Source organism: Callionymus lyra, chromosome 9 (genome assembly GCF_982586985.1).
Source record: "Callionymus lyra chromosome 9, fCalLyr1.hap1.1, whole genome shotgun sequence".
Lineage (NCBI taxonomy): Eukaryota > Metazoa > Chordata > Actinopteri > Syngnathiformes > Callionymidae > Callionymus > Callionymus lyra.
Genome location: NC_141826.1, coordinates 17,101,761 through 17,173,849, shown reverse-complemented (window position 1 = coordinate 17,173,849; position 72,089 = coordinate 17,101,761). Strand labels below are relative to the sequence as shown.

The 72,089-nt window shown below is 36.7% G+C and overlaps 2 protein-coding genes across 5 annotated transcripts; both read left to right on the top strand.

Moving 5' to 3' along the window:
- The first annotated feature begins 32,509 nt into the window (after window positions 1-32,509).
- On the top strand, window positions 32,510-35,966 carry LOC148072059 (T-cell immunoglobulin and mucin domain-containing protein 4-like). Its single transcript, XM_087799653.1, has 6 exons — window positions 32,510-32,552; window positions 32,616-32,948; window positions 33,007-33,048; window positions 33,108-33,169; window positions 34,268-34,361; window positions 34,427-35,966. Exons 1-6 carry the CDS (start codon window positions 32,510-32,512, stop codon window positions 34,534-34,536), a joined length of 684 nt encoding a protein of 227 aa, XP_087655779.1. The 3' UTR covers window positions 34,537-35,966.
- Window positions 35,967-36,621: 655 nt separating this feature from the next.
- On the top strand, window positions 36,622-49,630 carry LOC148072058 (cell adhesion molecule DSCAM-like). 4 transcript variants are annotated; one of them, XM_087798797.1, is made up of 14 exons: window positions 40,271-40,532; window positions 40,594-40,917; window positions 43,210-43,338; window positions 43,406-43,573; window positions 43,664-43,734; window positions 45,122-45,365; window positions 45,430-45,468; window positions 45,529-45,600; window positions 46,873-47,001; window positions 47,082-47,237; window positions 47,306-47,361; window positions 47,423-47,525; window positions 47,582-47,612; window positions 49,313-49,630. In XM_087798797.1, the coding sequence occupies exons 1-14, from the start codon at window positions 40,325-40,327 to the stop codon at window positions 49,371-49,373; spliced, it is 1,791 nt and encodes a 596-aa protein (XP_087654923.1). In that variant the 5' UTR covers window positions 40,271-40,324; the 3' UTR covers window positions 49,374-49,630. The 4 variants fall into 4 exon arrangements, with proteins under 4 accessions (XP_087654920.1, XP_087654921.1, XP_087654922.1 ...); XM_087798794.1 differs by lacking the exons at window positions 47,306-47,361; window positions 47,423-47,525; window positions 47,582-47,612; window positions 49,313-49,630 and adding an exon at window positions 36,622-36,707 and having other exon boundaries at window positions 46,873-47,231; XM_087798795.1 differs by lacking the exons at window positions 47,306-47,361; window positions 47,423-47,525; window positions 47,582-47,612; window positions 49,313-49,630 and adding an exon at window positions 38,331-38,420 and having other exon boundaries at window positions 46,873-47,231.
- Window positions 49,631-72,089: the final 22,459 nt, after the last annotated feature.

Here is a 72,089-nt window from a genome sequence, read left to right as displayed (position 1 = left end):
AACCTTCAATAAAAATAAATGCTTACAATAAAATGTTTATTGTTTAATTAAAAAACAACATAAGGGTTTGAATGCAAAAAATATATTTGATACTTTAAAAAAAATGCATTTGAACTATAAAAACTATGTTGTCTTAGATTAAAGTTAACTTTTTTTGTTTTGACCATTGAATCTTAATTGTGCATATTAATAAATAATAATGGGAAAAACATTTCAAACAAAGAAAAAAACGATTTGACTGCAAAAAAACCCCAATCAATACTAAAGAAATATGAAATGCTTTTCATCATAATTAATCAAAAATGGAAACCGTCGTCCTTAATTCAAGTTATCTTTTTTTGTGCCAATAAAGAAAAAAACGGTTTCAATAGAAAAGGTTTCAATGTATTTTTTAAATCTGGATTATTTTTGGCATTAATACACATTTTCCTATGATTTTAAGTGCTTTTTCTTAATTAAAGTGAATATGAATCAAGTCCACCTTCATACAATATCTAAATTAACTCTTATGTTCGTACGGCTTTGTTTTAAGACACCAGGTAAAGAAACAGGAATAAGAGTTAACTGGTGGCACAGTTGCTGACTCACTTGCTCTTTTAGAGCTCAGGACATCAAAATTTAATATTTTTCGCCGCAAGCCATTCTTTTCTTCCATGAAATATCCATTCTGAGCTCAAGGCACTTTTTGACAACACCAACAAGCATCAGATTTCTATTTACACATATAAGTACTCTCTAAATAAACAAGCACAAAATGCCAAAATAGTTACAAAAACAAGTATTTCAATGATAAATCTCTGTTGTCTGAATCTAACACGGTGTGATAAACTTATATCGGGTTTCTTGGGAAACATGAACTATGTTCTTGTTGTTATAAAATTCTCATTATTCAACATTATTTTTGAAAATAATGAACATTCCTAATGCGGAAACTCTGCGGAGCTGCGCTGGCATTTATTAAAACTACACCTACGATCCCATTAATGTCTTGTTGTAGCGTAAACAAAAGGTCACTATTTTATTGCTGCCTCGGCAACAACAGCATTTTTCTTTCTCCAGTGGTTGAGCAGAAAAAGTTGTTTTCATGCCACATAACAAGCTGCTTTTGTGAGACTGTACGAGGTCATCTGGACATTCTTGGACGTCCTTCGTTTTTTTTTCTCCATCATATTCCTTGAATTGTCAATGTTCGTCATCTCTTGTGCTGCTTAGCGTCGGTCATCATTCGCTCTTCAACGGTTTAACACGAGCGTACGTCGGTATTTAAGCCCACTTATGGCACATGAGATCGCCCGACAAGCACCTCGGATGTAACCGCCGTCGGCCTCTGCTGCCGCCCTGGTTCTCTAAAGTGTCAGGTGAGTGTAGCGTGGGCGCTTCAGGAAGAGGGGTGAGTCATCCATTAATCACAAGCTGGAGGGTCTTGGGCTCCTCATCCTCGCATCAAATTGTCCTTGAGTGCAGGGACACCAAAAACCTGAGAGTGGTTCTGATGGATCAGCGTGTGTGTGTGTGGGTGTGTGCGGGTGTGTGCGGGTGTGTGTGAGGAGCCCTTTGAAAGGCATGATAATGAACATGTTTCCAAATGTCGAGCTGAAGGAGAAAATTTGAGCTTTCAAAAAAACATGGCCGCCAGTTGGGCAGTTGGAAAATATCGATATGGCGATATTTTATTTATTTTTTTGGCGTAGAACCTTATGGTTTAATTAATGAGAGTTTAGAATATTTTTTTTTATTTTTTTTACAGTTAACATGCAAATACTTTACTTTTACTTTACGTCCTCTGCAGCTAAATGATCATTGCAATCCCACAAGATCCCAGCGATGCCTTAGGACGAGAGGATACAGTTGATTCCAGCAGCTCTTAAAGCTGATGTTTGGACATATTTTGGTTTGAAAACAAATGTAAGCAGTTACGCCTTCGTCAAGAGTCATGTGGTCTGTAAATTCTGCAAAACCAGTATCTGTAAATCTGTATCGCGATACGTATCCATCACTAGATTCTAGCCAATACACACTCCTCGCTGCCATGATGTGATGCAGGCAGACCCGTGATTGATCTCACATCGAGGTCACGCTTTTTTTTTTTGCTCCTTTTTGCGTTAATCTAGCAAATCACAGAAGAAACTACGTAATATTGACCAATCAGATGCAACAAAAGGCAGGTCTATCCTTCATTACAGCAGCGCTACTAACACGGGTAGAGACAATAAATCGAGTCATGATAAATTAACCACAACAATATACTGCTGAAAAGCTATTCAAGGTCATTAACATTTAATTCTGGATAGTTGTCACTGGACTTTATCCCAAGTTACGATAAATGACTGCCATGGATCTCTTCTAGAGCGTGTAGACTATTATCACACAAAATATCGCAATAGTTCAATATAGACTTTTAGAGAAATAATTCATTAAATAATCGTATTATAATCATCTTAGTCATAGGACATTGTAAAAGATGACAGGTTTTTGCTATAGGAGATGAGCACGTATGCCTTATAAAATGGTCTTACTCCCAAGCCCCATCTTGACACTATTTCTGTCTTGTCATTTTCAGAAACTTGGCAGCCCCCGTATATGAGACGAACAAATGTAAGATTGCGTGTTTACCCTGCTCTGTGAAAGCGAACTTGGATCAGACTCCAGCTCAAATATGGAAGCTGCCAGACACATTGATGTGAGACGTTAAAACCTGCAACATTAAGAGTTGCTAATGAACGTAGATTTATGTGCTAAAGCTGTAAAACTGCTAAATGCCCAGAAACGGATGTAAAGATGAGGTTGTTCCGTCTTTGAAGCCGTTTATGAGGACGATGTGAGGCCCTGTTAAAGTGCTTACATCAGCCTAATTTTGGTTAAATGTTCCATTTGTAGGTCAACTTGGATGAAAGGCGTGCTAATGCTAATGCTAAAAATAGATAGATAACATCAGTGTTATTACTAGATTCAAGGTAGGATGGTTTCATGTTTTAATATGTTCCAACTAATTAATTAAAAAAAAAAATTGAAACATTTTAGTACCTGTACTTGATTAAAACGCTGTCCATAATTTTAAACAACCCATGGGAATGTTCTTTACGGCGATATGTCAATCAAACTCGACTGCCTTTGTCCCGCCCTCTCCCCCTCGACTGTCACCGCTGATTGAAACACAAATCAAAATGATCTTTACATGTAAAATACCAGGTGTGTCTGAGAACATGTGTGTGTGTGTCAACCATCCCACGAATTAGCATGTAGACTACTGGCCTCTCAGTGAATGTTTTCATGGGGCGGGGGGCAACTAGATCAGGTCGAGGGAGAGGGCACAGACCACCACCATGAAAATTCCAATCCGGCCAATTTTGATGAAATTCAAACCATATGTATTACATACCAAGTTAAGGAGATTTCCAGAGTTTAAGCTCTGTTTTCTTAATATACGCGGACACATCCAGAAGACCCTCTTGAAAGTCAAATTTTAGTTCATCATATTTAATGCTAATCTATTAAATATCTAATGAAGATAATGTAAACAAATATTTTCCGAGCCAACGCAGGTACTAGCCAACTTAAAATGAACCTTTTAATATGACTTCAAACATTCACAATTAAAGTGATAGTTCACCCAAAATGTACTGGTTTCCTCTCACGCTCATGTCGTTTAAGGGTTGGGATTATTTTCAGAGTGATCTCTTCCTTTACAGAGAGTTACAGGCAGAAATGTATGTTCAAGCTTATGTAGCGACTCAGTTTTAATCATCGCCATCTTCGTCCAAAAAGACAAACTTAAAAACATCAAAATAACTCCATACTGCTCGTCTGTAACGTCCGCCTTCTATTGAAGCCTCGATATGAAAAGCTGTGCCGGAAAACTTAAGTCTATATTTTAAGATAATATGTAGTAGAAGCCTAAGGGCTAACATGCTACACAGACAGGAAGTATTCCAGGAATGAAGACAAAGACAACTGAGCTCCAGACGCTACATTAAAATGAATACATTTTTGCCTATAACTCCAAAAAGAAACAGATTACTCTGAAAAAAATCCCAATTCTTAGTAGACATGATGGTGAGTAGAAGATGAGAGAAATTTGGGTAAACTATCACTGGGAACTAGTTAACACATCCATACTGTTAAGCAATATAAGTTATAGCTTTTTAAAATAGACCCAAGAAGAGGAAGTTTCTAAAAAATGTTATAGTTCTTTTTCCTCTTCAAATAGAAAGTCTAGAAACTGATATAATGATAGACATATGTCAGTTCTAAACATATATCAGTATCACTGAATTACTGTGTACATTTGAGGGGGAAAAAAAGTTCTATAAATTCCCACATAACATAGCGGCGTAAAATAAGATATTTTCATAATGACAGACAGTACAATTCAGTGAAGGTGCAATAAAAAGTTTTATATATAGACAATGTAAAATATGGATGATCTTAGAATCTGACATCGGCTTCAGCATTTCTCGGTCTCATAGCTGTCAGTCTTGTACTGAATCTGGTCACTGAATGTTCTCACTTTTTGAATTAGTTTGTTTGAATCTGTTGGCATTACTGTGTTTACAACCTCATCATCATTAAGATTATTTTCTTTTACTCAACATGAAGCTGTTGCATTTACATAATTGCTTCCATTCTTCCACGTCCTGGTTTAAAAAGCCATCATAAATAATCCAGAATTATCTTTTCATATCCATAAATGTCAACAAAATGATGAGGAATAAATCATTTATTGGTTTATTTCTGGCCACAGAATATGGATACCGTGAGTCAAAAAACGGGATGTTTGTACGTCCGTGTGTCGGTTTCCAAGAGTTTATATTTAGAGGTTGTTTCCTAAATATAGTCCCCATGAGTGTGTCTTTGATTTTTGGCATTCTGGGGGGATTATTTTTTCCACATCAGTCACAATCAATTAATTCATCCAGTTTCTCTCTACGAGCTAATGAAAAACCAAGTGTTGGCTCTTCTGGTTTTCCACAGTAATGTATACAACGTTCTATCTTTGATTCAACATTTCAAAGCCTCAGAACTGGAGTTTAATCTTTTATACAATCCTGCAGTTGTGGAGTGTAGTAACACTAATCGTGTTTGTACACAAAAGCTGCGGTACCTTTTAAAACCTGAAAAATAAATCTGGAAAAACATTTTAAGAATCCTTAACTGATCTAATACGAGTATATTCCTTAATTCTGCATGAACAACTCAGAGTATTCAAAATTATCAAAGGCAGATTTACAAAGTTAAAATAAGCTGTTCTAGAGTGTCCATTATTTGAGTCTGGTCGAAATAATCAAGACAAATTATAATCATTAATAATAACCTAAAGCTGTAAACAAACGCAAGGTTATGTGTAAACAAATCACTGTGCTAATCGCTATGCTAATGTTAGCATCACGGGTTAGCATGCAAACGTCATTAGCGCCGCGATATATAACTTAACTCTCAAACAGTTAATGATGTTTAGAATCTAATACGTGTGTGAATCTAATACTATTTAGCTCACCTATTTTGCATTCAGACACTGCAATACATCAATAATGTATCAGAGGATGGGCACTGAGAGGAAACGCACTTACGGGTTTTTAAATTAAAGAACCATTCAAAACATATGGGCTTTCTAACAGGTCGAAAAGCAGTAGACCACGTGTCAAACTCAAGGCATGGCTTCAATAACTATAAATTAAGTTAAATTTAAATAATCAATAATATAAAATGCACCAAAAATTACTTGTACTGCAAATAGTTCTGATATTGTGACCAAAAACGACAAGCTACTTTCTTAAAGTTCAACTAATGTGTTGATTTAAGTGTGTGTTAAATATGACTCTATTCTATCATCAGTATGTGTCTGTTTGTACAAAACTCTCTTTTTATTGTAGTATTTACATTATAAGATTATCTTAAGCCCCACCCACTGAAAACACTTTGTTTTTCTGGATGAAATCTTGTTTACAATAACCTGTCACCGCACATCATTAATCCCAGAAGTCTCCACCTCCAAGGGGCTTGGTGTATAAACATAGTGGGCGGGGTTACAGCTGGCTGGAGGAGGAGTGAAGCCATTATTACTTCATAATAGACTCCACTCTCGTAACCTCTCATTCGCCAAGATCTCAGACGGGGGAGAACTTTATAAAGTATCAACTTCAAAACATGGTCATGATGAGAGGAAGACTTCAACATTTGAAACATGTACGTGAGTAAGGAGAGTTGGGTTTATATTATATCTTTAATTCCTTGGTTTTAAGTTTCCTTTGGGGAATAAGATCAGATAGAATTTTTAAGTATCTCTTCATTTTTGTGATAGTTTTCATCATCGTATCATCCTCTAAATATAGATTTCTCCAAGTATGTTTCCAACTGGACCAGATAAGCATTTATTCACCCGCAACCCAAACACATGTCCGACAGTGTATTTAGGAAAAATTCCTCTCCTTCTTCTTCTTTGGCCACAATTCGATGGAAGATCACATTTTTTGTCTACATTCATGATTTATCATGAGAGTTTGAGAGTCTTTATATGTTTATCCGAGCACACATGATCTTTGACCTGCCCACAGAACGGCTCCACGCCAAAATATGTTCACATGATTGTTTTCTCTTTAGCTTCATTTGTCCTTACATCGCTACGATCAAATATTTGACGTATTCCAAACTTAATTATAGATACGTTTAGATAGACTATCCTTAAGGAAATTAGGTTCCCAGTGCACAGCAGACGATAGAAGGTACAGTAGGTTTGATGAAAGCGAGAACAAAGTGCAAATAAAAAGAACAAGTGCAAAGAAATAAGACACTTGACTTCATCCTTGGTGAATCTACCAGAGTGACCTCCTTGAGTTCATACTTTGTTTCGTTAAAAACACTTGTTTGTGACAGTTTGTGCCACAACAGTGTCAATAAAAAGGTTTTCTCACCTGTCACTGGAATCTACTTCTTCCTCTTACTTGTAGCTCCTCATCTTCCATCTTGAGTTCAATTGTTTCCTGATCATGTTGAATCCAAATCTGCACACATAACGTTATGGTAAGAGCAAAAAAAAACAATAGTTCACGACTGAAACATGTGACGTGATCATCTTATTGCCTCTTTAACCTTCAACACAAGCTTTAAATCTCAATCGTCTGTTGTTCTACAACAATTGCTTCCTCAACTTTTCCTGCTAAGAGACACACAAACCTGTTGACCTTTTCCGACCACAAACACACAAAGAAACATATTTTTAATTAACTGCTGCCCTTTGAGGCAAATTCCAAATACAGTATAAATTGAGATTTTGACGGATTTGTTATCGCGCGTTCCCTCGGAGGACACGTTTAATTAAATTGACAAAGCAGCTGTACCTGGAGTTAGATATATTTGTTCATTTTTACAACAAAAAGTCAATTCTCATCAGAGAACAGAGAGATTTAATTTTCAATTCAAAGCGTTTGCAGGTCTTTATGAAAAAGTCTTCTATCGTTAAATGTTTTTTTCAGCTTAATCAAGTAAAGAACATTTTAAAAACCACGTTAGTTGAGGTACAATGAAGAGTGGAGAAGTGAATCCTGAAATAATTTTTCTATATAAGACGATTCTTTTTTTTTTTTACATGCTGGTGAGCTTTTATCTTCTTGTTTTTGGAGTTGAGAATGAGAAACATATTAAGCTTAATTTTCTTACTTTACTTTTTAGATTTTAGATTTCCTTTAATAGTCCCACAAGGGGAAGTTTACCTTAACAATAGAAGAAGAAACATATAGTCAAAACATATTTGTTCGTTTTATTTGCAGATACAAAAAAGTGCAAAAGTAAAATTTCTTGTTGAAATAGGCTTCGACTACTTGTTTATACAAGCTATGGATCTGGAGTTTTTTTTAACTCTTGAAAAAAGTTTTTTCTTTGATTCTGAAGACAGAGCTTCGCACCTTTTCTTGAAAGAGTCGAGATACCAAGTTGAGAAAAGTCATTTTAGACCTTAACATTAGAAGAAATATTTTGTTAAATAATATATACAGGTCGTTTTTTTTTAATCTTGAGATATGGAGACACAAAAAAATTGCAAAAAAAACATCTCAAACTGATTTTAGATTAGCTCATTTTAGATCTTAACAATAGAACAAGAAATATTTTAAAACAAGTTTTTATTTATTTATTTGGAAATACATTTATTAGCAAATATAAAAAATGTACATTTTTATGGCCCCGTACATATTTTTACTGTTAATACTAATTGGTTTACACAAGCTATGGATCTGAACTTTGTTTTTGTGAATCTTGAAACATGTATTAGCCCTGATCCTGAAGCCTGAGCTGAGCTGAAGCGTCCCCGTTGAGTAATGTATTTAGGCGTGAAAAGCATGAGATGGTTTCCAGTCTGGGTCGCAAATGTTAAAGGTTTACAATTAGACGTGAACAAATTGTCCTTGTATTAAAAAAAATGTATTATTAACAAGCAGTAATGAAGCTGATCAAAGTGAGAATAGAAGGGAAAAGTGATGGGGTTTGTTCAATTTCACTTTGAACCTCAAGATAAATTAGAAACGGCTTCAGTCTTGTTTTTTTTTCTCTCATTAGATAAGAATTTAATTGGGTTTACTGACTCGCAGAAACGTATTGAACACATTTAAATGACCTTCGTGATGTTCAATCTCTTTAACATATAAACAGAAGTACACACTTGAGTTCACTAAAACAAACAATCCGGGCAAACGGGAAAGTTTAATAAAGACTAAATATTTTTGACTTTTTTAAATTGCCATGTATCTGACGGTCGTTTCTCGCGGTGCATCACAAGTTGTGGAAATTTGTCGTCCACGAGCAGAGCCGTTATCTTCTCTCTGTTTTAATTACTCTCATTACAGTGTGGAGGAGCGTTTGTGTTCCAGACACACGGTGCTGAGAGTCGTTTCCAGGCCTGGACTCGTCACGCCACCATCAGTCATGCTCCCAACAGAAAGTAGGCACCAGATGCACAACATCGCTTTATCTCCGTCTGCTAAAAATGATGAAGGGAGAAGTTGAGGATGTTCTCGCAATTTTTCAGCCGCAAAAGTTTTTCACCCAAATGAGCCGAAGAAAGAAAAAAAGTCGAGACATTTTATTGGTGAGACGACGCCAACCTTGTGAATATCGATATATGGCTATATGTCGTATTTTTCAGGATATTATATCGATTTCTTTTTTCCTTTTTTTCCTATGCTTGACAATCATAAGGGATGAGTTACAACTGCTTTTTAAAAAAAAAATGGTTTATAGTTTGATAAAGAGTAAATCAAATAATAATATCTTTACAATATATATTTTACAATCAAAATAAAGTATTCGCGCCGTGTTTATTTTTTGGTTTCAATAAAACTTCTGGCCGCAACATGGCAGCAGTCGTTACAACTTCCGCAGTTAAAGTAACAATGAAATCCCGCGAGCGACGACTGAGGACAAGAGGATACCGTTGACTCCAGCAGCTTTTAAAGATGATATTTGGACATATTTTGGTTACAAAAAAAAAAAGAAGCAGTTACAACTTCGTCAAGAGTCATGTGGTCTGTAAATTCTGCAAAACCAGAGTCGAGTACTCGACAATACTACAAATATATCCTTGTTACTACAGTATCACAATATAACATTTTTATCGTTGCTGCTGTCGTCATACCTATTGTAATGGCAGATTATTACCAATAATCACCCCTACTTAGTGCGATGATGGATTTTGGTTAAGTTTTTATTTTCCAGAAAAAAACTTTATCCTAAACATGGATGTTATTTAGAAAAGATCACTGTGAAGGAGTGTAAAACAAAGGTTCTTATGTCTGAGTTCAGCCCTGAAAAACAAACAAGTGGTTCTAAATAAAAAGTCATATACTTATAATTAAAGCTTTGAAATACTTTGTAAACAAGTGGAGTCGATGTAGCTCAACTCATGTAAACACACATGTGACCCAAAGTGGCTTACTGCACAGAAATAGATGATAAAATCAGTTCCCAAAATAAAAAAACATTGTAGGAGTCGACAATACTCCCAGATATTCTGCAATTTCCTCTGGAGGAAACGTCTATTCCACTATCTATCTATATCTATCAATATACAGTCTGGGGAAGGGGACAACGAAAGATGTAATAAAAAACATGTTTCTATTCATTTAATAAGATCGAGGCTGTGCGTAGACAAAGATCTAATAACAGAATTTCATTAGCCTTTCCTTCTTTTCCATGTTTGAATGAGAAATAAAATGACTTATCTCAAATTGACATGCCCACCATGAGACACAACACATATGGAAAGGGAGAAAAGAACCTCCATGAAGCCCTAACAATAATTTAAATAAAATGCGACAAAGCTCAAAAGTTAACCTCATTAATGGAGGGATTCAACTGACAACCTTTACTCTTATCTCTGTGTCTTTCTTCTACTCTTTGCTCCCTTCTCTTAACTGTTTTTTTAATTTAGTAAATGTACAACAGTTTACATTTTTCTGACTAGTTACTGACAAACTAAGCTCAGCATGTGACAACAAACTAGTTTAAGCTTTTTAATAAACAATAATTCATAAACACATTTGATCAAAAACAGTGACCAAAAAATTGGTGCAAATGACAAGACAGGATTAGTGAAAAATAGATTAAAAGATCGTTAGATTTCCTTCTATAATTATCTTGAATTAAAGATTTGGAATTTAGAGAAAATCCTAATCTTGTAATTTACGCATTATTAAATGTTGTGAACTAAAAGCTGTACAGGAAAAGCAATTGGGGTTTGTACGAGCAACAATATGTTACATTACTATATGTTGCGATACTGTAGTAACAATGATACATTTGTAGTATTCTCGAGTACTTGACTCTGGTGTCGCGGAATTCAAAGACCACATGACTCTAGACGAAGTCGTAACTACTTTAATTTGTTTTGAAACCAAAAAGCTGCTGGAGTAGACTGTATCCTCTCGTCCTCAGTCATTAGAGGAATACCGCAGTGTTTCTTTGTTCCACAGCTGTTTCAAAAGAAGGAACCTATGATTATCCTTTTAAAGTAAAGTTAACTAAAATAAAACATGATCTCACTGAACCCTGTATATTCTTTTTTAATTTTAAGAATAATTATCTGCCATCTTATCTTATCTTATGAACCCATATTTCATTACCAACACCACATGTTAAATCTGTCTGAAACTTTTACCTTTCAAAGTATTGACTCATTTTGAATTGCACGGCAGCAACACGACCTGAAAAAATAGATCTACTATTGTTTACCTTTTCATCTGCTTTCAACAACTGTCGGCGGACACCAGTGGAGACTTTCTTTTTCAGATGTTGCCGGAGGGAGGAGGATCAAAAGCATCACGTCTGAACCTTCAACCTCTTCCCCTCGTGCACACAAGTCTTCCTGTTTTTCTATGATTCTTTTGATGCCGACAACACCGAGCCATGGAAATGTATATTTTCTCTCTTTGAAAAGTCAGATTTCTTTCCTTCAAATGTTGAACAAACTAAACTCTGACTTAGAATAATCAATAAGTCCATCTCTGCCCTCCACAAACCCCAAAGATGGACCATAATTAAGAAAGAAAGCTCAGTAGCAGGTGTTATGGATCGCAGTAAACATCAGTCCAGAAGTTGGATGAATGTTTTCTCATCAGATGTGTTTACAAATCGCTTTTGAGTCCCTGCCAGCTGTTTTGGAAAGTTATGAGCCCGAGTTCCCCCTCAGCAATTTCACTGCAGCTGAAGATGAATTAAAGCGACTCTCACTGCCCTCACGTACCAGCAACATTTCAGCACTTTCTCATGTCTGTTCTCTTGTTACGGATTCTATTTACAATTCAAGCTCAATCTTAAGTAAAGTTTTCTCTGCAAAAAAATAAAAATAAACCCTTTTTAAATACAAATAAAAAGGCACCTAGAGATAAAATGTGAAAACAGGCTTTTAATTATTAATATCGTTTCGCTTCTTGAGTCTTATTTTGTTTTACTGTTGGTATTTTTTTTGCCTTACTTATTAAAAACACTATTCTCTTGCTGTTTGTGCACTGCAGTGGAAACACTTAAGTTTTTTCTTGAGATTAAGTAACATAAAACTTGAAGTTCTAAATGGAAAAAGAAACTCTGGACCAGGAGTGTTTGAAAATATGTATATGCCGATATATCGCAATATTTTTCTCTGCAATTCTGTATTGACAGCTCTGAATTCATTATTACAGAACAATTATTTTTTATTTGGCCTTTCAAATCAGATTTGCTTTTCTTTTATGATTTTCAGTGTAATTAAGTGTGTTTAAAATAAAATAAAAAGATGTTCTTCTTTTTACAATTAACACAAATATTCATAGTGTTTGTTCGCTTTTGTGTTGCAACTTAACCTCCGGTCGCTAGATGGCAGCAGTCATTATATCCTCCGCAGCTAAATAAACAATAAAATTCCGGCAATGACTGAGGACGAGAGGATATAGCCGACTCCAGCAGCTTTTTAATGCTGATGTTTGAACATATTTTGGTTTCAAAAACAAGTAGTTACATCCATGTCAAGAGTCATGTGGTCTGTAAATTCACCAGAGTCAAGTACTTGACAATACTACAAATATGTTCTTCTTCCTACAGTATTGAAACATGTATTATGTATTGTGATGAGTATTTTATCGCCAGATTCTTGCCAATACACACCCCTTCTCTGGACAGGTTGCCAGACTAATGCAGGGTACTATTATTAAAATACAATTATCATGATTAGAAAACAAATAAAAAAACATATTCTATTTAATAATGCCCGATTAAGTTTGTCCAGACACTATTCTTCACTCATTATTGTTGACCATTTCGTGACACATCCTCATAGCTGAGCAACACTGACGTGCTGTCGCGGGTCCACTCTTGTACACAGACTAGCGCTTTACTTCAAACACCCAAGTGTCTTCAAGGGCGAATTGAAGTGATGTTGAGCGTAGACGGCGTTTTGTCTGAGGCACTTAGCGACTGTTCTGACAATCCTTTGAGCATTGTTGAACTAAAATGCAGTCGAGTCATGGTTTCACTATGTCTCAAAGAACACGGTGATTTCTGTTTAGAATTTCCTGCGACAACTCATTACAGAGATCGTTTTCAAAGTTGGAGTTGAATGGAATTTTCCAATGATGTGGCTTCTTTTTTTTCTCTCCCCCTCCTGTTCATCGACGTGTGAATGCTAAAAGTTTCCACCTCAAATTTCTCACACAAATCACTGTGAGATCTGAAGATTAACCTACATCTGTGAAAAGATCACGTCAGCACGTCGGAGACTTTTTTAGGTGGCAAAAGAAAAAAGAAACATTATACCATGAATCACACTTACAGGCACAAGAACTTGAACACAGCTCCAGATGTGTGTATTCAAAGAGTCACTGGTGTAAATTGAAGAACACAAAAAAAAGCCCCTCTCGCCCCCTTTACAGAATAGTTGTACGAAATTGTTCCTCTGAATCATGTGGGGGACAATTCGTTTCCCACATTATTTAGTTTTGACTGAACTCGGCTAAGAGAAAATAACACTGAGATATGTTTAGTAAGAAAACATGATTCTTGTGAGAAAAATATGTTTAATTAAGATAAATATATGTTGTTAAAGATTGAGATTTAAAGCCTCTGCACTAAGAGTGAACTGGTCGTGACTAGGGTTAGGTATCATTTGAATATGAACGATTCGGATTTCAGTTCCATTCCTATCGACTCTATTGATTCTGTTAAGAGGCAGAGTCAGTTATGTTTTATGTTACAGATTTAGTTTTGCTTCATAAACTGGGAGAATGTGGTTTTTCATATTCGTCATGCGCCCTCCTTTAGACTAAATAATCTTGTTGCCAGACTTTGGACCACCGACCCACGCTATCCATGCCCAACTTGCTCATTTATGAACACACTTCATGTGGACGCTTCTTTGTTGGTGTTCAGCAGGTTTATACTCCAATTCGAATTAAAAATTTCCAACAATTCCGAGAGATTCGGAAAGGTATTCCTGATTCCAAGTCATACTCGATTCTTGATATCCAAGCGTATTTGTGATGGTAGCATGAACCAATGGTCACAGCAGCTATCCACTGAAGAAAATAGTTGTGAGCTCCAAAAACAGATTAAAGTGATAGATTACCTATCGGGACTCTTGGGACCTGTATCTGTACCATGACCTGAGCTTTTCATGCATATCTAATCCATGTAAAAACTATAGATTTTCATTCGAGCTTGACATTGTGTTGCGGGTGTGCAAGGGTAAGTGGCCTCATGTGACCTCCACCCCACGCATTCCCAGGGTCTGCTCTAGAATCAATGGTTACTTAGTCGCACTCGCTGGTGTCTCTGAGGTGAACGTTTGGCTCAACCTAAACCAGATGCCAGCTGCTGTTTCAAGCCCCTAAATCAATCTAAAGACCTATTCGCACGGGGTAAGTATTACCTGGGGACCTCCGTGGGTTTTTTTTTAATCACCCCCCCCTGCTCCGCGTTACTTTAAGTACCTTCACACACGATAAGTGATGTCTGTCATTTTTACTGACATTACCTAGACATACAGATTTAAAAACGAGCGAAATTACTGAAAGAGAAAGTTAATGTAACCAAGCGTTCTCCGTTTAGAGAAGATAAGTGGACAACCGTTTTTTTTTTTCGTTTCTCAACTTGTGCACACAATCAACAGGGAGAGCGCTGCCCTGCATATAAATGTGCCCCAAAATTATTCTTACAGAGGAGACACAGTCTGTAGTCTGCAGTAGTTTAACCGAGTGTATTCATGTGGGAAACAACGAGGCGGGAACTTAGTTTGTATCTGTGCAGCGTGCATGTCTTCTTCACTTTTGTCATGTGGAACACCTCCCCCACAACAACAACTAACTCGATCTACTTCATTTTCAACCTGTTCAAAATAAAACAGCAGAAGTAAATATTAACACAACAGTGTTATATAGTGGCATATATGCGGCATTCAGAATTACAAACACAGACATGCGGATTCGCACGGGACTAGTATTATCACCCGACATCTGTGTTTGGCGAATTACAGTCGGTAATTTTTTGGTGGAATTATTACATTACAAATCACAGACATGGCGCAGTCGCACGGGATTAAAACTCAGACATTCTCCATATTTATTACAAATTACCAGAGGTCCCCAGGTAATACTTGTCTCGTGTGAATAGGGCTTTACAACGCATTCCTGATGCAATTTCCATCAAAACTCCCTGAGACTTGCTTTTATCTGCGTTGAGACTCAAAACTGTTTTGGAAGATACAAATACAACTCAAATGTATATTTATTGGTTGTGGTTCCTCAGATTTCTTGGTATAATGGAGTGTTTTATCCTGCTGTGCTTCATTGCAACCACAAACCTGCAATCCTAGAATTCGGCGGAAAGTTACTTCCTCTCTCCCTGTGGTGCAAACCATTTGTTCTCCCTGCACGGTCACGACCTTTTCGGTCTTTTACTTTTTACTTTCTAGAGCAACAATTTGACTCACTTTGGCGGTTTGTGCTAATATACTTAATAAACAAAGTGTCAATAATGTTGCTTGTAGAAGTTTATAATGTTCAGTGGATTAAGGGCCATGTTTGTGATCAATCAGTTATGAAGCCTCCTGCTGTGTTAATATCTTGATCAAATTTAGATTTAATGGCACATTTGGCAGCTTTGACGCACATGTTTGACTTCCCATTAGACTCACGCTGGGGTCCCACAAGCAATTTCTGGTACACAAACCACCATCCTGATGTGGAAACTCCATGAGTCATCAATTTTGAATCTAATAGTTGGAAGAAAATGTGTTAGAGAATTAAACTCAGTTTAGTTAGAAAGCAGTAAACACATAAAAAGTTTCATTCTAGAGCATTAGCAGTGTTTACATACTCTGGTATACGATTCTAAACCCTTGAAAAAGAGACGCCCTGATGAAAACCCGCTTACAATGATTGTCGTTCATTACCCTGACGATAATCTATAGGTACTAGGTGTGTGTACTGGCAAGAATCAGGCGATACGATACATATCACAGTACAGGGGCAACAAAACGATGTATTGTGATACTGTAGGAACAACGTTATATTTGCAGTATTGTCGAGTACTTGACATGACTTGCAGTATTTACACCACATGCAGAGGCGGCACAAAATTACAAATGGGGGTGGCGAGAAAATTGTGACGTAATCTTAGACGAGCGCCAAAGGCGAACGACTATTCTAGGGGTGTCCGGGGGTATGCCCTCCCTGGGAACATTTTGAAATCTAGACACTCTGAAACGTTATTTCCTGCATTTTGAGGAGCAAATTTTGCTTGCATACTTTATTATTAATTTATACCCGGTCCACTAGGGCGGTGACTTCGCTGCGACTGCACTGCCGCCGAAGAATTGACAAATGAAAGTGCTCAACGAAGTTCATAGATAAAAATACCGGGAAACAGATCTTTCTACATCTTTCTCTGGGAATTTCGGACTTTTTTCCAGAGAGCTTCCGAAGGACGACAGATTTTCCTCCATATTTGGTCCGTTGTCGTGTCACATGACTCCTCCCCCCCTATCGGGAAGAAGCCAAATAGTTTGCAACAAGGAATAGAAGTCGCACACTATGGTCCTATATCGGAATTTCGGAACATATTTTTCGGGGGGCCACTGCCCCCCTTGTCCCTCCCATGCTGCCGCCACTGACATGACTCTTGACAAAGTTGTAACTGTTTTCATTTATTTTGAAACCAAAATACGTCCACAAATCTGATTTTTAAAGCTGCTTGAATCAACTGTATCCTCTCAACCTCAGTTAGCGCCGTTAACAACCTCAGTTCATTGTTTGTGACCCTGGTCTAGAAAGGTGCTTTTTCAAATAGCTGTTACTTACTTACTTACTTACTTACTTCCTTTAGCTGCGAAGTTTAATTGTAACACAAAAATAAATAAACTTTGCATGTTAATTTTAACAAATAAATCTAATAATTTTATTTTACATACACTTTATTAAGCTGTAAACCATAAAAGAATTATAAAAATAAATAAAACGTAATTTGACAGCCCGTTTTTGACTTTTTTTGGAAAAAAAAATCAATAAAGTGCAGGTCAAAAATCACGCTATATAACTGTATGGATATTTTCTACATCCAAATAAAATATGATTTGAAAGCAAAAGTTTTTTTTTTTAATCCTCAGAAAAGAGAAAAAAAACCCATAAAGCGCTGTTGAGTATCAATAAAGTATCAAAATCATGTCAATAACTATCAATCTTTCATCGACTCTCTCTGACAGTCAATTGTGATGCAACTGCTCATTCACAACAAACACCTTCACCCCCCATTGATGGATGTGTCGGGGTCTCGCTGCGCCCCCCCGCAGCTCAAGCCCCAGCTCTAGTGAAGCCTGCTGCGATGGGCCAAAACAAACCGTTAACAATAGGTTGAAGAGGAAGTTGTGAGAGTGTAACATCTTTCTGAATAGAAGACAAACTGTTGAAGACACTGCAGATCATTTTCTTCTCTTAATCTCCTAATGACTACTTTTAAATATATGTGCTGTTTAACTCGCTCTAAGATGTGTTTTTCAGTTTAGACGGTTTAAAGTTTTTGCTGCCTCAAACCAAATATTTTCCCCCCAACTCGCTGCCAGAGAGTCTGAAGACTTTGGTCGCCTCATTATGATGCCAACAGCGTCTGTGAGAAACTCCTGCCGTCCCACTAGAGTGTCGGCCAACTGAGCTGCACTGTTACAGCCGCCGCATCTCCGTGGAGATTCCGGTCTGGTATTGAGAATGTTTCCATTTTTTTTTTTCTTTAATCACAGTGTTGGATAATACAGACGGACGATGTGTAGACCTTTGAATCGTTCCTTTAAAGATTCAGTGTCACACAACACACAGTCAGTAAGTGCTGTCAGGTCGGGGATAGAATTTCAAATTTTAGCACTGAAGCAAATTCTTTCCGCAATAACAATTTGAAAAGTCTATATGTTTATGTAATATGTAATAAATAGTACATTTAAAGACGACTTTTCTCTCACTTCCTTGGATATCTATCCTAACCAGGCCTAAACTTGACTGTGTTTATTTGGCCTTTGTCAGGTTAAAGATCATGTAGAAACTATCAATTACTTATTTAATTATTTCGTAATTATTTTCTATTTTTTATTACTATTCTCTAAAAACGACTATAGGTTTTTGTCTTAGGACTTTTGTCCTTCACTTTTGTCATTTATTTCTTCCCCCTTGAACTCTTTAAGTGAATATTATAAAAGTATTTGTAAATAAAAAGGTGCTTTTAAATGTTTGCTTTGAATAAAGGTTATATAATATACAATATAATCATAATTTCTGAATATTTAACTTTATATTACAACTTGATTTAATACCTTTGATTTTGCTCGATGGCCCCTCACAACAGCCGCTTTATAAAATGTAAACTAAACAACGTCAGCAAATCCAAGAATTCTCTTTGTGTTGTTACCTGTTGTTGGTCACATTATAATGACAAAATTGTTGTCAAATTTGGAAAGAGTCAAATGTGATAATGAACTTGAGAGACAGATTGAGAAGAAAATCGATATGCTTAAAAATCACAATATTTCCCCCCCAATGATACCGTTAATAAATTAGTTTTTATAGCTGATGTTCGGAAATATTTTGGTTTCAAAACAAATTAAAGCGATTACGACTTCGTCAAGATTCATGTGGTCTGTAAATTCTGCAAATGTATTGCCAATTTCTTTTCAATAGACTACCCTGTAAGATACTGATTTTGTAAACATTTTCACTCACCTAAATGAGTCCAATGCTGTGTCTCAAATCGCATACTAGCGTACTCAAAGTTAGTATTTTTAGTGCGTTAGTGCGTCTCAATTCTTAGTATGCGAAATTTAGTGAGCCATGCACACTAAATTGGCGTACTAACACGCCCACAAAACTGAGTATGGTTCGATAGACACTAACCACCCTAAACAGCTGCCATCTTAATGACGTTTTAAACTAAAGTTACTTCATATATATATGCATATATATATATTAATATACTTACAGGTGCATTTTCAGCAGCAGTAGAAGGATGACACGTCTTCGGTGCTGATACCAGCTTAAATATCTCGGGAATATTTCGATTCTCATATTTTTTCTTTCTTTATTTTTCCAAACTTGCAAAACGTGCTGCCAGCAAGTGTCGATAGCGTTCAAACAGCTGGTTGAAACATCCGTTAAATAGAAGTAGAAGAAGAAGCTGTCACCTCAATTCCGGTTAGTGCGTAGCAGCAGTGTTTGATTTGAGACATATTATCTGTGGAGAATTTGCGTACTAGTTAGTACGTACACTATCCTGATGCATACTAACTTCTAGTATACTAAGAGAAGTATGCGATTTGAGACACAGCACAACATAAAAAAAATAGCATGTACAACTCTTTGTTGTAGCATGATTGTATTCTAACTGTGTGTATGCATTATCTTGCAGTGATTAACGTGAGAATGCGTCATTTAAAAAAAACGAACAAACGGCACCTTTTCTATGTTTGAATATTGTATATAAATGTATATTTGAGTAATTAAGTAAAATCTGTTTTATTCAGTTTTGGTTTGAATTTTATCCATAACAGGCATTTAGATAATAATGATTAAAGAACAAGACAGACTTCATTAAGTTGTTTTTATGTTATTCAGGGCATAAAAAATAGATTAAAGCTGGTTTTATTCATAAACCAAAGATGATAATTTCATGTCTGATGTGAATTAATAAAAGGCCCTTTTTTTCTTCTTTGTTTGGAGGACACGGTGAACGTTCTTGAGCCTGAATGTCACATGATTCCATTGAGAAAAGAACTCTCGGATATTGTAAGGTTGTCTATGCATGTACACAATATTTAATGGGTCATACAAGTGTGAATATAATCTTTTACATTAAATAAAAGCGTCATTGACAATTTAAATAATTCTTTCAATATTTTCTGTATTATAGCAGAAGTTGCAAATAAACTATAATTATTATTGTGTAGCAAAAGTGTGACGATAAAGTCGTTATTAAAAGTCTTTTGTCTAACGCTGAATATTCTGTTCAATCTCATGTTGTACCGACATGTCGCTCGATAAAACTGACAGTGTGCTGGTGTGACACATCAAGAACAGGCCATCTGCTGTTAACAAGTGCATCATTGCACAACAAATGTGTTCGTCCGGCTCAAACATCATTTTGTAACAATATAATACTCATTATAAGCCATCATGGGGCCCTAAACAATATTCAATTTGGGGACACCATTCATAGCATCACCACAGCAACCAGATGCTTCATCCTACCAGATGCTATAGTGTAAATGTGATGAATTAGTGTTATATAGTTACACAATGAGTTGACCAAAGAATGTTATTTTGTTTTAGAATTTTCAAAATAATTGATCAAAGATGTGCAAACCCAAATTTAAAAGCCAAAAAAGGACAGTTGTTCAACAATAAAATAAAGTAAATGCTACACACGAAGAACACTTTCAATTTAACAGTTTAAAAAACAACCCTACAACATTTTGTTTTTAAAGTTAAAAGTATGAAAGTTCCTTGCTTTTCTGGTGGTTAACTAATTTATAACATCATCATAAAAATTGCAACAACAAAAAAATGTATTGTCGTTTATTGTGTTTTTGTTTTTTTTCATAATACATACTATTGATATTTTGAACATACGATAGATGACATAATAATAATCATAATATATTTTATTTATATTGCATTACATCTGCACACAAATGTCAAAGTGCTACGAAATTATAATATATAATCTTTATAATAAATAAGGTGTTTCACAAACATTTCTTTTGCGCTCTTGGTGGTCTGTTAACACTTTTATGGTATTTTTTAAAACTCACCGAACCCCATCATCAGATGCACTTGAGTCCAGATTTATTCTCCTCACCTGCAGAAAAGTCTTTATAACAAGCAGAACATTCCAGATAAACCTAAAACAAAAAACAAAATGTTATGAGATAAACATTTACAGTATGTGTATGAACTACTCTGGCCTGCCCTCTCTAGAAGTCTTGTTAAGGTAATTTAAGTCTTATAAAGTAATTTAAGAATCCAAGACCATCTACATTGTTGTTCAGAGAACAAAATGAAATAAATAATTATATATTAGGAAGAAAAATATTACTAATAGATTATGAAACTATAGATTTTCAGTCAGACTTCTGTTAGCATCTCGTTAGCACTTACCTGCTAACCGATATTAGCATGCTAATATTCGCTAGCTAATTAGCAGTAGTGGCAAAATTAATATTAAACTAAAGTTAAACCAATATTTAACTTGAATAATAACTTATAACATTTGTGTAACACTAACTATAACTCACCATATTTGGTTCTCAACTAAATAACAGAATTCTATTATAAATTATGTCTGAGAAGCAGTTAAGAGCAGGTGTTGCACTCAAATGGTTCCTACGGTAAACAACTGCCTGAAGGTAAACTACAATATATTTTAAAAGAAAAAAATCTCAAAATTGTACAGTAATTCCTTAAATGCTAATTTAAAATAAGTAAGATTTAAAATTTAAACTGTCTAATCGCTCTATGTCAGCTGCGAGGACACACAACATTAGCAACACACCGGAGATAAGTGCAGCGTCTTGTGTTGTGTAATCTTTCTGCTCGTGTCCGATTACATTACGTGTTGCCAGCCTTCGCTGGTCTGCACTGAAATTAGAAAACTTTATTAATCCCAGAGGGAACCGGATTTATAGGCGGAGCATGATAACAAATGACAAGAGAGCCATAAGTCAGTCAGGTCAGAGCAGAAAGACACACACTTTTTGTGTTCAGTGAGCTTGGGAACTTTTGTTCGACAACAAGTCTGCGTTCGTTAAAAGAATACATCGGTCGATTGTGTCGACCGTTTTTTTTAACATCTGAGTAAAGAAGGTGTTTCTTAAAATTCTTAGTTCTTCTTAAAAAGTTATTTCATGCGACAACTACAAATTCAAATCTGTTTTTTAATAATAACGAATCAAAGGTTTCAATGGCAGGAGCTTTCTGGAAATGTACAGAATGTTTCCAAATGTTGTTATGACCAGGATATATTTAAAAAATACTTCTTTACATGAACATTTATGATGTAAATCCATGTGGAGAACACTTGACATTAGGAGTGTTAGAAAATATCGCTATAGCGGAGTGAATAAAAACTAAAATAGTTTTCAGATCAATAATGTGTTTAAAATAAACAAATTTTAATTATGTAAAATAATTATAATAATATAATGACTGCTGCCATCTAGTGGTCTGACAGTTAACAGCGAACAAACGCTGTGAATATCTATATAGCGTGTTAACTATATATACTCTGTATATATACATGAAGATATGGACACAGCGTTTTTACGTTTTTGTGTTGCAATTAAACGTCTGACCACTGCAGCAGTTATTATGCCTGTAGCTGAAGGAACGATGAAATCCTGAGTGATCTCTGCAATGACTGAGGACGAGAGGATACAGTGACTCCAGCAGCTTTTAAAGCTGATGTTTTGACATATTTTGGTTTCAAAACAAATGAAAGCTACGAAATAACCAAGAATCACGTGCTCTGAAAAGTATGCAACACCAGAGTCAAGTACTCGACAATACTGCAAATATATCCTTGTTACTACAGTATCACTATATATCGTATTGTTTCCCCTGCATCGTGATGCGTATCGTATCGACGTGAAATCATATTAAAAAGTTCAATTAAAATATTTTAATAATATTAGCTTTTTGATAATTTAACTGAAATATTTGGAATTATTTAAAAAATGAATGTTTGGTATTTTTCACACGTAGAGTTTGATTCTCTAATTGCAGTAATTAAATTTCAATGTTCTTTGTTTGTAGCCTTTTGAATTCAATATTAAATGCTGATATTAAACATTCATAGTATATATATATATATATCAAAAAAGTTTTACCTTATATATATATATATATGAAATATTTTATATATTACACATTTTCTCCTGTATTTGCTCATCAGATCAGCACAAACGTCCCTCCAGTACTTCAGGTAGTTATTCTGTTCTTCCTCTCCAGACCCTGGATCTGTTTGATAAGACGTCTCTGCTTCCTTCCGCTCTTTGTCCACCTTTCACATCTGAGTCTGATGAGACGCCATATCTGCTGTAAGATGGATGTTCTCAGCAGACGCATCAGCACGAGGAGGAAAAGAATGTCTCGGTGTGAAAATTCTTCAAATTCCCAAAGAAGGTAAATCAGTCTGAGCGCGGGTTCTTTCTGCGACTCTGGAAAAGTACCAGCTGAGATGCAAAAACTGACATTAAACATTAAACATTAAAAAGCTGCGGCATTTGAGGACAAACTTATATCCCTCTGAAATGTCAACTTTGCTTTGGGTTTCAGAGTTAACACGTATTTTCATATAAATATTAAAGTCCAGCTGGGCATGAGTGTGATTGTTAATACTAGTATTGCTTTTTAAAGGTCTTTCTTGTTTGATGAAACAGACAAAATCTAAAAGTAGGGCTGAATATAGATCTGCTTGAAAGTAGCTACAATTATTGAGCTTTTGCTTTAGAATTGTCATTAAACACATTTTATTTCATGATCAAAATGTTCATCCCATGAATATATATATATATATACACAGTATATATATATATATATATATATATATAGTGTATATTAATCTATTTATTCATTGATACATACATTTAATAAAATATAAAGCAAATACAGGGTGTCACAAAAAGATTGACTTCTATTGGCTGGACTGAACCTGAAAAATTAACAAAAACATTAAAAAAAAATGTATATGTTTATAGACCAAAAGTAGGCACAAAAGAATAATATAAGTCTGAAATAGAGATTTGGAAAAGTACCCTTACTTATCAGGATAACATGATGTCCAAGTGAAGTTGCTAATTGACAAGAATCGGGTGATACGTACTATAATACGGGCGTACTGTTACGATATATTTCAATAATGTAGTAACAAGGATATATTTGTAGTATTGTTGAGTACTTGACTCTGGTGATGCAGAATTAACAGACCAAATGACTCTTGACGAAGTCGTAATTGCTTTTATTTGTCCAAACATCAGCTTTAAAAGCTGCCGATGACTGTATCCTCTCGTCCTCAGTTATCAGGAGATCTCGTGGGATTGTTTTGTTCCTCAGCTGAAAACAAACACATTTGTTTTCGGGCTTTGGGTCACCTTGACCCTGAGATAACAGGATTAAGCTGTGGCAAACCTAATGACTTGTTTAATTGTATCCAAAAAAAATGAACATATGTTCATTGTATATAAAAAGAGATATAATTATTTGTATTAACACTTTATTGAACGGTATCTCAATACGATATTTCCTAACACCCCTACATCCAAGTATGTAAAAGACAGTCATCTAAAAGTTCATTTTGTTAAATTACTCCTGAATTTATGTGTCATTATTAATATATAGTGGCTTATTCAAGCTATTTATTAACTAGCTGCTAACTAGCCCCATTGGTTAGCATCTGTTGGCTAACTTGTAAAATTAAATAAAAAATAGCTAATTTCTTATTTTATCTGTAAGTTATCAATAAAGTTCTGTCTATCTGATAGTTATACATCCAGAACATTGTCAGTATTTTTCTAGAAAAAACTTCTGTCTCCAGCTGCTCCAGTGTCTCGGGGACTCTCGTCTCAAGGGTAAAAGACTTGTTTTATGCTTTTTATCGACTCGTATTATGAGTCATGGAGAGTCTGTTTACTTTAAGTCGAGCTGCTTTTATATTCTTCTCTTACAGCTGCATTAGTGAGAACTCACTTTACCATGAAAGACAAAGTTTTATTCCTGCATAATGTTGCAGTGATTTGCAACAACAGATCTTAATGTTCATTTTTTAATTCTTCTGCATCGTAAGGACGTCCTGGACCCGCATGAGAAACCCAAAGAGGACTCTTTTTTTTTTTTTTTTCCCAGCGGGGAAGAGAGTCTTGGATCTGGATCAGCCTGGAGGTCAGAACTGCTTCACTCTGCCGTACATCTCCAATCATCTTTGCTTTAAGAGATGTTTATGTTTGCACATTTTTCCCCTCTGATCTCGCCAAAGGAGAGCGAACTTGTGAGAATGAACGTTGGATGAGCGTCTTCCTTTTTCCTGCGGCGGCTCTGCTCGTCTTCCTCACTTCTCAATACGATGCACGTCCAGCCGTAGATCATTGAATCCGGTGAACCCCCCCCACACACATCCCCCCGAGGAAGCTGGTGATGATTCTGTGAGTAACGGTGCAGTGACTCATGGCGGGAACAGGAACTGTAAACATTTTCCTTTAGAAAACCCCCAAAAAAATCCTCGTTTTTAATCTTTTTCTTAATTCTCGACTCAATCAAGGTTTGTTCGCGTTCCTCATTCCTGGACGGATCCGACATGTTTCCGCTCCCAAACTCCTCGTCAGCCTCCCTGGTGGGATATTAATAAAGCGGAGAAGGGGGAGAAGATTGAATCCCATTCCCGAGAGGGGTGAGAATGGGAAGTTGGGAACGGCCTCGGGGCTGTGGGAGTGATGGACGCGAACACGACGTCGGTAATTGTTAATTAAAATAGACGCGTTGATTGTTTATTTTTTACATCATTAAAATCTTTCTTTTTTAAAACAAATATTGAAAGGTACCCAACGACCCGTGACAACGATCCACAAACCACTACTTTAATTAGTTTAAGTTTGTTTTTGCTAACAGAGGCTCCCACCAAATAGTCCCACAATGCACTGCAACAGTTGAAGCTTTTAGAAAAGTCAGTGTTTCAGTCTTAGAAAGTACTATTAATATAATTAATTTTGGCTTTTTGACCAACTTTTATGTTCATGTGTCTTTTGTTCCTGAAAACGTAATTGAAATCGGTTTGTTTTTTATTCTTTTTGTAGTCGTAACCTCCTTGGCAGAGGTATTAACAATATATGAAAAGTGTCAAAATCGTTTATCAGTCCAAAAAAGGTATCCAAGGGTAAAACACCCTGACTTATGAAGATAACAGCATATCCAAGTAACATAAGCCAACGATATGATATATTGTGTATAGTGTATCCTCTCGTCCTCAGTCATTGCTGGCATCTCGCATGATTACAATGCTTATTAATACCATTTTCATTTATGGATATTACTGAGTGAATCCGCTTTAAATGTTTAAAGGATCATTTAATTTCAAAATTAAGAAGATATTTATTCGACACTGATCTCACTCATAATGTAAAATACAGTGAAAAATAAAAGTAAAACTAAACTGCACTCGTGACGACTGCACAGGCAGACTGAACATCCTTTCCTGAATCGATAATGAAACACGTTCATGACACAACGAGCAGAATAAATCGAAGACCATGAGCATAGATTTCTAGTTTGTTTGTGCGGATCAACGGTGAGGTCAGGAAATATTGTTCATGATTCATCCGTGGTCACGGAGGTCGCCGCCATTTGAATTTCCGCAAAAGCAACACAACAAGAGGCAAATGACATTTGAATAACCTCCCGGCGAGAGCCGGGGTCAGAAGATTCATCCAGACGCCCACAAACCACACGGAAGATGGATTTTCTCTGAAGGTGAAATTAACCTCTCTGGAGCACAGGTCCACATAAGAGATGTAAAAAATGTCACAAAAAGTTGTTAAAATAAGGCGTTAACACTTATACAAAATACAAATGTAAGCAAGTAAAGCAAGTGCTTCATAATATGGTACCTTTTTAAGCATTTGAAATAGTATTCTGCTTTACGAACAAACTGATTTTTATTTTTTTTTATTTCATTAATCTTTTGCTTCCTTTTGTGAGCTACTGTTAGATTAGACAACCCAGGGGTTGGATTTACCTGTTGTGTAAGTATAGTCATCCAAAGAGGCTGTCACAAACAAAAAAAACACACACAGATGCATGCAAACACACAAGATTGCAAACACACACATTTACAAAAACACAAATATGCCCACCCAAAGACGCACATTCACGCACAAACACAGTTATTTACTCACGTAGAAAGACACGCAAAAGGTTACACACGGATACAAAGAAACTTGGAGACACGCATAAAACCACATGAAGACACACTTGCACAGACACGGACACATTCGCAGACATGCACAGAAATACACAAGCCATATTAACACACACATCAAGACACACACATACACACCTACAGAAACACACACATGGTTGTGCTGCATACAGACACATGCATAAATACACGCATATACAAAGACACACATACACAAAGTAACGCATAAAGAAGACACATTTACACAAAGACATGCATACAAAAAGACTGCATGCATAACAACACATTTAAACAGACACACATACAAAAAGACACATTTACATAAAGACGCACAAAAAAAGAGACATTAACACAAAGACATGCATACAAAAAGACACGTACACAAAGACACACATACAAAAAAGACATACGTACACAAAGACACGCATACAAAAATACACATACAAAAATACACAAAGACACACATACAAAAAGACATACATACACAAAGACATGCATACAAAAATACATGCATACACAAAGACACACATACAAAAATACATGCATACACAAAGACACATACACAAAGACACACATACACAAAGACACACATACACAAAGACACACATACAAAAATACATGCATACACAAAGACACACATACACAAAGACACGCATACAAAAATACATGCATACACAAAGACACACATACACAAAGACACGCATACATGCATACACAAAGACACACATACACAAAGACACGCATACAAAAATACATGCATACACAAAGACACACATACATAGACACGCATACAAAAATACATGCATACACAAAGACACACATACACAAAGACACGCATACAAAAATACATGCATACACAAAGACACACATACACAAAGACACGCATACAAAAATACATGCATACACAAAGACACAAACAGGGACGACAGTGCAGAACAAACCTGGTCAAAACACGACCCTTAGAAATGTATTTATTAACAGTTTCATTTACTATTACTATTTTCTATTTCAACATATAATTACACCATAACATGTTTCTTCTTCCTTTTTTTGAGAATTTTCTCGCCCTTCAAATAATTTTCATAGGTTCAAAGAATAGAAGAGAATGTAGTGTTTAAAGTGATTTTAAAAATAAATAAAATAAAAAGCATTTTTTTGGGTGGGTTGGCAAAAAAAATGGTTTGGTTCGCAGACAAAACAAAACAAAAAATCAAAGGTTTAAAGAATGGGATATAATTTATACTTTGATTATTCTTAAAGCAATACATTTAAAAAATAATAAACAAAATAATGAGTTAAATGAAACAAAAATATAATTAAAGATCAACTTAAAATCATTAAAAAAAACTCATTGATATCAGGAAAAATATTTCATAGCTATAACAAATAAGGTTAATACTTTTCTATAACACTATAAAAATATATATACACTATAAAGCTGGATAATATAAAAATGGTTTGACGTCACTTTGCTCGGTCAGTTGCTGCTGCAGCTTAAGCTGTGGTTCACCATCGTCCTTGGAAAAATCCAGGAGACATTCATGACATGATTTTCCTGGAATGCACTTTTTCAAATGTTTCCCTTGCGAGATGAAAATATTCTTTATCTTAAACGATGTTAAAAGCCGGCGATAAAGGGCTCACGCGTTCATAGAGACCATCAACCGACACTATTGTGAAGCAGACGATCCGTTACAGTGCAGCGTGCGACTCAAACAAACACCAGGACTTCACTAAAACCTTCATTTGGATTATTCTGGGCTTGTTTCAGAAGTCTTATCAGTGAGACTGTGTTGACAAGAGGGCGGTGCGCTGTCATCATGGCTAAATAGAGGCTCGATAAGAACCTGCTAACCAAAATATTTAGACAACAGCAGCAACCAAGAGATTCTTTTTCTCCGAGCTCCACCGGTGGAACTTCTGCATGACAGTGTCAGGAATATATTCTAAAGTTCTGTTTCTTGTTTGTATCTCTGCTTCGTTTAAAGAAGTGTATTTTTAAATTCTTTATTCTTGATCAAACATGTCAGAAAAAATGATCAAATATGGAATTCAATGTTTAAAATATATCCAAGTGTATATATATTGTTTTGTTTTTTATAAGGAAACTGAGATACAAAATATGTAAAATATGTTCATTTCATAACCAATTATATAGAGAAACTATTGAATATTCTGTTGTTGTGACAGTAATACGACTTGATCTCACTGTATTCATGTTATTTTCACTGAAAAAAGCAATGGTTTTATGATATCGATTAGAGATGAAAGGTTTTTAACTCAACTTTTATTAGCATTTTGTTGATTTAATGTCTTTGTATTGTTTACATCGGATGTTGTATACCTTTAATAATCTAACAATCCAACTGCAAAAAGCAACACAAAAAGTATTGAAACTCGCCTAAAAACGAACTTTTAAACTGTATTTGACACTTTGTAGTTTTCATGTTTTATAGTTTTCCCTTTTTAACTTACTGTAAGTAAGTAAATAATTATTTTTTTTAATTGAATTTTAAAATAGATTCTTAAAGAAACTGGCAGCCAATGCAGAGTTTTAAGTATCAGAGAAATGTGAGTTCTTCTACTAGAGCAGCTCAGAATTCTCGCTGCAGAGTTTTGTATTAACTGCAGACGAGACAGCTGCTTCTTGTTTCGACCTGTACTTCCCTTTTAAATATTATATATTTATGTTTTTTAGCTTTTGTCTTCTACCTTAAAAATAAAACTCATTATTATTATTAAATTATAAAAAAAAAAAATTTAAAGAAAAAGAACAATTACCGGAAGTTAACACCGAATTGTGAAGTTTAAAAATTACCCAAAATATTTCTTACATTTATTTAATCTATATATTTTTTTTATTATTATTTAAAATATTTAAATAACTTTCTCCTTCTCTGTGTCACTTCAATAAAATCAAAAGTACAAGTCAAACTTTCAGTCTTGTCACACAGTCTTTACCCACAATCCCTTGTGTAGAGGTAATTAGTTCCTCGTTGTGAACAAATGAACACAAGTTTAAATACATTTTACAAATAAATGTATACAGACAAACGGAACCAGACATTTGTCAGTCACTCTTCTCTCCTGCATCACATGCTGGTTTGCTTGCTCGTCTCAATATGGATCTTCTAGCATCAGCAACATAGAAAATCAATACTTGTCTCTTTCAGTCTTCGATGAATGATCTGAAGAGACTTGAAATTGACCAAAATGGGAAATTGATTACGTAGTTTGTTGGTGTCGAGCGATTCCACTTCTGCATTTTTACACGCAGCTTAAAACTTTTCTGTTTTTACTTTACCCTTTTCTGTCAAATTCATAAAATATCGGCGAAAATCTTTCCTGGCGGAGAAGCTGACGACTGTCCAGGAGCTGACGGAAGCCATTTTTAAACATTTATCCCGACATCAGATTCAAAGCTAAACAGGAAACCGACAAAACAATTGTGTGGAAGCAGCACTTTTGTGTCACCATTGTTTACAGTCTTGTTTAAAATAGCTGTATAGTGTATGTGGCGTAGAGAGACGGTGTTTTTACCTGGACAAACACGTCAATCTAGTTAGAAAATAGTCCGTTTAGAGTGAGACGAGATGTTGTATTTGAAATTAAATGATAAAATAACAGTTTGAGTTGATGTTGTTTATGTTGTAAATACGTTTCTACATAATAACGCAAAAGAAAAGAAAAACACGGTCATTTATTTATAGGTTTTAAGGACGTATAATTGTTTTTTTTAAATAAATAAAGGGAAATATTATTAAAGTAGTACAGTGTAAAAACAACAACCTTCCAGCTAAAATTATAAAATACAGAAAATACATTGATATCAAGAAATGTACTTTTCTTTTATAAATATATACAACATGATAAATATACTGAGTGTTAATATCGTAAAACAATATATGCAATCATATCAACTTTTAACAATATAATTCATAGAAAAATAAAATAGATACACTGAAATGAAAAAAGAAAACTTTAAATTAAGGAGAATTAAATGATATAAACAAAGGAAATCTTATTGAAAGTCACAAACAGCCGAACAATTGAAAACTGATTGTGACGAATTGACACAAAACGATCAAATCTAACTAATCAGTACGTTTTTAAATATTTATGAAATAAAGGTTAATTTTTGGTTGGATTTAAAAGGTCAAAATCTAAATAAATGTCTTTCTAGATGCCAGTTGACACCAGGGAGGGTCATGTGATTAAAAAAATATAAATAAATACATGAATCAGATTGAGATCGTCAGCCTGTTTCTCAGGAAAATTGTGTTACTGACCAACACTTCTTAGTCACCGTGTATGAAACGCACACTGAGCTGTATAAACGTTCAAATGAAGGACTTATATAAAGATGCCTTCCAGGCGGGACGTCCCGCTGACGAACCTATACAGACACACACACTTGGAAGAGGCTATTGTGTCTTAAATCTCCGCTTCATCTCCACACACACCCACACGCATGATTCAACCATCACACCAAAATAAAATAAGAACCTGAGTGGGAAGACATTAAAAGTAGACGAGCAGAATGGTCACGCAACCCCGTCGACAAACTGTGAAAATACATTTTATCTGGAGGCGCGATGGTTCACGTGTAACCAACAATTAAATACATACACTTAAAACAATATATCACATTACCATAACAGAGTATTAGAGCCACTCAGATACATTTTTTTTATCGTATAAATTACATTTATTACAAGATTAAAGTCGTACAAAAGTGTTTTTGATGTGAGATTAAAGTCGTACTAAAATGCATTTATTACAAGAATAAAGTTGTACAAAAATATGTTTATTACAAGAATAAAGTTGTACAAAAATACATTTATTACAAGATTAAAGTTGTACAAAATTAAATTTATTACAAGAATAAAGTTGTACAAAAATATATTTGTTAGAGATTAAATTCGTACAAAAATGTATTTATTGCGAGATTAAAGTCGTACAACAATATACAGTAGTATAGTGACATAAACTCCATTTTTTTATTATCACTATAATCTTGTTATAAATAGTAATACTGACCACATAACTCTTGACTGCAGACTGTATCCTCTCGTCCTCAGTCATCATGGGGATGTTTCCAGATTCAATTATTGCTCTAACTGCAGAGTACGTAATCAATACTACATCTAGTGGCCACAAGTTTAATTGCAACGAAAAAAAACAAAAAAAAACGCTGTGAATATTTGTTGAATATGTGCTTTTATTATTATTTAAAACGACAACAAAAAATATGATACACACAATGAATTAATGTATAAACCATAGAATAACTTTGATAAAAAATTATTGAAAGCAAAAAAAACATATAGTGCTATTAAATTTCAATACAGTATCTTGAAATACTACGATATTTCGATATTTTCTCACACCGCTAATAAACACCTCATTATTTACTTGTATAAATATCTTTCTCAAGAGACGATCTAACCGCTCGACAACAGTAACATGTGGGCATTTGATTTCCTTCCTTAAAATCTAAATCTGGAGGTAAAAAGTGCAGACACAGAAGTCGGTACTTCTTCTTCTTCTCTGGTCACTCATGCTTGGAGTGTATTGTCTCATCCTCGGCCTCTTCGCTCAGGGTAGGTTCTTGTCCTCTCCTTGTTTTTCGATGTGTTTTTGACGAGTGTCTCCGTGTCCATCAGCGCGATCCGTCACCGTCACCGGCGTCGTCGGGCAGAACGTGACTCTGCCGTGTCGCTATGCCGACCACCGGGACGGGTTCCTGGACTTCTGCTGGGGGCGAGCGCCGGTGCCGCTCTTCAAGTGCGCCGGCACCATCCTGGCGTTCGAGGACGGAGGCGTGACCCTTCGCCGCGACCCCGCGTACAGAGTGCTGGGCCCGGTCGACCGGGGCGACGTGTCCCTGACCATCCTGGACGCCCGGATGAGTCACGCCGGGACGTACGGCTGCAGGGTTCATATTCTGGGATGGTTCAACGACCACAAGGTCAACGTCCACCTGCGTATGGAGGAAGGTGACGTGACCCCTGAGGTCACACTTCCAACTCTTACTCATTCTTTTATTTTTCCCAGCAGCCACCGCTGTTACAGTAGAATATCGTCCGACTCAAAAAGGTAAACAAAAACTCAATTAACCAAAAAATTATAATAATAATTTGTTACATTTTACGCAGAATCACCTGAAATCGTAACCATGGAAACGGAGATTCAGATCAGAGCGGTCGTGTCTCCTGAGGTAGAGTCTTTTTTTTATAATGTTATTCAAGCTCCAATTGTTGCAGTACATTATGGTGGCGGGCTCTTTGCTGCCCCCTAAAGGGGATTGGTGCAATGACAGGGAAGATGGAATGTCAGAGTATTGAACTTGTCAAATCTTGAAGCTTTGAAGTCTTTATTGAAATGTTGTTTTTTATAAGCGTTAAATCATGCTTTTAATTTTTTTTTAAATTAAATAATTTCCATGTTGAATGATTCAATTTGTTTTTACAGAATAAATTCATTCAATAATTTCTAGATATAAGGGTTGATTTTTTATTAATTATTTTTTTAATTTAATGAATGGATTTGTTAAAGTTTGATTTTTCAATAATTTATTACGATAACAATAATAATAAATAAAAAAAGTAATATTTTTAATTGGTAAATGTTTAAATTCAGCATAAGAATTATTCCAACATATATTGAATTTAAAACGTTAGAAATAAAAATGAAAAATTAACTTGTTTTTTAATTATTGGAGTAGAAATATCAAACTCTATGTGTAAAACAAAATCAATTTGAAGAAAAAAAAGAAATCACATTTTATTTCAATTATAAAAAAAAAACAACCTAAAGCAACCTTTCAATATACTTATTATTTTAAATGAACTTTAATATTCAGAATGCTACAGAAGTTGTCGTGTTGAACACAAAGAGAGCGCCCCCTGCTTTTTAAATAGGGCTGGGAATTGGCAAGAATATGGTGATACCACAGGTATCACGATACATATTCTCATACTGTAACATAATACTAGTAACAAGGATATATTTGTAGTATTGAGTACTCGACGCTGGTGTTGCAGAATTTACAGACCACATGTCTCTTGATGAAGTCGTAACTGCTTTCATTTTGTTTTCAAACCAAAATATGTCCAAACATCAGCTTTAAAAGCTGCTGGAGTCAAACAGTATCCTCTCGTCCTCAGTCATCGCTGGTATCATATTGATATTTTCTAACGCACCTATACAGTATATAAAGCCTCATCCACAAACTATTACATCGATGAACGTTTGGTTTGACCGACTTTGATCTTAAAAATGAAATTAAAATAAAATAAACTTCTTTTTTTTTCAGTCAAATTTCCAATCCTTCCTGCAGATCGAAAACATTATCAGGATTTTGGGCATTTTCTTTCTCTCCTTGTTCACGATCTTCCTCCTTGTCCTTCGTAAGTGCGACACGTTTCTCACGCGTTCTGGAGCGGGATCTTCTGATGGACCTTCTTCTCAGCAGGCAGGAGGTTCCTGAGGAGGATGAAGCTTCAGCGCCTGGACTCTCCAGCTCAGAACATTTACGCAAACGGACCCATGAGTGACAGCGATGACGAGTCGACGAGCCTTTAAATCTGGTGTTATTTGTTGAGGAGACACTGTTGACAGTTGCTGCTCAGATCGAGTCCAATCCGAAGACTTAGCGCCCCTTAGTGGACTGAAAATGTCAATTGACAGACAAATCCATATAATTATAATTTATTATTATGAATTTAATAATAATTAATAATAAGTATCATTATTATTATTATTATTGTTCTTGTTGTTGTTATTATTATAATTGTTAATTCTAATTTTTTCTTTTGTTTTTTTCAGTCGAATCACTGACTTCACTAAGTCTCTTTAAAATGTGAATTATTAATGGATAAAATAATTATGTAAGGTAAGGTAAGGTAGAACTCTATTGATCCCTCAGGAGGTCTCCTTCGGGAATTTGTTTTTTTTTCCAATAGCCACAGAAAATACAGCAATTTTTCATAGAAAATAAATCAAAATGAAATAAGAACAAGAACAAAGAGAAATAAAGAGAAAGAATAAGATGATACAATCTAAGTCTAAAGATAAAGATAAAGAACATAGATCCAAGAAAAATAAAAAAAACAAAGGATACAAAGACTAACATTCAGATACTTTGTTCAGTATAGAGAAAAAACAATACGAAATTCTTGACGTCATGTAAAATAATAATTGAAGAGATGTTTGACAAATAGTTACAGTAATAGTAAAATATAGTATATCAGTTATATCTTGCCCTTTAAAGTATATACTTTATTGAAAATTGTTTTGATTGTTTAAGCGCTTTGTGACCCTGGTCTGGAAAAGCGCTCTACAAATAAAAATTACTTACTTACTTAATTATATATATGAATTTATATAATACAATACACGTTACAGCCACTACAGCCACTTGAACTTTTTACTGTTTACCTTTTATAAAATAACAATTTCCCAACAACCGACTAATAAAATATATAAAGACCATAAACATTTGCTTACATTATTTATTCAATGTTATTTTAATGGGAAATAAATATTTATTATGTTTCGCTAGAGAACCTGCAGTTTTATAAAATAAAACGTTTTCAACAGTTTTTTTTTTTTTTACTGAGGATGAAAAGAGCAATTCAACATATTTTCGGATCTTCAAGGCCATTTGTAGAGCGTCCTCTAGTGGTAAGATCAGTAACACAGTTTGAACAACAAACCAAAACAAACGTTTTATTTATTCCAGTAGTTTTAAATGTGTATCATGAATTTAAAGACAAACTGAATACCTGAAGATTACAAAACAGTTAAATATACACTAAAACAGAAAAGACTCAAAATGCATTCACGTTTTGTATCGTATACATCTTTAATTATGTTTCTGTTCTTTTCTGCAAGGAAATTTAAATAAAAACTGACTTTCTTCCCCTTTTGAGTTCCTTTTTTTTTTTCCACAAAACGCTCTGATTTTTGTGAAATTGTAAAAGAAATGGAGAAAAAGATTCTATTGTATTCGAGCCGAGGTTACAAGGTAGTTAATATTTTCTTTCTTTCTTTGTTCCGTATTTGTTTTTTAAATTTAAAATCCCGCTAATTAATTAAAAAAAACTGATAAAACACTAGTTTTGAATTAAAATTGTCGGTAGCAAGCATGGATCAATAATTATATCTGATCTGGTCGTGTAACTATTTTAAAAAATCTAAAATATAATGTAAAATACTACTTTTATTTATGGCTTGTGTGTGTAAAGACATTAATATTGTGATTTTTAAGAAACATCTTAAGACGTTTTTATTTGTTCAGGCTTTTCCTTGACTTTCTGGAACTCCTGTTGTGTTCTCAGTTTTATCTTGACCTTCAAAGTAAATACTTTATTGAATATTGTTCTGATTGTTTAAGCGCTTTGTGACCCTGGTCTAGAAAAGCGCTATACAAATAAAAATTACTTACTTACATTTCAGCAGCTGACGTAACAAGGGATACAAAGAAATGAAAAAAACGTGTTACGCATTAAAGAATAAGATGCATTTATTGTAATAAAAGTCATGTTAACAATAGAAATAAGGTTGTATTCAATGACAATAAAGGCAACTTTATTAATATTCTGTGATGTACATTTGTTGGCAGATCTTTATCATTGATGTCTCCATGGTTACATTGGCTGCTTTAAAGTCACATTCACAGTAGAAAAGAGAGTGTCAAAGGTTAAAAGTTCATTCGGTCATTAGGAGAAAAGTTCACTTCTGGTCGGTCTTGGGTGAGTTTGATTTGATTCCATTTGTGGTTCAGGGCGTAACTTTTGGAAATAGAAGAACGTGCCGACTAATGCAAAATAAAAAAAACAAAAGAGTAGAAACTGACTGCAATATATTCTAAACTATATCATGGAAGAAATATTAGCTCATCAGGTTGAACTCCGAAGCAAATATAAGCAATATCAATATCCAATACAACAAGTTAATTGGAATTTATGTAGTAATACATGAAGGTAAATACATTTTGAAGAATAAGCTAAGCTTGCTAGCGAGCTAACTAGCTAAGAAATGATTGTAACTGGATTATTGGTTCATTCTACAAAGCTGGTCAAATGAAATCGTCCAGTATAAGTCGCTTTAATGACAAATACTAAAAGCATAACTAAACATGCATTGTTAACCCTTAACGGGTCACCTTGACCCTGAGACAACACAAGGGTTAACCTTTACCTGTGTAATTTTTCATAAATTTTGCTCGTATTTAATTCAAAACATGTCCAAAAAATGTGCTTTAATAGAATTTATTTAGTTAAGTTGGGATTTAAAAATTTGGAATATCAATATTCTACTATACTATACGGGTCAAAGTTCATGTACTCTTTACAGTTTTGGTCTGTCATAGGAGGGTTGACGTGTGTAGTTTTATTTTTATTTATACAATATATTATTTAAAAAAATGGTTTATTTTGTAAAGATAATGATTAACATGATGTTGATGCACATTTTTAAACACAAAGTATATATATATATATATATCAAATGTTGTTGTACATTTTGTATTTATTTTAGATATTTTTGCCTTTAATGTATCCATGGTTGCATCAGCTGCCACACTAAGTAGCAATAAGGTTGTCAAAGGTTCATAGTTCATTCACTCTTTTGTCTGTTTTGTGTGTGTTTAATTTAATGACATATATAGTATAGCAAATTGCAAAATTACTAAATTAATTGTGTATTCAAAACCATTCTTTGATGCACATTTGGAGGCACATGATTGGCTTTGTTGATGCGTATTTTTGAACTTTTATATATATATATATATATATTTCAAAATTTGTAATATCTATAATCTAGCATCCGTTAGCAACAGCAGCCGTCGGCGCGAGTTCATTGGACGTCAGTCCGGCCGAGCGTGAACCTCAACACTCGCCAGGAAGTCATGTGCTGACGTGACCAAACTTCAGGCGACTCAAAACGTTGACTCAGCAGTCTCCGGATCGCGAAAAAAAAGTCCATCGCCCTGAAGAAATCCAGACGTTCCATTTAGGTCGCTTCTATTGCACAACGCGAATACTCCACGATCGTGCCAACTAAAAATACCACCATGTGATCTCGGCGGCATTAGAAGGTGCTCCGGGGTCATCTGAGGTCACGATGAGTGTCAAGGCTTCGACCACAAAGACTCTAAAGTTGAGTCAGGATTATAGCAAATATGGATCCAGAAGTTTAGACTCTGTTACGCTGGTGTGAGCAAAACAAAGAAAAATACTCATTGTGATGAATTAAAGACATTATTATGTAATCTATGGTATGTTCATGTCTACAAAGACATTGTGTAGTTGATGACAATAGAGACATTTATCTTATTCTTTGATACACAATTGATGTATCCATGGTAACGTCGACTGCTTTGAAGTTACACGCTAGAAAAAAGGTTGCCATGGGTTCTTGGCTTATTCAGTCTTAGGGAGATTTACAGTTGGTGTCTGTCTTGGGTGAGTTTGATGGGATTTGTCGTTTAGATACGTTACTGTAGTAGAAACAAAAAGTAACAAAAAATATATCTTTCCTCTATTTACATAATCTACTATTTAAAAAACTGGTTATTGTGTAAAGATAATGAATAAGATGAGGTTGATTTTCATTTATTGCCGGTTTTAGAGGTAAGACTGACCTATACTTAAACCTTTTTGAACACAGGAAGTTTATATATATATATGTTGTTGTACATTTTCTCATTATTTGAGATGTTTTTGCCTTTGATGTATCCATGGTTGCATCAGCTGTAACTCAGTAGAAATAAGGTTGTCAAAGGGTCAAAGTTCATTCGCTCTTTGCAATTATTGTCTGTCTTAGGAGAGTTGAAGTGTGTAGCTTTATCTTTATTTATACAATATACTATTTTAAAAAACGGTTTATTTTGTAAAGATAATGATTAACATGTTGTTGATGCGCATTTCTGAACACACACACACTAAGTAGAAATAAGGTTGTCAAAGGTTCATAGTTCATTCACTCTTTTGTCTGTTTGTGTAGCTTTAATTTATACATAAATGTTATAGCAAATCGCAAAATGACTAAACTAATTGTGTATTCAATACCTCATTCTTTGATACACATTTGCAGGCACATGATCAGCTTCTTTAGAGCAACATTAGTAGGTCAGATTGTTTTTTTCCAATAGCCACAGAAAATAAAGCAATTTTTCATAAAAAATAAATCAAAATAAAATGAGAAATAAAGAGAAAGAACAAGATGACATAATCTAAGTCTAAAGATAAAGACAAAGAGCATAGGTCAAAGAAAAACAACAAAGACAAAGGATACAAAGACTAACATAGAACAGAACATCCAGATACTTTCACTCCACTCCTGCCCCGAACTCAGAATTGTACAATTGAATAGCCCGAGAAATGAATGAGTCCCTGAGTCTATTTGTTTTGCACCTGGGAAGGAGCATTCGTGCTCTCATTCTGCTTCTCTGCTCACTGATGACAGTGTTTAGAGGATGACTGTCATAAATGTTATGTATTCTTAATGATATATTAATATTAATATACTCTTTGACCTTCAGCTGCTTATCAAGAATTACTCAATTTCCCTCCATAATTAAGACAAGATTAATACTAACATGTGCATAAAGAGATAAGACAGGAAATGAACCTGATGAAATATCTTTGAACACATCTTTGATACTGCTGTTGTACATCGTGTATTCAATGGCAATAAAGGCTTGAAGTCTTCAATCTTTGATGCACATTTGTAGGAACATGATGCCCTTTGGTGTCTCTGTGGTTACATCAGCTGCTTTAAAGTAACAGTAGAAAAGATGTTGTCGAAGCTTCAAAGTTCATTCTGTCTTTGGGTGAAATCTTCTTGTCTGTCTTGGGTGAGTAAGGATTGATGAAAAATGTTATTAAATATCCATCGAAATATATACTCTTATGACCATGTTAGTATAGTTCCATACACATTTTCATGTTCAATTTTGCCTTAATTTAAAGTCACATTAAGAGAAGAAATAATTTGGCAAAAACTTTATAAAAAAATACTTTAAATTCATATAAAATTTTATTGCATTTCCAATTTACTAAGTATTTGTTTAAAAAAACCAACGGAACTAATTTTAATGTTTTTCTTTCTGTTCATTTTAAATGAAAGTTAGCTTCTTACACATTTTAATAGTTTCTATTGTGGGAAAAATGTTTTTGGTGCATAAAAAAAACTGTATTTTAATCTTTTGTCTGGTGACACATCTTGTCTAAAGTGTGTTCGACCATCTCGCTACAACTTGCTTTGAAGGTCACCAGATAACCGGGCTTCTGTCTCCCGTCTGTTCCTCTAGCTGAGATGCTTTTGTTGACCTCGAGGATAAGGAACCAAAACCACAAAGAAGGAAATGGACCTCCCTCGTACTCCTCCTCCAGCCGGGGAAACGCCGGCTCATCAAGGACGCCGTCATGTGATCGGGAACGTGTTGAAGTGTGAAGTCTCAGTTCGGCGCAGAGACCATCAGCAGGTGGGACGGGTCGGACGGAACCTCAGCATGTTGATGGCGGGTCGTCCCGGAGCGTTGGGCCTGGTTCTGTGCATGATGATGATGCTGGGTGAGTTCCCACCGAGTCTTTCTGCTTTTGAAGACCCTTTTTTCATGATGAATATTCCCAGGTGTCGCCGCCAGCGTGAATGTCACCGTGGGCTCGGACGTGACTCTTCCCTGCAAGTACAAGAAAGGCAGGTTCCACTCGTGCTGGGGCCGAGGGTCCATCCCCTACAGCGGGTGCATCGGACAAATTGTCAAAAGCGATGGTTGGAAGATGCTCTCCAGGGCCTCGGAGCGTTACGAGATCCTGGGTCGGCTGAGCGAGGGCGACTATTCGCTGACCATAAGGCAGGTGCAGGAGAGCGACACGGGGACTTACGGCTGCCGGGTGGAGGTCCCGGGCTGGTTCAACGACTACAAGGTCAACAGGTACCTGAAGGTGGTGCCAGGTGAGACTTCTGACAAATGCATCTAAATCTATACTCTTTGACCATCAGCAGTTTATTATTATTGGATGCACATTTTATTTTATTTGTTCAGGCTTTTCCTTGACTTTCTGGAACTCCTGTTGTGTTCTCAGTTTTATCTTGACCTTCAAAGTAAATACTTTATTGAATATTGTTTTGATTGTTTAAGCGCTTTGTGACCCTGGTCTGGAAAAGCGCTATATAAATAAAAATGACTTACATTTGTAGGCACGACTTTGCTTTGTTGTATCCATGAGTTTTATCAGTTCATTTAAAGTCAAAATAAGGTTGTAGAAGGTTCAAAGTTATTGCCTTCAACTTCAAGTAACACCATGAATAACAAACACCCTGTGATGCCAAAAACTGTGTCACTCCTAAAGAATCGCATCATCTTAAATGTATACTTTTTGATTCACCTTTGTAGGCACAATTTTGCCTCTGATGTATTCATGAGTTCATCAGTTCATTTAAAGTCACATTAAGAGTAGAATATAATGTTGTCAGTGGTTCAAAGTTAATAATTTCAAGTAACACCGTGAATAACCTGGGAAAAATAAAATATCCAGAATATTTTTATGTAACTTTGATGTCAAAATAGTGTCTGAACCTAATTTCAGAAGATTTTTTTAGTGTCAAAATTATATTCTATTCACCTCAAACATCAAGAAGAAGAGTTGCATTATGGGTCGTTTATGAACAAATAATAGCTTCACTGTAAAACACTGTGATTGTGATAAATAAATGAATTAAGTACATTTTTTACAGTTTTAAGTGAAGTCATTTTGAAGGACATGGGAAAAAATATTAACGTTTGAAATATTTGAAGATACATTGTAAAGTACACGACTGTTGAGACATTGTTAACTGGAGGAGAAACAATCACAGTCTGCTCTTATCGAGTGTCCTTGGTTCATCTCGCCTGTGTGTGTGTGTGTGTGTGTGTGTGTGTGTGTGTGTGTGTGTGTGTGTGTGTGTGTGTGTGTGTGTGTGTGTGTGTGTGTGTGTGTGTGTGTGTGTGTGTGTGTGTGTGTGTGTGTGTGTGTTCGTGCGTGTGGGGGTGTGTGTGTGTGTGTGTGTGTGTGTGTGTTTGAGTGTGTGATCTACAGGCTTCTTGACAGGTTCTGACAGGTTCTTGATCTGAAGTTGGAAATAAATCAGCGATAATTACTGTTGAATCTTGTAAAAGTAAAACGTTCATATTTTCAAAAAACTTCTAGTCACATACAGTCAAACTTACTTTTGTATCCAAGTACTTTTTTTATTTGATTTATTTTGTGTCCCAGTAACTTTTTGTATTTCTACTTTGCCACTTTTGTATCTAAATGCTTTTCCTATTAGAGTATTTTTTTTGTACTTGATTACTTTTATAACATAATACTTTTTCCATTTGAGTAATTAAACCCTAGTTTATTTAATTGATAACATTTTAACCCTGGTACCTGTGTATCCAACTACTGTATGTAAGTGAGTACTTGAGTTAGTTTACTCAATATTTTCTATACTTTTGTATTAAGAGTATTTTAACTTTTATTTATTTTTATTCTATTACTTTTTTCTCTGAATACATTTGAATTAGATCATTTGTATTTGTTTACTTTCTGTACTCGAGTACTTTTACTCTAGTATTTTTGCTCCATTACTTTTGTCTGTTGGTACTTTTCTATTTGGGTATTTTTTTTACTATATTGTGTGTACTTTTTACACACAAGTATTTTCACTGAAGTATTTTACTCAATTAAATTTGACCCAGAGTACATTTGTATGAGATCATTTTTGTTTGTTTACTTTTTTGTACTTGAGTCCTTTCCCCTCTAGTATCTTTACTCAATTACTATTGTCTCGGAATACAAGTAGTATTTTGGGGTAAATCTTTTTATTTACTTTTCGATCCAAATACTTTTTGTACTCAAGTAAATCTACTTTTACTTAACTTAAGTTAAGTTCACTTGTATATTTTTAATGGATTACCCCCGTATCCGAGTATTTTTATATACCCGACTTTTACTAATGTATCCAAGTCTTTTTTAATTAATGAATACATTTTATATTTACATTAGTATATGTATTAATATCTTCAGGGCTTTGAAGGATACTTGTGTATCTTTTTAGACACAAAATATTGTAAAACAAGATTATATTTGAACATTTGAAACAGTAAGAGGTTGAGGTACATATTGCCATGGATACTGTGATAAAAAGTACAATAATGCAATAAGTAACGGATATTTGGTGATGATTTTGAAGTATATTAATGAATATATCTTGTCTGTGCAGGTCCTCCTCATCCAGTGACGATGATGATCAAAGACGTGGAGGCGAAGACTCTGACGATTCACTGGAACCTTCCGTTCAGCGCCGGACGACCCATCACCTCCTACAGGGTGGACGTGAAGGAGAGGAACGGTATGATCGTCCAGTCCTCGATGAACAGACGGGTTGAGTGAAGCGCCTTTTTCTTTTTGCCGCACAGCACCCTGGGACACGGCCGTACGAACCGAAGTGTACGACCCGACGCTGACCCAGCTGACCCTGGTGGACTTCCGTCCGGCCAGAAGCTACAACCTGCGGATGTTTGCCGTCAACGTGGTCGGAACCAGCGCCGATGGCAACACTCTGAGCGTCACCACCAAACAAGCAGGTACGTGTGCGACTCTGGTTCTACGATGCGGGTCGGTGTGCGACTCTGGTTCTACCACATGAGTTGGTGACGTCTTGATCGGCTCCTCAGAACCAGACGGTCCACCTCTGGACGTGCAGGTGCTGCCTCTTTCCACACGAAGCATTCAAGTCACATGGAAGGTAAAGTGGTTTCTAATTTAAATTGATTGTAGTTCTGAACTTTACTCACTCAATTACATGTTTTAATTGTTTCGCAGTACTTTAAATCAATAAAATGCCAGTATGAAAATGTAAAAGTGCTACTACTAACAATTCTCAGTTCGGGGGCAGGAGTGGAGTAAAAGTATCATGATGTTCTGTTCTGTGTTAAACCCTTTCTAATCTATCCTTTGTCTTTGTTATTTTTCTTTTTTCTATCTTCTTTATCTTTAGACTTAGATTGTATCATCTTGTTCTTTCTCTTTATTTCTCTTTGTTCTTCTTCTTTTTTAATGTTTTTTTTTAATGAAAAATTGCTGTATTTGCTGTGGTTATTTCGAAAAAAAAACTATTTCCCGAAGGAGACCTCCTGAGTGATCAATAAAGTTCTATCTAACCTAACCTAACCTAACCTACTACTACTTTGTAATTGTAATTTTACCCGATCGCATTTTTACTGGAGGTTATCTTTGTATTCAAGTACCTGTGGTACTTTGTGACTTTTGTATATGGGTACTTTTACCCTTTCTAAATACAAGTATTTTTTTGTTTTCAAGTCCCAAATAACTTTTGTATCTAAGTACTTATTTTTACTATTGTAATTTTACTAAAATATTTGTACTAATATGCAAATATTCTATTTGCATCCACCTACTAGTTGTACCTGATTACTTGGTATCCAAGTATTTTTACCCACTTTTACCATCAGATAATTGATATGTACCTGGTGGATCCCTTTGTATTTGTGTACATTTGCTACTCCAATTATTTTACTTGTATAATTTTGTAGCAGAACACCTTGCATTTTTGAGGACTTTCACACATTATTACTAACACGAATCAACGGAATACTTTTGAATCCAAGTACTATTCATACATGAATCCTTTTTCTTCTATGACTTTTGAATCCCACTAGTTTTTGTAATTAATTTTTTTTACTATTTTATTTTTTTACACCATTATTTATTTTAGCTGATTACTATTCGAATAACTTTACTAAATTACTTCGTGCATGAGTACTTTTTCTGGATGTATTTTTTATCCAAGTACTTTGTATATTTGAGTACTTTTGTATCTGATTACTTTTAGCACTTGATTATTGTTACGGGATTAAATTTCTTTACTTTTCAAGCAGTATTTTTACATGATTACATTCGGATCCGAGTACTATTTGTACTTATTGAGTACACGATCATCAGGTAAAAGTACTTTTGCTAAATTTTACAGTTATTGGATACAAAAGTAAGTGTAAAAAAAATGCTTAGATACCAAAAGTATAACAAAAGCGATCTAGTAAAAATACTAGATAATTTACTTGGATGGAAGGTTGCAGTATTTGTAGTCGACCTCTAACTCTTTTCTCTTCCAGTCTCCGGCCGCTGAGCTCATGAACGGAAATCTTGTCGGTTACAAGATCAACTACAAAGAGTACAACAACGTCACTCGACGTTCTGGACGTCGCCAGGAGAAGTTCGTGCCTAAAAAACTGCCGCGAAACGTCACCCTGACCCAACTGAAGCCGTCGACCATGTACATCGTGGGCGTTCAGGCCGGAACCAGCGTCGGCTTCGGACTCGAGTCTCCGTCTCAGATCTGCTCGACCTTCGATGAGCGTGAGTTAAGAAAAAATACTCTGAAGATAAACACAAAGTAACGTTTGCTTATTTCTTTCTTAAGCTCCCGTGACTAAACCTACGCCGGGAGAAGAATCCTCAAGTGAGTATCATTAAATACATTTATATAAATGTGGATTGATGGGAATGTTTTTTATTTCAGGTACTATGACCACTCCGGTGTATTCTACTGCGAGCACTGCATTCTGGGATACTGCCACGACTCTCGCACCCGGTATATTTCTAAAGCTAACAGGCTAATTGCTATCAAATCAAAATGTAAAAAATAATAATAAAAAAATTCTAAAATATTTCATGAACTTCTCAAAAAAATTGTGATTTTAAAATATTATGATCCTCTGAGCAACAACCTCAATTAAAATATATTTCATTAATCATAAGGCAAAACACTTTTACAGACTCTTCTAATTTATGTATAAATCCCTGAAACACATTTTCTAACTTGAAAGTATTTAACTAAGTTTACTGTCTGAAACAAATTCATAAACCTCTGAAATTAATTTAATCTACATTTAATTTTTTTTTAAACTAAAATCCTGAAACACATTTAAAATATGTACTATATAATTTTATCTGACTACTTTTTGCAATTAAGTATTTTTACATACTCAGAGTATAATACCTGATTACATTTGAGTATTTTTGTTATCTAATCTCAAGTAGTTTCACTCAATTACTATTGTGTTATCAGTACTTTTACTGGATTATTAGTATTGGGGACTACTTAGTATTTTTTTTTTTTTTTTAATTAAGTAGTGTTGCTCGATTTAATTTGAATCCATGTACTTTTACTCCAATCCTAACAATAAAACAGGAAAAAGAACACAATTACAAGTATTTTCGGCTGATTCCCTTTTTATCCACATACTTTTTGTAATATAGTATTTTACTCCCATTAGTTCTGTAATGAGAGTACTTTAGGGGTTAAGTCATTTTAGTGTATTATGATATAAACTATATACTATATTATATAGTATTAAACCTGACTACGTTTGAGTAATTTATGTAGTCTAATCAGTCTTGTATCAGAGTACCTTATGTAAATAAGTAGTTTCAATCAAGTATTTTACTTTTGTACCAAGCATTTTTACTGGATACTTTTTGAATCCAAGTAATTTTAAACCATAACTTAAAAATGTGCCTATAAAAAAAAGTTAAAGAATAATTACTAAAGAAATACATAAATACATATTGTTATTGGGAAAAAAAGAAAAAAAGTTTTAACTGTTAAAATTAAATTCACGAATCAACATTTGAAAAAGACTAAAGCAATTGTTCTTTATTTGTATCTGAGTACTTGATGAGATGAAATATTTTTACTATATTACTTTTGTGTCAAAGTACTTTAGCTTGATTGCTTTGAAATTTTCCTGATGACAGTTATCCTGGGAAAAAGAGTATTTAGACTCGACTACTTCTGTGTCAGAGTTATTTTTGTATCAAGTATTTTCACTTGAATATTTATACCGGTCTACTCGCTCTGCAGGCCGCCCTGACCCTCCGATGCTGGTCCTGAAAGAGGTGGATGAGTACACCATCTGCCTCTCCTGGTCTCCAGGCTCTCAGGGCAACAGCTCCATCACTTCCTACATCCTGGAGTACAAAGCCATTAACGGCAAGTTTTGTTTTCTACGGTTTCTTTACCGCATCTGGGATCATCTGACAACATGTGACGTGTTTCTATTCGATCTCCAGCTTCCTGGGACGTGACCAAGATCGTTCTGGTCATCGACGCGACTGAGAACACGACCACCATCCTGGAGAACAAGCCGTCCACCTACAACATCCGGATGTTCTCCAAGAACAGTCAGGGAACCAGCGAGGCCAGCAACGTCCTGACCGTCACCACTGGTGCCTATAGTCGACTCGTCGTACCGGACTTCACCCGTTAATGTGATTTTATTTTTATTTTGGACCAGGTCATCACGAGGAGGCCTCCATCGTGTCCACCGAGTCCACCAACAATGGCGCCTCTGTAAGTTGAGAAGCATCCGTCGCCGTTGGCCTCGTCTTGAGTGTTGGTTTGGTTCTCGTAGATGAGCGACAAGGACGAGCCGGGGACCAACCTGGTAGCTATTTGGGTCCCAGTGGTGCTGGTGCTGGCGCTCGTGGCTGCAGGAACCGCCTGGTCCATCTTCCGTGAGTGTTGGTTTGAAACGTAACTCTGCGTCTTTTAACCTTGTCTTCTGTCCCAGGTCTGAGACGGAACCCTGGCCACTGGAACGTGTAAGTTACTTTTTGTGTTTTATCAAGAGTACTTGATTACAAAAAGAGCTCGGACACCAACAAACTATAGTAAAAGTACTGGGATACAAAAGTAATCCTATGAAAATACACAAATATAATGAGTAATGAGATACAAAAGTAATCCTGTGAAAATATGCAAATATAATGAGTAATGAGATACAAAAGTAATCCTGTGAAAATATGCAAATATAATGAGTAATGAGATACAAAAGTAATCCTGGAAAAATACGCAAATATAATGAGTAATGAGATACAAAAGTAATCCTGGAAAAATACGCAAATATAATGAGTAATGAGATACAAAAGTAATCCTGTGAAAATATGCAAATATAATGAGTAATGAGATACAAAAGTAATCCTGTGAAAATATGCAAATATAATGAGTAATGAGATACAAAAGTAATCCTGGAAAAATACGCAAATATAATGAGTAATGAGATACAAAAGTAATCCTGTGTAAATAGGCAGTATAAAAGTACTGGGTCACAAAAGTAATCCTGTGGAAATACACAATTATAATATGTAATGAGATACAAAAGTAATCCTGTGTAGATACACAATAAAAAAGTACTGTGTCACAAAAGTAATCCTGTTGAAATACACAATAAAAAAGTACTGGGTCACAAAAGTAATCCTGTGGAAATACGCAAATATAATGAGTAATGAGATACAAAAGTAATCCTGTGAAAATATGCAAATATAATGAGTAATGAGATACAAAAGTAATCCTGTGTAAATAGGCAGTATAAAAGTACTGGGTCACAAAAGTAATCCTGTGGAAATACACAATTATAATAAGTAATGAGATACAAAAGTAATCCTGTGTAGATACACAATAAAAAAGTACTGTGTCACAAAAGTAATCCTGTTGAAATACACAATAAAAAAGTACTGGGTCACAAAAGTAATCCTGTGGAAATACACAATTATAATAAGTAATGAGATACAAAAGTAATCCTGTGGAAATACGCAATAAAAAAGTACTGGGTCACAAAAGTAATCCTGTGGAAATACACAATTATAATAAGTAATGAGATACAAAAGTAATCCTGTGTAAATACGCAATAAAAGAGTACTGGGTCACAAAAGTAATCCTGTGGAAATTCACAATTAAAAAAAGTAATCGGATACAAAGTAATCAAGTAAATTATTTAAAAATATACAGAAGTAATTGAATAGAAATTGAGTACATACATACTCAGAGTACTAAAAGAATACAAAAAGTAATCAGATACAGAAGTATCAAGTAAATACTCACAAAGATACAAAAGCAATTGAATCAAAGTTTAGTACAAAATTACTGATAGTAACTGCAGTTATTTGGTAAAAAATATACTTGCCACACTTGCAAAATCCACTTGGACAAAAAGTGATCTACAAAATGATTAGTTGTAACAGAAATGTATGCAAAATAAAAATATATACATTTAAACTTACTGTGAAGTAAACAAACGTGTTGCAAATTTTGATCAAATCATGGCAGAAAATGCATTATTTCCAGGTCAAAAATGATGAGGATTTAAGTATTTACAAAATACTTTTACGTTTGTGAGAACGTGACAACTGTCAGTGACGTGAAGAAAGTACAGTGTTGTGTTGATGCAAATGAAGGGTTGTGTTTACAACTAGTGTTTACTGACGAACAAAAGGTTACTGACCTGACTTATGTCCCTCCACAGCAGGTGGCTGATGAGCGGAGCCGTGCAAATGAAAGAGACGGATTCAGATTCCGAGATTTGAAACGCCAAGAGTGGATCTTTTCTTCTTTTTCATCAAGCACAGAACATGTGTAACTATCAATACTCTGCTATAAAATCTTGCTTCGAAAACTGGATGACGACCTCGAGGTTTGAACAGTTTTGAAATTATGTTTGTTTTCTTTGATTGTGTGACGTTTATTTACAGCAACAAAAATTGTAGTTAAATTCTTTCAATGCGTTTTTTTTTCTTACATTTTTATTCCAGTAAAGTTCAATAAAGTTGTTTCTACAGCACAATTAGGTGTTTATTTGTTTTTTTGTGTTTCAAAAATATTAAGAAAGTGAAAAAGAACCTTACAATTGTTTATTTTATGCCTTTTCTTACCTCCAGGCTCAATGTCCTTCATCCTGTTTTTCATTTCTGTTCAAAAATATTCCACCTCTTTCGGACCACACAACACTACTTGAAGGACCGAATGTGGCCCCTGGGCCTCGAGTTTGTAGTTTCATTTGTAATTGTTAATACAGTTAATTTATTACGTCATGAATGTTGGCGTTTTTAACTTTAATTCGTAGTAAAAAGTGCTTTTGTTGTTAAAAATCTATCCAGTCAGCTGTCCGCCCGCCCGTCCGGTAGTCCCGAAATCAAATGTGTTTGTGGTATCCCTTGTGTTGTGTCTGATTCAAGGTGAACGACCTCCCAAATACATATTTGCGATGTGGCATATGGAGGTCGTTCACCTTGACCAAGAGAAAACAGAAAGGATACCACAAACACATTTGTTTTCGGGCTCTAGGGTCACCTCGACCCTCAGAAGACGAGGGTTATTTGTCATTCACTTTTCTTGACAGGATCAATTCTCTTTTAGCCAGACTTCTCATGAAATAACCTTTTTAAAGCTCCAAAAATGTTTTAATTTCACTGCAATTTCTGAAAAATAAGAACCCAAAAACAACCAAAGAAATTATTACAATCAAAAAGGAAAATTTGGGGAAGTTTTAAACACACAGAAAAACATGTTGCTAAAATAGAAAACACGGAATGGGAAACTTTTATTTCCACAACATAGGAATTTGTTACATAACAAAATAAGATAAAATGAGAGAATGAAATAAAAATATTTCAGATAAAGAAGGAAAATGTAAAAAGCTTAAATCACACACGAAAAACAAACATGTTGCTTGAATTAAAAAAAGTTGCTTCAATAAAAAAAAAAGCTTTAATAGAAAACGATTAAATATATAAAAATAAACAAGTGGATGAAAAAGCAAAAAGCACACAATGAAACAAACGTCTTATTTTGCTTGAATGTAAAGACAATTCTAATAAGAGTACATTTTTATCAATGTAAAAGTAAAAAAAAAGTCGGGGAAAGGCGTAAAAAAGACACATATTTGATATATAACGTATATATTCTAAAATGATATCAAAATATCTGAGGAAATTCACCATGAGATCACGAGGAGGATGCATGTGGATCTCTGAACGCAAGAGGGCGCCAGAGCACCGTGGTTAGATTTTTTCCAGCGCGTCTTCTCGTGTCTCAACAGAAGGTCCTCAGAGGCAGCAACACAATCCAGCTGGATTCCCATCCATCTGTCTTCTAAAGCTCTTAATTGGAAACACTGAGCTCGGATTCCTCTTGAGGAGGTTCCGGCGTCTGAAGGTGGGTCACAGGGGGAACACCCAGGACAATGGAGGTCAGAGCCTGTTTACACGAGGAAGAACAGACACGTGCGCGAACGGCGGTTTTGAAAAAGAGCCACTTCCTGTTGTACTTGTTGACATCTGAGCGAAACATTGACATGTTGTTTTTAGGAATCCGCTTCCTGCGCCACTGGAGCGCTCGCTGCTCAGACTCGCCATCGCTCTGAACAATGTGTGGCCCGTAAACAAACCCGCACCACATCCCTCCGCTCTGGTCAAGAACTTCCTCTCAACCCTGGACCCGGGACTTCCGCCCGTGTGTCGACCTGGACTCGAACCAGCAACTCTGCTGTGTTCCTGCCGACACGAAAGGGAGGAACGATGGAGGGTTTTCCCCTCTTTGATGAGGTTTCTTTTGATTCTCGGAGGAAACGCTTCACCTCAAACTTCTGAAGCGCTAGTTGGAAGCACATGTCAAAGGTCACCGAGCGACTCTTTATTGCATAAAAAGTTGATTCAATATGTAATGGATTCAATATCAGTGGCAAGTGTATAAGAAACATAAATCTGCGGGTCGGGGGCCTCGTGGGGTCGTTTGCTATCAGGAAAATGTCTCAATATATTGTATCTTCATTTTACTACATCAAAGGGAATTTGATTTATTGACATTTATTAACAGAAGTTTTTGTTTCCCCCGTCGATAAATTTCTTCTTGAAATTAATTTTTATATTTTCATTCTCGCTCTTTTTAACTGAATAACTTTTCTCTTATCTTTTTTTTTTACTTTAATAATGTTTTTTGTAGGTTTTTACCATTTTTGCATGATTACTTTTTTTTATTTTATGCCACTTTTTGAAAGAACTTAAATGGTATTTTTGGACACAGACAGATATATATATATATTTTTCCAATCCTTTACATTATCCGTCATTTTAATATCTTAATCACTTCCAAATAATTCATATTTTTCTAATTTCCTATGCATTTTCTAGAGATAAAAAAAGCAGTTTTTCTTGTATTTTGTTTACAGTACTTGACCTGTCTTTTTTTTCTTACAGGTATTTTAAATTTCCTCATCGTCAGCATCTTTTCCAACAAAGTTCTCATACATTTTTTTCCACATATATTTTCCTTCTTTCAACATTTGTTGACTTTTATACTGTATGTTGCCTTTTCGCAAGTTTTTGACAGACTTTAAAATATATTTTTGGACACAAACACGACATTTTCTTTCTTACCATCTTACTCAAATATTTTGAACTATTTTTTTTACTAATTTCTTCACAATTTGTTTAGAAAACCCCCCAAAAAAACAAATACTACTTTTTACAGTTTTTTTTCTTCCAGGCTTTTGTATCTATTTATGGACGTTGTTTCATAAAAGAAAAGTATATAAAGTTTATTTTGCAAATCGCAAGATCTATTGATTCTTTGTCATTTTAAAAATAATTTAGATAATTTCCAATTAAAATTCCCCAAAAATAATTCCAATCTTTTTTCGGGGCTTCTGCAGCCTTTGTGTCATTTTTTCTGTTGTTTTTATGTCACAATTTTTTCATCCTTTTACAGCAGTTACGATCTCGGAAACATGAATCTGAGGTGAGCGTCGGCGACCTTTTTGACGACGCCCAGACCCCCCCCGAGGTAGCTGGGACAGGCCCTTCGCAACCATCTTCACTCAAAGTTTTTGGAATCGAACGACACGTCGAAAACTTCGCGGCCCTCGCCAGGGAAATGAACGTTTTCTGCGTCATCAGCCCCGTCACGCTGTCTTCACGCAAACCGGGACCAAAGTTCCATTAAAGTCGCGCACAGAAGCTGCGTCAGCCTCCGTCGCGAGCCTGCAGGTGGGAGATTGAGGAGGGGGTGTGCGGTCATAATAATAATAATAATGGCGGTATTAAACGAGGGGACAAACTTAGTGGACTCATAAATCACATCTATGGTCGCGGCCACATCAAGGGGTACGGCAGGAAGTGGAGCCTTGAACGGTACCACACGCACCAAAGGGCTCCACGGGAGGCTGGTCTGCAGACCCCCAGATGTTTGGACCGACAGCGTTTGGACCGGAATGAAAGGCGGACCCACCGGGAGACGGAGGGTTCTGTGGAGCTCACCGTCAGGTAATGGCTGCTTTATTGATCAAAGAGGAAGTAATTGATTCAAGTCTTGAGTGACCCCCCACTTCCACCTCCTACACCCCACAACTTTTTTTTTTTATCTCGCCGGGGCTGCCGTGCATGTGCGGCAGAACCTCCGGAGCAAACCTCGGCTAACTTTGTCAGAACCTGAAGACCCGTCCGTGGCCCACTGATGCGATCTGATTAGTCAACCTCAGCCAAATGGAAGCTGCACATATTTGAAGGTCAGCTATAGCGGTTACCATGGAGACCCCGCCAAGTAGACCAAGTAAAAACTAAAGTGCACTGTTGCTTCTTCGCCAGACTCACACCAGCCTGTGTGTGTGTGTGTGTGTGTGTGTGTGTGTGTGTGTGTGTGTGTGTGTGTGTGTGTGTGTGTGTGTGTGTGTGTGTGTGTGTGTCTCCAAGTGTGGAACTTTTAATTATCGCTGTGCTCCGTCGCAAAGGTTAGCTCTTCCTGCATGTCTAGTTAAAATCAACAACCAGGCTTTAAAGTAAAAAAAACAACAACAACAGAAACAGAATACTAATGATAATTCATTAAATATGCAGGTCCCTAATTAATCACTATTTATTCATACAATTGAGATGAAGCGTGTGTGTGTGTGTGTGTGTGTGTGTGTGTGTGAGGCTGTGACAGATTAAAGAATTATCACAGAGCAAACATTTTAATTAAAATGTTTATTTACATTTATTCCAATTTAAGTACACACATTTCAAATGAGAAAAATACTTGTAGCTACTGGAGACTTGACACCGGAGAGGAATTAGCATTATTGTGCGATTCAACACAAATGTAGCTGAGTGTGATATTAAGTTCTTCATGTAAGGATCTCTCCGTCTACAGCTTAGTTTCATGGCGACATAAACGCAACGTCAACACAACGGATACATGACGCAAAACGATTGTAAACCAAAGGTAATGCAACGCAAACGTCACTCAATGCAAACATAACGCAATGAAGAACGTGACACAACGCAAACGTAATGAATTGCAAACACAACACAAAACAAACGTAACACAAATGTTACAATCCAAAGGTTGGGCATTTCAAAGATTACGAATTCAAACGTTACATAAACCTAGCACAAGCGTTACACAAATGCAAAGCAAGCACAACACAAGTGTAACACCAACGTAACTCCCAGCGCAACACGAGGCAACAAACAGTAAGCGCAAACATAATACGAGGCAACCATAACCTGACACAAAATTTACATGTCGCAAATTTAACTTGACGCAAGTGTAACATCAAGGAGGCGTAATACGACGCAAGCGTAAAGTGACGCCATTGAACATGAAGCAAGCGTAATACAACACAAATGTAATATAACGCAAGCGTAATACAACGCAAATGTAAAACAACGCAAGCGTAATGCGACGCCATTGAACATGACGCAAGCGTAATACAACGTAAGCATTTTACGACACAAGTGTAAAACGACGCAAGCGTAATGTGACGCAGGCGTAACAGAACGCAAACTTAATGCGACGCAAATGTCACGTTACGCAAGCATAACATAGCGCATGCGTAACACAATTCAAGCGTAACTCAATGCATGCGTAACACAATGCAAGCGTAACACTATGCAAGCGTAACACAATTCAAGCGTAACACTATGCAAGCGTAAAACAACGCAACCGTAATACAACGCAAGCATAATACAACGCAAGCATAATACAACGCAAATGTAATACAACGCAAGCGTAATACAACGCAAGCGTAATACAACGCAAGCGTAATACAACGCAAGCGTAATACAATGCAAATGTATTACAATGCAAGTGTAATGCGACGCCATTGAACATGACACAAGCGTAGCACAATGCAAGCGTAACACAATGCAAACGTAACACTATGCAAGCGTTACACAACGCAAGCGTAGCACAATGCAAGCGTAACACAATGCAAACGTAACACTATGCAAGCGTAACACTATTCAAGCGTAACACAATGCAAGCATGAGACCATGCAAGTGTAACACTATTCAAGCGTAACACTATGCAAGTGTAACACTATTCAAGCGTAACACTATGCAAGCGTAACACTTTTCAAGCGTAACACTATGCAAGCGTAACACTATGCAAGCGTAACACTTTTCAAGCGTAACACTATGCAAGCGTAACACTATGCAAGCGTAACACTATTCAAGCGTAACACTATGCAAGGGTAACACCATGCAAGTGTAACACTATGAAAGCGTAACACTTTTCAAGCGAAACACTATGCAAGCGTAACACTATGCAAGCATAACACTATGCAAGTGTAACACTATTCAAGCGTAACACTATGCAAGCGTAACACTATTCAAGCGTAACACAATGCAAGCATAACACCATGCAAGTGTAACACTATTCAAGCGTAACACTATGCAAGCGTAACACTATGCAAGCATAACACTATTCAAGCGTAACACTATGCAAGCGTAACACTATTCAAGCGTAACACTATGCAAGCGTAACACTATGCAAGCGTAACACTATGCAAGCGTAACACTATGCAAGCGTAACACAATTCAAGCGTAACACAATGCAAGCATAACACCATGCAAGTGTAACACTATTCAAGCGTAACACTATTCAAGCGTAACACAATGCAAGCGTAACACTATTCAAGCGTAACACTATTCAAGCGTAACACTATGCAAGCGTAACACTTTTCAAGCGTAACACTATTCAAGCGTAACACTATGCAAGTGTAACACTATTCAAGCGTAACACTATGCAAGTGTAACACTATTCAAGCGTAACACTATGCAAGTGTAACACTATTCAAGCGTAACACTATGCAAGCGTAACACTATTCAAGCATAACACAATGCAAGCATAACACTATGCAAGTGTAACACTATTCAAGTGTAACACAATGCAAGCGTAACACTATTCAAGCATAACACTATGCAAGTGTAACACTTTTCAAGCGTAACACTATTCAAGCGTAACACTATGCAAGTGTAACACTATTCAAGCGTAACACTATGCAAGCGTAACACTATTCAAGCGTAACACAATGCAAGCATAACACTATGCAAGTGTAACACTATTCAAGCGTAACAATATGCAAGCGTAACACTATTCAAGCATAACACTATGCAAACGTAACACTATTCAAGCGTAACACTATGCAAGCGTAACACTATTCAAGCGTAACACTATGCAAGCGTAACACTATGCAAGTGTAACACTATTCAAGCGTAACACTATGCAAGCGTAGCACTATTCAAGCGTAACACAATGCAAGCATAACACTATGCAAGTGTAACACTATTCAAGCGTAACACAATGCAAGCGTAACACTATTCAAGCGTAACACTATTCAAGCGTAACACAATGCAAGCGTAACACTATTCAAGCGTAACACAATGCAAGCATAACACCATGCAAGTGTAACACTATTCAAGCGTAACACTATTCAAGCGTAACACAATGCAAGCGTAACAGTATTCAAGCGTAACACAATGCAAGCGTAACACTATTCAAGCGTAACACTATGCAAGCATAACACTATGCAAGCGTAACACTATTCAAGCGTAAAACAATGCAAGCATAACACTATGCAAGTGTAACACTATTCAAGCGTAACACTATGCAAGCGTAACACTATTCAAGCGTAACACAATGCAAGTGTAACACTATGCAAGTGTAACACTATTCAAGCATAACACTATGCAAGTGTAACACTATGCAAGCGTAACACTATTCAAGCGTAACACAATGCAAGCGTAACACTATTCAAGCTTAACACAATGCAAGTGTAACACTATGCAAGTGTAACACTATTCAAGCATAACACTATGCAAGCGTAACACTATGCAAGTGTAACACTATGCAAGCGTAAAACTATGCAAGCGTAACACTATTGAAGTGTAACACAATGCAAGCATAACACCATGCAAGCGTAACACTATGCAAGCGTAACACTATGCAAGTGTAACACTATTCAAGCGTAACACTATGCAAGCGTAACACTATGCAAGTGTAACACTATTCAAGCGTAACACTATGCAAGCGTAACACTATGCAAGTGTAACACTATTCAAGCGTAACACTATGCAAGCGTAACACTATGCAAGTGTAACACTATTCAAGCGTAACACTATGCAAGCGTAACACTATGCAAGCGTAACACTATGCAAGTGTAACACTATTCAAGCGTAACACTATGCAAGCGTAACACTATGCAAGCGTAACACTATTCAAGCGTAACACTATGCAAGCGTAACACTATGCAAGTGTAACACTATTCAAGCGTAACACTATGCAAGCGTAACACTATGCAAGTGTAACACTTTCAAGCGTAACACTATGCAAGCGTAACACTATGCAAACATAACACTATTCAAGCGTAACACTACGCAAGCGTAAAACTATGCAAACGTAACACTATGCAAGCATAACACTATGCAAGCGTAACACTATGCAAGCGTAACACTATGCAAACGTAACACTATGCAAGCGTAACACTATGCAAGCGTAACACAATGCAAGCGTAACACTATGCAAGCGTAACACTATGCAAGCGTAACACTATGCAAGCGTAACACAATGCAAGTGTAACACTATGCAAGCGTAACACTATGCAAGTGTAACACAATGCAAGTGTAACACTATTCAAGCGTAACACTATGCAAGCGTAACACATGCAAGCGTAACACTATTCAAGCGTAACACAATGCAAGTGCAACACTATGCAAGTGTAACACTATTCAAGCATAACACTATGCAAGCGTAACACTATGCAAGTGTAACACTATCCAAGCGTAAAACTATGCAAGCGTAACACTATTCAAGTGTAACACTATGCAAGTGTAACACTATGCAAGCGTAAAACTAATCAAGCGTAACACTATTCAAGTGTAACACTATGCAAGTGTAACACTATTCAAGCATAACACTATGCAAGTGTAACACTATGCAAGTGTAACACTATGCAAGCGTAAAACTATGCAAGCGTAACACTATTCAAGCGTAACACTATGCAAGCGTAACACTATGCAAGTGTAACACTATTCAAGCGTAACACTATGCAAGCGTAACACTATGCAAGCGTAACACTATGCAAGTGCAACACTATGCAAGTGTAACACTATTCAAGCATAACACTATGCAAGCGTAACACTATGCAAGTGTAACACTATGCAAGCGTAAAACTATGCAAGCGTAACACTATTCAAGTGTAACACTATGCAAGTGTAACACTATGCAAGCGTAAAACTAATCAAGCGTAACACTATTCAAGTGTAACACTATGCAAGTGTAACACTATTCAAGCATAACACTATGCAAGTGTAACACTATGCAAGTGTAACACTATGCAAGCGTAAAACTATGCAAGCGTAACACTATTCAAGCGTAACACTATGCAAGCGTAACACTATGCAAGTGTAACACTATTCAAGCGTAACACTATGCAAGCGTAACACTATGCAAGTGTAACACTATTCAAGCATAACACTATGCAAGCGTAACACTATGCAAGTGTAACACTATTCAAGCGTAACACTATGCAAGCGTAACACTATGCAAGTGTAACACTATTCAAGCGGTAACACTATGCAAGCGTAACACTATGCAAGCGTAACACTATGCAAGTGTAACGCTATTCAAGCGTAACACTATGCAAGCGTAACACTATGCAAACGTAACACTATGCAAGCGTAACACTATGCAAACGTAACACTATTCAAGCGTAACACTATGCAAGCGTAAAACTATGCAAACGTAACACTATGCAAGCGTAACACTATGCAAGCGTAACACTATGCAAGCGTAACACTATGCAAACGTAACACTATGCAAGCGTAACACTATGCAAGCGTAACACAATGCAAGCGTAACACTATGCAAGCGTAACACTATGCAAGCGTAACACTATGCAAGCGTAACACAATGCAAGTGTAACACTATGCAAGTGTAACACTATTCAAGCATAACACTATGCAAGCGTAACACTATGCAAGTGTAACACTATGCAAGCGTAAAACTATGCAAGCGTAACATTATTGAAGTGTAACACAATGCAAGCATAACACCATGCAAGCGTAACACTATGCAAGCGTAACACTATGCAAGTGTAACACTATTCAAGCGTAACACTATGCAAGCGTAACACTATGCAAGTGTAACACTATTCAAGCGTAACACTATGCAAGCGTAACACTATGCAAGTGTAACACTATTCAAGCGTAACACTATGCAAGCGTAACACTATGCAAGTGTAACACTATTCAAGCGTAACACTATGCAAGCGTAACACTATGCAAGTGTAACACTATTCAAGCGTAACACTATGCAAGCGTAACACTATGCAAGTGTAACACTATTCAAGCGTAACACTATGCAAGCGTAACACTATGCAAGTGTAACACTATTCAAGCGTAACACTATGCAAGCGTAACACTATGCAAGCGTAACACTATTCAAGCGTAACACTATGCAAGCGTAACACTATGCAAGCGTAACACTATGCAAGCGTAACACTATGCAAGCGTAACACTATGCAAGTGTAACACTATTCAAGCGTAACACTATGCAAGCGTAACACTATGCAAGTGTAACACTATTCAAGCGTAACACTATGCAAGCGTAACACTATGCAAGTGTAACACTATTCAAGCGTAACACTATGCAAGCGTAACACTATGCAAGTGTAACACTATTCAAGCGTAACACTATGCAAGCGTAACACTATGCAAGTGTAACACTATTCAAGCGTAACACTATGCAAGCGTAACACTATGCAAGCGTAACACTATGCAAGTGTAACACTATTCAAGCGTAACACTATGCAAGCGTAACACTATGCAAGCGTAACACTATTCAAGCGTAACACTATGCAAGCGTAACACTATGCAAGTGTAACACTATTCAAGCGTAACACTATGCAAGCGTAACACTATGCAAGTGTAACACTTTCAAGCGTAACACTATGCAAGCGTAACACTATGCAAACATAACACTATTCAAGCGTAACACTACGCAAGCGTAAAACTATGCAAACGTAACACTATGCAAGCATAACACTATGCAAGCGTAACACTATGCAAGCGTAACACTATGCAAACGTAACACTATGCAAGCGTAACACTATGCAAGCGTAACACAATGCAAGCGTAACACTATGCAAGCGTAACACTATGCAAGCGTAACACTATGCAAGCGTAACACAATGCAAGTGTAACACTATGCAAGCGTAACACTATGCAAGTGTAACACAATGCAAGTGTAACACTATTCAAGCGTAACACTATGCCAGCGTAACACATGCAAGCGTAACACTATTCAAGCGTAACACAATGCAAGTGCAACACTATGCAAGTGTAACACTATTCAAGCATAACACTATGCAAGCGTAACACTATGCAAGTGTAACACTATGGAAGCGTAAAACTATGCAAGCGTAACACTATTCAAGTGTAACACTATGCAAGTGTAACACTATGCAAGCGTAAAACTAATCAAGCGTAACACTATTCAAGTGTAACACTATGCAAGTGTAACACTATTCAAGCATAACACTATGCAAGTGTAACACTATGCAAGTGTAACACTATGCAAGCGTAAAACTATGCAAGCGTAACACTATTCAAGCGTAACACTATGCAAGCGTAACACTATGCAAGTGTAACACTATTCAAGCGTAACACTATGCAAGCGTAACACTATGCAAGTGTAACACTATTCAAGCATAACACTATGCAAGCGTAACACTATGCAAGTGTAACACTATTCAAGCGTAACACTATGCAAGCGTAACACTATGCAAGTGTAACACTATTCAAGCGGTAACACTATGCAAGCGTAACACTATGCAAGCGTAACACTATGCAAGTGTAACGCTATTCAAGCGTAACACTATGCAAGCGTAACACTATGCAAACGTAACACTATGCAAGCGTAACACTATGCAAACGTAACACTATTCAAGCGTAACACTATGCAAGCGTAAAACTATGCAAACGTAACACTATGCAAGCGTAACACTATGCAAGCGTAACACTATGCAAGCGTAACACTATGCAAACGTAACACTATGCAAGCGTAACACTATGCAAGCGTAACACAATGCAAGCGTAACACTATGCACGCGTAACACTATGCAAGCGTAACACTATGCAAACATAACACTATTCAAGCGTAACACTACGCAAGCGTAAAACTATGCAAACGTAACACTATGCAAGCATAACACTATGCAAGCGTAACACTATGCAAGCGTAACACTATGCAAACGTAACACTATGCAAGCATAACACTATGCAAGCGTAACAAAATGCAAGCGTAACACTATGCAAGCGTAACACTATGCAAGCGTAACACTATGCAAGCGTAACACAATGCAAGTGTAACACTATGCAAGCGTAACACTATGCAAGTGTAACACAATGCAAGTGTAACACTATTCAAGCGTAACACTATGCAAGCGTAACACATGCAAGCGTAACACTATTCAAGCGTAACACAATGCAAGTGCAACACTATGCAAGTGTAACACTATTCAAGCATAACACTATGCAAGCGTAACACTATGCAAGTGTAACACTATGGAAGCGTAAAACTATGCAAGCGTAACACTATTCAAGTGTAACACTATGCAAGTGTAACACTATGCAAGCGTAAAACTAATCAAGCGTAACACTATTCAAGTGTAACACTATGCAAGTGTAACACTATTCAAGCATAACACTATGCAAGTGTAACACTATGCAAGTGTAACACTATGCAAGCGTAAAACTATGCAAGCGTAACACTATTCAAGCGTAACACTATGCAAGCGTAACACTATGCAAGTGTAACACTATTCAAGCGTAACACTATGCAAGCGTAACACTATGCAAGTGTAACACTATTCAAGCATAACACTATGCAAGCGTAACACTATGCAAGTGTAACACTATTCAAGCGTAACACTATGCAAGCGTAACACTATGCAAGTGTAACACTATTCAAGCGGTAACACTATGCAAGCGTAACACTATGCAAGCGTAACACTATGCAAGTGTAACGCTATTCAAGCGTAACACTATGCAAGCGTAACACTATGCAAACGTAACACTATGCAAGCGTAACACTATGCAAACGTAACACTATTCAAGCGTAACACTATGCAAGCGTAAAACTATGCAAACGTAACACTATGCAAGCGTAACACTATGCAAGCGTAACACTATGCAAGCGTAACACTATGCAAACGTAACACTATGCAAGCGTAACACTATGCAAGCGTAACACAATGCAAGCGTAACACTATGCAAGCGTAACACTATGCAAGCGTAACACTATGCAAGCGTAACACAATGCAAGTGTAACACTATGCAAGCGTAACACTATGCAAGCGTAACACAATGCAAGTGTAACACTATGCAAGTGTAACACTATTCAAGCATAACACTATGCAAGCGTAACACTATGCAAGTGTAACACTATGCAAGCGTAAAACTATGCAAGCGTAACACTATTGAAGTGTAACACAATGCAAGCATAACACCATGCAAGCGTAACACTATGCAAGCGTAACACTATGCAAGTGTAACACTATTCAAGCGTAACACTATGCAAGCGTAACACTATGCAAGTGTAACACTATTCAAGCGTAACACTATGCAAGCGTAACACTATGCAAGTGTAACACTATTCAAGCGTAACACTATGCAAGCGTAACACTATGCAAGTGTAACACTATTCAAGCGTAACACTATGCAAGCGTAACACTATGCAAGTGTAACACTATTCAAGCGTAACACTATGCAAGCGTAACACTATGCAAGCGTAACACTATGCAAGTGTAACACTATTCAAGCGTAACACTATGCAAGCGTAACACTATGCAAGCGTAACACTATTCAAGCGTAACACTATGCAAGCGTAAAACTATGCAAGCGTAACACTATTCAAGTGTAACACTATGCAAGTGTAACACTATGCAAGCGTAAAACTATGCAAGCGTAACACTATTCAAGTGTAACACTATGCAAGTGTAACACTATGCAAGCGTAAAACTAATCAAGCGTAACACTATTCAAGTGTAACACTATGCAAGTGTAACACTATTCAAGCATAACACTATGCAAGTGTAACACTATGCAAGTGTAACACTATGCAAGCGTAAAACTATGCAAGCGTAACACTATTCAAGCGTAACACTATGCAAGCGTAACACTATGCAAGTGTAACACTATTCAAGCGTAACACTATGCAAGCGTAACACTATGCAAGTGTAACACTATTCAAGCATAACACTATGCAAGCGTAACACTATGCAAGTGTAACACTATTCAAGCGTAACACTATGCAAGCGTAACACTATGCAAGTGTAACACTATTCAAGCGGTAACACTATGCAAGCGTAACACTATGCAAGCGTAACACTATGCAAGTGTAACACTATTCAAGCGTAACACTATGCAAGCGGAACACTATGCAAACGTAACACTATGCAAGCGTAACACTATGCAAACGTAACACTATTCAAGCGTAACACTATGCAAGCGTAAAACTATGCAAACGTAACACTATGCAAGCGTAACACTATGCAAGCGTAACACTATGCAAGCGTAACACTATGCAAACGTAACACTATGCAAGCGTAACACTATGCAAGCGTAACACAATGCAAGCGTAACACTATGCAAGCGTAACACTATGCAAGCGTAACACTATGCAAGCGTAACACAATGCAAGTGTAACACTATGCAAGCGTAACACTATGCAAGCGTAACACAATGCAAGTGTAACACTATGCAAGCGTAACACTATGCAAGCGTAACACTATGCAAGCGTAACACAATGCAAGTGTAACACTATGCAAGCGTAACACTATGCAAGCGTAACACAATGCAAGTGTAACACTATGCAAGTGTAACACTATTCAAGCATAACACTATGCAAGCGTAACACTATGCAAGTGTAACACTATGCAAGCGTAAAACTATGCAAGCGTAACACTATTGAAGTGTAACACAATGCAAGCATAACACCATGCAAGCGTAACACTATGCAAGCGTAACACTATGCAAGTGTAACACTATTCAAGCGTAACACTATGCAAGCGTAACACTATGCAAGTGTAACACTATTCAAGCGTAACACTATGCAAGCGTAACACTATGCAAGCGTAACACTATGCAAGTGTAACACTATTCAAGCGTAACACTATGCAAGCGTAACACTATGCAAGTGTAACACTATTCAAGCGTAACACTATGCAAGCGTAACACTATGCAAGTGTAACACTATTCAAGCGTAACACTATGCAAGCGTAACACTATGCAAGCGTAACACTATGCAAGTGTAACACTATTCAAGCGTAACACTATGCAAGCGTAACACTATGCAAGCGTAACACTATTCAAGCGTAACACTATGCAAGCGTAACACTATGCAAGTGTAACACTATTCAAGCGTAACACTATGCAAGCGTAACACTATGCAAGTGTAACACTTTCAAGCGTAACACTATGCAAGCGTAACACTATGCAAACATAACACTATTCAAGCGTTACACTATGCAAGCTTAAAACTATGCAAACGTAACACTATGCAAGCATAACACTATGCAAGCGTAACACTATGCAAGCGTAACACTATGCAAACGTAACACTATGCAAGCGTAACACTATGCAAGCGTAACACAATGCAAGCGTAACACTATGCAAGCGTAACACTATGCAAGCGTAACACTATGCAAGCGTAACACAATGCAAGTGTAACACTATGCAAGCGTAACACTATGCAAGTGTAACACAATGCAAGTGTAACACTATTCAAGCGTAACACTATGCAAGCGTAACACAATGCAAGTGCAACACTATGCAAGTGTAACACTATTCAAGCATAACACTATGCAAGCGTAACACTATGCAAGTGTAACACTATGCAAGCGTAAAACTATGCAAGCGTAACACTATTCAAGTGTAACACTATGCAAGTGTAACACTATGCAAGCGTAAAACTATGCAAGCGTAACACTATGCAAGTGTAACACTATGCAAGCGTAAAACTATGCAAGCGTAACACTATTCAAGTGTAACACTATGCAAGTGTAACACTATTCAAGCATAACACTATGCAAGCGTAACACTATGCAAGTGTAACACTATGCAAGCGTAAAACTATGCAAGCGTAACACTATTCAAGCGTAACACTATGCAAGCGGTAACACTATGCAAGCGTAACACTATGCAAGCGTAACACTATGCAAGTGTAACACTATTCAAGCGTAACACTATGCAAGCGTAACACTATGCAAACGTAACACTATGCAAGCGTAACACTATGCAAACGTAACACTATTCAAGCGTAACACTATGCAAGCGTAAAACTATGCAAACGTAACACTATGCAAGCGTAACACTATGCAAGCGTAACACTATGCAAGCGTAACACTATGCAAACGTAACACTATGCAAGCGTAACACTATGCAAGCGTAACACAATGCAAGCGTAACACTATGCAAGCGTAACACTATGCAAGCGTAACACTATGCAAGCGTAACACAATGCAAGTGTAACACTATGCAAGCGTAACACTATGCAAGCGTAACACAATGCAAGCGTAACACAATGCAAGCGTAACACTATTCAAGCGTAACACAATGCAAGTGTAACACTATGCAAGTGTAACACTATTCAAGCATAACACTATGCAAGCGTAACACTATGCAAGTGTAACACTATGCAAGCGTAAAACTATGCAAGCGTAACACTATTCAAGTGTAACTCAATGCAAGCATAACACCATGCAAGCGTAACACTATGCAAGCGTAACACTATTCAAGCGTAACACTATGCAAGCGTAACGCTATGCAAGTGTAACACTATTCAAGCGTAACACTATGCAAGCGTAACACAATGCAAGTGTAACACTATTCAAGCGTAACACTATGCAAGCGTAACACTATGCAAGTGTAACACTATTCAAGCGTAACACTATGCAAGCGTAACACTATGCAAGTGTAACACTATTCAAGCATAACACTATGCAAGCGTAACACTATGCAAGTGTAACACTATTCAAGCGTAACACTATGCAAGCGTAACACTATGCAAGTGTAACACTATTCAAGCGTAACACTATGCAAGCGTAACACTATGCAAGCGTAACACAATGCAAGTGTAACACTATTCAAGCGTAACACTATGCAAGCGTAACACTATGCAAAGGTAACACTATGCAAGTGTAACACTATGCAAGCGTAACACAATGCAAGCGTAACACTATTCAAGCCTAACACTATTCAAGCGTAACACAATGCAAGCGTAACACTATGCAAGCGTAACACTATGCAAGCGTAACACTATGCAAGCGTAACACTATTCAAGCGTAACACTATTCAAGCGTAACACAATGCAAGCGTAACACTATGCAAGCGTAACACTATTCAAGCCTAACACTATTCAAGCGTAACACAATGCAAGCGTAACACTATTCAAGCGTAACACTATGCAAGCGTAACACTATGCAAGCGTAACACTATGCAAGCGTAACACTATTCAAGCGTAACACTATTCAAGCGTAACACAATGCAAGCGTAACACTATGCAAGCGTAACACTATTCAAGCCTAACACTATTCAAGCGTAACACAATGCAAGCGTAACACTATTCAAGCGTAACACTATTTAAGCGTAACACTATGCAAGCGTAACACAATGCAAGCGTAACACTATTCAAGCGTAACACTATTCAAGTGTAACACTATTCAAGCATAACACAATGCAAGCATAACACAATGCAAGCGTAACACTATTCAAGCGTTACACAATGCAAGCGTAACACTATTCAAGCATAACACTATGCAAGCATAACACCATGCAAGTGTAACACTATTCAAGCGTAACACAATGCAAGCGTAACACTATTCAAGCGTAACACTATGCAAGCGTTGTGTAAACTGAGTTGACTGCATGAATCATACACTGAACTGATTGAACTCAGTTCAAAAAATGAAATAAACGCGACTACAGTTCGACTGTATTTTCCTTCTTTATTTCATGACGACACTGAACATGAACTTTTCTTCTCATCACAGATTCATTCGTCCGGAGGTGAATCAACAACTTTTGTGTGGATGCAGCTGGAATCACGTTCAAGGTAGAGGAATATAAACATAGAAATCTCTGATCCTGTTAGTTCTAAATAAAATCCTGATTATGATCAGTGAGATTAACTCTGACATCTCACGCTGTTTTCTCTGATCATCATCATAATCCTTTCATATTAGCAGATCTTGATCTGAGAAGCAGATTCCAACCTTCTCGAAGGTTGAAGTTTCCATAGAAACGCTTGATATTGATGGAGCCAGTTTATCAAATAGTGGAAGAAATGCAGTTGGCAGCCTGTCATTGAGGACGGAAATAGCTATCCTGACACGCTTGTTGCCTCCCTTGAACACCCGTAATCCCAAACGCTCGCAGATATTTCCATGAATGTCGGAGCATCACGATGCATATCACGCCTTCACCTCTCGTTCCAAACGCATTAAGTGTCGGAGATTTAAACGTCTTCTAATCTATTCAAATGCTTCTTCACGCCCCAAAACTGCGCTGACTTTCTTTTTTTTTTCCACTCACACCTGCCCAGAGGCGACTTCTGCTGAGAAGAAGCGTCACATTGGAAGACCTCCATGCTCTGCTGGCAGCGGAACACAGTGGAAGTCTTGGATCTGTTCTGGGGATTGAACCGACACACTCTAGACAAGTGCCTGGCACCGGTGAATGGAAGAGAGAGGGATGAGGAGAGATGAGGGAAGAGAGAATCATGTCAGGAGATTAGTGTTGATGAAGGAGGGGAGGTGCGTCCATCCATCCATCCATCCATCCATCCATCCATCCATCCATCCATCCATCCATCCATCCATCCATCCATCCATCCATCCATCCATCCATCCATCCATCCATCCATCCATCCATCCATCCATCCATCCATCCATCCATCCATCCATCCATCCATCCATCCATCCATCCGTCCATCCGTGGATGGATGGACTTCCATTTGTCCACATGTCTATCTGTCCATTCATCTGTCTATTCCAACATCTGTCCATCCATCCATCAATTCGATCATCCATCTGTCTATACGTCAATCCTTTCATCCTTCCATCTGTCTATACATCCATCTGTCCTTCATCTGTTTCTCCTTCTATCCGTCCTTCCAATGGATGGATGGACTTCAATTTGTCCACATGTCTATCTGTCCATCCATCTGTCCATTCCTACATCCGTCCATCCATCAATTCGATCATCCATCTGTCTATACATCAATCCTTTCTTCCTTCCATCTGTCTATAAATTCATCTGTCCTTCATCTGTTTCTACTTATATCCCCCCTTCATCCATCTGTCCACCCTTCTTCCCTCTATTCCATGAACAAATGGATGGATGGACCATCCATCTGTCAGCTCATCCCTCTGTCTATACACCCATCCGTCCGTCCTGAGGTTCATCCATCCATTCGTCCATTCGTCCATTTTTCCATCCCTCCATCCATCTGTCCGTCCCTACATCCGTCCATCCATCCGTTCATCCACCGATGCATCCCTACAAGTCTGTCTGTCGACCAATCTATCTGGATCTGCTCCGTCAGACACTAATTCAATCACACGCCTGTCTCTCCTCCTCTCATCTGACCTCTGGGCGATGGCAATGTGTCATGATTTTGGTTTGTAATATTCTCGCTACTTCATGAGGGACAAAAATGATCCGCTCCCTTGCTTCCGCATTTACGCCGAGCGCACTGTGGTGTGTGCGTGTGCGTGCGCGAGGCGGGCGTGCACGTGTGCGCCTGTCACTCCCTGAAATATGGCCGTTCAGCGGTGAACAAACAAGACATTTGTCTAAAGTCTTGCATCACCTCAGGGAAGACTCTGTGGAAATATGCTCCGCCAGGTTATCTTCTGTTGTTTCAGCCTCGATCTGCGCGACCCAAACTTCTGCCCACAGAACATATTCAATCCTAAAAGTAACTCATTATAGGATATACAAGTCTAATTGTCCAGAGGAGTCATCGACTACACTTTTTTTTTTATTCCCAGGTACACACACACACAGTAACACACAATGGGTCCCCGGTGAGGCAGACACAGACCTGAATAGATACATTTGCAGACTCTTTCGTCAGAGAGAATTTGCCTCAGTCTGGTACGAAGCCACAAAGACTCCATCATCCCACCGTGAGCCGCAGAGCACTTTCATCCTCTGAATGGACTTTTCACAGCAGTGACGGGGAAACTGAAGTCCCCGGCTCCCGCCACAACACTCTGGGGGCCCGCAAGTGCAGCTCGGTGTCAGAAAAGGTTAGAGGCGACTTAAATACACTTGAATCCAAAAAGAAGCATCTATTATGGAGTGTGTGAAACGGGCTAGGAGCTATCCAATGATCGCAGACGCCGCAGAGGACTCCAGCGGCTGATCCCTTATTTCCATGTTGAGGTTCAGGTTTTAACTTCCGTTTACAGCCTCAAGAGCAGAGGTCGGTTCCATAGTGGAACCAGTTCTGACATGAAGTATCAAAGTATATCAGTTCCGTCAGAATAAGTTAAGGTTGAATTTAAAAGTTTTAAGGTTGAAACTTACTTGTTAAATAAAATCAAATATTGAATTATTTTTCCAAAATTAGAATCAAATATATTTGATTTTTTTATATATATATATATTCACGTTTAAATTAATTTTTAAACAAAAAGTTGTATATTTGATAGAAAATAATTAACTTCAAAGTTCATTCATTAATTTTCTGCCGATTTATCCCTTACTGGGGTCGCGGGAAGACTGGAGTCTATCCCAGTATCATAGGGCGAGAGGCAGGGGACACCCTGGAAAGGACGCCAGTCAGTCGCAGGGCACACACAAAGACAGACAACCATTCACACACATACTCATACCTATGGACAATTTCCCAAAGTTCTCAATCAACCTCTGTCTGTTTTTCGACTGTGGGAGGAAACAGGAGTTCCCGGAGTAAACCCACGCAACACAGAACATACAAACTCCACACAGAGTTATTACTATAATTAACTATAATTTACTTTTTTCAGTTGAAACCTTAGTAGTTAGATAATTGGCGTCTTGAGAAACTGCGACAAAATATAACAGCGAACTAAAAGCTCTGTGCTTTAGAAAGGTTTGTGTTGTTCTTTCTCACTCGTATGCAGTTAAATGTGTGAAGTTAAACCAAATCAGAATCCTATTCTTTTTTTAACTAAGTAAAATTCCAATAATTCAAAAATATATATAAATTGTTATAAATATGTGGCATTTTTAAAATTCAAAATTAAAATGTAGGTATGGTAGTGCCACCATAATAACAAAAATCAAGTAATAAATTAAAAACAAACTCAACCATTGAACATGCAAATTATTGAATTATTTAAAAAAAAAAAAGCATAAAGAATAATCATTTCTAGCCTTCAACTGAGCCTCTACTACACAATCTGGACGTCTAAAAGGAGAAATTACGTCCAATGAGGTAGATTTTTTCCGGTGTTGGATTATTATAATCCATCATTTATAACAGTTGTGAATGTATTTCTGTTAACTTTTGGTTTGGTTGGAACATTTGCCAACTAAAAACTTAAAATAGTTTAATATGGTTTTTAAACAACTTGTATGGCCTCTGTCTGCTGCTGTGTAAAAAAAACAACTATCAAAATCACTTGAATCCGACCATTTGTATTCATTAGCATTGCTAAAAATTTAATTACGTCAGGAGATTCTTACCAACACGAATCTTGAGTCACAAAAACCTAAATTTAACATATACATTTTTAATAAAGTCAATTGAAATTAGATCCTTGGCAGAGGTATGTGCCGTCTCCACGTTCTTCTGGTTAGTCCCGTCCAGTCGCCGCGAACATTTTGTGTTTAAGGAAAGGATTAAAAATTGTAGAAAAATTACTTTGAACTTTAAGAAAACTTTCTATTTTAAGTAATCTTGAAAATAACAAAAGTTATTGGATGCAAATCGATTTTTTTTAAATGCACAAGACCAAAGTTCAAGCCCTGGTGGACCATGTGAATACCAAAGAATATAAAACTATAAAAAAAACTCACCCAAAAATGTAGCAAATTATTTTCTTCTTGTTTTGTTTTTGACTGAACTTATAGCGCCACCTTTGGAGGAGGTTCACAGACCACTTTAGGAACCATCGGTTTGATCTAAAGTTCATATCCTGTCTGACTCTAGAATTCGCCTCAAATGCATGATTTGTTTCTGATCAACTTGGTATCATTGATACTTCCCACTGCAATAGTTTGCTCCCGATGAACTCTGGGAGTCAACGGCCTGCTGGGAATACAGTGCGAGGATCACGGTTCTATTCCCCCCTTATTCTCGTCAGACCCTCCCTCGACTCCACCATCGCCGAGGAAGACATCCTTTTCCAAATGCTTTCTAAGATTAAGGCCTTTTTTTTTTGTGTTTTACATGTGTTATCATTGCTTCCCTTCGTTATCCTCGCGCTTTTTTTTTTTTGTCTCAGCCTCCTCCTCTAATTAGAAGCGTCTTCCTTTCATTCCCGCGCTCGTCTTTCTTCCACCTGTGAGAGTGCGAGGAGGAGAGGAGCGAGGACGAGGAAAAGAAAGAAGAGGAAGAAGAAGAAGAAGAAGAAAAAAAAAAAGGGGGGGAAAGATGAAAAGCCCGCCACACTGAGCGAGTGTCGGAGCGTCGCGGAACGCCTCGTCTGAGGGGAGGATGAAGGCACTTGTCACATCTTATCACACATATGTACACACTCCGACACACACACACACACACACACTCCGACACACACACACGCCGGTGCAGGGAGAAGACCCGCTGAGCACCCGGCTTTTGAAAAAGAAGAAAGTGCAAACGGAATGGAAAAGAAGAAAGCAGAACAAGCAGGAAGAGGCTTCTGTGTTGGATGTTCCAAATTGACCCATATTTGTCCTGACGCATAAATCAAGCCGGCGCCGAGGAGCCCGGTGCATCCGTCATGGCGTGTGTGT

What these genes read in the sequence shown, in the direction of transcription:
- LOC148072059 (XM_087799653.1), top strand. Translation starts at nt 32,510, where the DNA reads ATGCTTGGAGTGTATTGTCTCATCCTCGGCCTCTTCGCTCAGG. An exon ending in CCACCTGCGTATGGAGGAAG is followed by an intron (nt 32,949 to 33,006) that starts GTGACGTGACCC and finishes TATTTTTCCCAG; the next exon opens with CAGCCACCGCTGTTACAGTA. An exon ending in GAGCGGTCGTGTCTCCTGAG is followed by an intron (nt 33,170 to 34,267) that starts GTAGAGTCTTTT and finishes TTTTTTTTTCAG; the next exon opens with TCAAATTTCCAATCCTTCCT.
- LOC148072058 (XM_087798797.1), top strand. Translation starts at nt 40,325, where the DNA reads ATGGACCTCCCTCGTACTCCTCCTCCAGCCGGGGAAACGCCGGCTCAT. An exon ending in GGACGTGAAGGAGAGGAACG is followed by an intron (nt 43,339 to 43,405) that starts GTATGATCGTCC and finishes TTTGCCGCACAG; the next exon opens with CACCCTGGGACACGGCCGTA. An exon ending in CGTCCTGACCGTCACCACTG is followed by an intron (nt 47,238 to 47,305) that starts GTGCCTATAGTC and finishes ATTTTGGACCAG; the next exon opens with GTCATCACGAGGAGGCCTCC.